The 72,089-nt window shown below is 38.2% G+C and overlaps 2 protein-coding genes across 3 annotated transcripts; one reads left to right on the top strand and one right to left on the bottom strand.

The window, feature by feature from the left end:
- Positions 1–23,697: 23,697 nt before the first annotated feature.
- On the top strand, positions 23,698–56,308 carry LOC124076874 (A-kinase anchor protein 17B-like). The gene is made up of 5 exons (XM_046420949.2): positions 23,698–23,925; positions 43,927–44,695; positions 46,211–46,341; positions 47,895–48,129; positions 51,478–56,308. Exons 2-5 carry the CDS (start codon positions 43,943–43,945, stop codon positions 53,095–53,097), a joined length of 2,739 nt encoding a protein of 912 aa, XP_046276905.1. The 5' UTR covers positions 23,698–23,925; positions 43,927–43,942; the 3' UTR covers positions 53,098–56,308.
- Positions 56,309–58,217: 1,909 nt separating this feature from the next.
- Positions 58,218–66,350, bottom strand: Pgrmc1 (progesterone receptor membrane component 1). 2 transcript variants are annotated; one of them, XM_046420940.2, is made up of 3 exons: positions 65,915–66,350; positions 62,164–62,319; positions 58,218–59,513 (listed from the first exon to the last, which is right to left on the bottom strand). In XM_046420940.2, the coding sequence occupies exons 1-3, from the start codon at positions 66,240–66,242 to the stop codon at positions 59,410–59,412; spliced, it is 588 nt and encodes a 195-aa protein (XP_046276896.1). In that variant the 5' UTR covers positions 66,243–66,350; the 3' UTR covers positions 58,218–59,409. The 2 variants fall into 2 exon arrangements, with proteins under 2 accessions (XP_046276896.1, XP_058427656.1); XM_058571673.1 differs by having other exon boundaries at positions 62,235–62,319.
- Between the last annotated feature and the right edge of the window lie 5,739 nt (positions 66,351–72,089).

Genomic DNA, 72,089 nt, shown 5'->3' with positions numbered 1-72,089 from the left:
GATAGATGATAGAAACCTGAAGACATGCAAATGTGGTCATGAACGTCAAAAAAGAAATGAGTGGAAGTTTAAAATGGATAGACTGGAAAACTTGATGTTGACTACAGGAGATAATCCAAAATAGATTATTTTAAAAGGATGATATAAATTCAGTTGACCCAGTATGATTTCACTGGGAACAAAACTTATCCAAATAGTTTCATTATCTTTTATAGTTTTATTAGAATGATAGGTTAGGGTGCCTCAGTAGGTAGACAGCAAGTAAAATTTATCAAAGCACTACCTGAGGACTTTCATGATATTATTAATGCAAAGCAATACCATGGGTATTGACTGTGAGGATAATTAGGAGATTAGTAATTGGATAATCAAGTCTGCCCGAAGGCACTGATTAATGATTTAATTGTTCCAAAAGGATAATCTCCAGGCCTATTACACATTTTTGTCCTTGGCATGGTATTTTTTAGTAATGTTATCAAAGGCTTAGGTCAATGGTTCTCAAATGTTAAGGTACATGAGAATATCTCAGAGGGACAGGGGCATGATGCTAAAATGTAGGTTCCACTTCTCTAGTCTTGGGCTCTGATTCAGAAGAACTGGACACGACAACAATCTGTATTTTTATTTTTGTTTTGCAGTGTTGAGGGTCAAACCTAGGACTTCATGCATGCTGGTCAATCCTAGTTCTGCAATTGAGCTACATCCCCAGCCCCAAATAATCTGCATTTTTAATAAGCATTTTAAGTTATTTTGAGGAAGGTGATCTGTGGGGCTCAATTTAAAAAATACCCTGAAGAATAGAAATGAATACAAGCAGTTACAAACGTTTTTTTAAAAGTATGTATTTAGAGTTTCTTGACAGATAAGATAAATATTTTCTTACAGAGAGCCTTATGCCTTAAGGCTGCCCATTTTCTTGATTGTGAATGAGATTAAGAATTGGAAAATATTTTTTACTTTTGGTCTATATCTTAGTCCATTTTCTGGTGCTGTAACAGAATACCTGAAATTGAGTAATTTATAAATAATAGAAGTTTATTCTGAAGTCAGCTGGAGGCATTATACACATTCTGATTTCAAAACATACAGAAAACTGTGGTAAACAGAATATCAAAAACTGGCATAAAAACAGACACATAGACCAATGGAACAGACTAGAGAGTCTACAAAGAAATCCACACATTTACAATCAATTGATTTTTCAACAAGTTTGCCAAGAAGATACAATAGGAAAATATCGGTCTGTTCACTAAAAGGTATTGGTAAAACTGTATTTCCATATGCAGAAGAAACTAGATCCTTACCTTATAACATATACAAAAATCAACTCAAAATGGATCAAATACTTAAGTGTAAGACCTGAAACTATAGCACAAGAAGAAAACAAAAGGAAAAATCTCCATGACATTGGTCTGGACAAGGATTTTTTGAGTATGATCCCCAAAGCACAGGCAACAAAAGTACAACTAGGCAAATGGAATAACATCAAACTAAAAAGCTTCTGCATAGCAAAGTAAACAATTAACAAAGTAAAAAGTCAACCCACAGAATGGGAGAAAATATTTGCAAAGCATATATCTGATAAGGGTTGTCATGCAAAATACATAAAGAACTGAAATAACCAATAACAAGAAAGCAATAACTTGATTCAAAAATGGACAAAGGACTTTGATAGACTTTTCTCAAAAGAAAGTATGCAAATTACCAACATCAATATCACTAATCAGAGAAATGCAAATCAAAACCACAATGAGTAAATCTCACCCTAGTAAAAATGGCTATGTTCAAAAGACTAAAGATAACAAGTGTTGGAGAAAGGGACCCTTTTATACTGTTGATGGCAATGTAGTTTAGTACAGCTACCATGGAAAAAAGTCTGGAGGTTCCCACTAGTGTGTATATCCAAAGGAAATTAGATCAGCATGTTGAAAATATATCTGCATTCCCATGTCCATTGAAGCATTATTCACAGTGGCCAATATGTGAAATTAACCTATATTTCAGTGGATGAATGGACAAAGAAAAGGTGGCATATATACAACATAGAATACTATTCAGGCTTTAAAATAAAGGGAATTCTGTCATTAGTGACAACATGGATGAACCTGGAGAACATTATGTTAAGTGAAATACACAGAAAGGCAAATGCAGCCTGATCTCACTCATATGTAGAATCTAAGAAAGTTGGTCTCATAAAAGTTGACAGTAGAATGGTGGTTTAAAGAGGTTGAGTTGATATGGGGGGAGAATGTTGGTTGAAGGACACAAATTTTCAGTTAGAAATAGCAGGAACAAGTTCAAGAGATCTGTTGGACAGCTTGGTGATTATAATTAATAGCATGTATTGTATTCTTGAAAATCACCAGAGAGTAGATTTCAAGTGTTCTCACAACAAATTTTGAACTATGTGAAGGAATGCATGTTAATAGCTTGGTTGAGCGATTCCACAATGTACACATATTTGAAACCATCACATTGTACATGATAAATGTATACAATTTTATTTGTCAATTATTTTTAAGAAATAAGAGACATGGCCAATATATACACTGTCTACAAGAAACCCATCTAAAATACAATAAGTCAAGTTGAAAATATAAGAATTGAGGAAGATATGTCATGCAAACATTAAAGAAAAAGCAGGAATTGCTATATTATTTAGATTAAGTAGACTTCAGTGGAAAGAAAATTATCAGTGACAGACACGTACATTATCTAATGATCAAAGAGTCAATCTACAAAAAATACACAGCAATCCTAATATGTATACACCAAATGACACAGTTGCAAAGTATGCAAAGCAAGAAGTGATAAAATGGGAAGGAAAAATAAATAAATTCACAATTACAGTGGAAAACTCCAACAACCCTTTCTTAATAATTAATAGAACAATTAGACAAAAATTAAGTAAGTATATAGGAGAAACTAGCAACATCAACTAAAAAATCTAATAGAAGGCTGGGGATATAGCTCAGTTTGTAGAGTGCTTGCCTTGCAAGCATAAGGCCCTGAGTTCAATCCCCAGCACTACACACACAAAAAAATTTAATAGATATTTCTAGGACACTCCATCCAGCAACAGTAGAACACACATTCTTTTCAAGTGCCCACAGAACATACAACAAGATGGGTCAGATCTTGAACCATAAAACAAATGTAAGCAAATTGAAAAGAATTGTGTTTGATCAGCTGGGTGTGGTAGTGTACACCCATAATCTCAGCAACTCAGGAGGCTGAGGCAGGAGGATCACAAGTTCAAAGGCAGCCTCAGCAAGTTGACGAGGCCCTAAGCACCTTAGACCCTGTTTCAAAATAAAAAATAAAAAGGGTTGGGGATATGCCTCAGTGGTTAAGCACCCCCTGGGTTCAATCCCCAGTACACCCCCCAAAAAAGAAGAAGAAAACAAAAGGAAAATATAAGTGTCTCACAATAAGATATGAAGGGGAAATAGTCCCTTCTCAGGCTGAGGCAGGAGGAGGATCCTAAGTTCAAAGCTAGCCTCAGCAACTTGGTGAGGCTCTAAATAACTTAGTGAGACCCTATCTCAACATTAAAAAAATAATAATAATAAAAAGAGCTGGGGATGTTGCTCAGTGGTTAAGCACCCCTGAGTTCAATCCCCAGTATGAAAAAAAAAAAAAAGAATTGTGTTTGACCCACAATGAAATCAAAGTAAAAATCAATAGCAGAGTTATAACAGGAAAATCTTCAAACACTTGGAAACTAAACATTACACTTCTAAATAATCCGTGGGTCAAAGCAAAAGTCTCAAGATAAATAATAAACGATATTGAACTGAATGAAAGTGAAAATGCACCATGTTGGAATTTGTGGAAAAAATCCAGGCCAGTGTCAAGAGGGAAATTTATAATACTAAATGCATATATTAGAAAAGAAGAAAAGTCTCAAATCAATAAACTCCCAGTTCAAGAACCTAAGGAAAAAAAGTGCAAAAGAACCTGAAAGCAATCAGAAGGAAGAAAACAACCTTGGTAAGAACAGAAATCAATGAAGTCAGCGACAGAAAGGCCATAGATAAAAGCGATGAAATGAAGAACTGATTCTTTGAAAGGATCAATAACATAACAAACCTCTAGTAAGATTAACAAAAAAGAAAGATTGAAGGCACAAATTGCTGATAGCCAGAATGAAACATGGGATAACACTACAGACCCTGAAGACATCAAAAGAATAATAAAAAGCTGGTGTGGCAGTGTGCACATGTAACCCCAGCACTTGGGATGTTAAGGTTGGAGGATCACTTGAACCTAGGAGTTTGAGACTAGCTTGCAACAAAACTGAAACAAAATAAAGACCCCTTCAAAAAGAAAATGATAATACAGGCAGATGATGATAAATTCCAAATATATAAATTTTAATACTTAGGTAGAATGGAATGGACCAATTTCTTAAAAAAATTAAACTACCAAAACTCAGCCAGTATGAAACAGATTTTTTTAAAGAAATATTATTTTTTGTTGTTGATGGACGTTTATTTTATTTATCTATATGTGGTGCTGAGAATCAAACCTAGTGCCTCACACATGCTAGGCAAGCGCTCTACCATTGAGCCACAACCTCAGCCCTGAAACAGATTATTTGAATAGCCCTCTAACTATTAAGAAAATAAAAATCATAATGTCATACTTATTTTTTTTTTGCAGGGTTGAGGATCAAACCCAGGACCTCACACATGCTGGGCAAGCACTTTATCACTGAGCTACATCTCCGGCCCTGAATTCATAATTTCACAACTTCTCCAGGCTCAGATGGCTTCACTGGAGAATTATAACAAACTTGTAAAGAAGAATCTATACCAATTCTATCTATCTCTTCCAGAAGTATAGAAGAGAAGTGGACACTTCCCAATTCATCTTATGAAGGTAGTATTAACCTGATACCAAAACCAATAAGATATGACACAGTAAAGAAAGCTGTACAGCAATGGCCTACCTGTAAAAAATCTTAACAAGATATTAGCGAATAGAATGCAGAATCTATAAAAATAATTTTGTACCACAAACAAGTGGGGCTTATTTCAGGGGTACATATCTAGTTCAATATTTTTAAAAAATCAAACAGTGTAATCTGTTGTACTGATGGACTACAGAAGAAAACTTACAGGATCTTATCAATTGATGCAGAAACAGGATTTGACAAAACACAGCACTTGTTCAGAATAAGAAACTATAGATTGACTAGGAAGAGAGGCAACTTATTCAACTCAACAAAAACTCATAACTAATGTTGTAATTAATGGTGAGAAACTAGATGCTTTCCCACTAAGATTGGGAATAAGGTAAAAATCCTGGCTCCTACTAGTCTTATTTAACATAGTGCAGGAAGATCTAGTCAGTGTGCTAAGACAAGAAAAGAAAACAAAGGGCATTCAAACTGGAAAGGAATAAATAAAACTGCCTCTACTTGCAAGTGACATAATTGCTTACACAGAAAATCCCAGAAATCTTTTAAAAACCTAGAACTAATAAGTGTGCTCAGCAAGGTTGCAAGATACAGATCAACATACAAAAATCAATCATATTTTTATGTATAAGCAATGAATGTGTGAACACAAATTAAAAATTGAATATATTTATAATCTCTCAAAAATGTAATATTTAGCTGTAAATCTAACAGAACATGTACAGCACTGATACGCTGAAAAATATAAAACTCTGATGAAATAGAGAAGATCTATATTAATGGAGAGACACAACATGAATGAGAGACTGAAAATAGTAAACATATCAATTCTCCCCAAGGTGATATATAGGTTTAATGCAATTCGTATCAAAATCACAGCAAGAATTTTTGTGGACAAAGACAAGTCTATTTTTTATACCTTTATTTTATTTATTTTTATGTGGTGCTGAGGATTGAACCCAGTGCCTCACATGTGCTAGGCAAGTGCTGTGCCACTGAGCGACAACCCCAGCCCAGACATGTGTATTCTTAAACTTATATGTAAACCAACACAACCTAGAATATCTAAAATCAAGGGAAATAGGATTAAAGTGTGTAGAATTGCATTACCTGATGTGAAGGATTACTGTGAAGCTACAGTAATCAACATGGTGTGGTGCTTATGGAGGGATAAGACACAGATCAGTGGGAAAGAATACAGAAACCAGAAATAGAGCTACACAAATATTCCAAAATGATTTTGACAAAAGTACAAAGAAATTGACAGAAGAGGGAATATAGCTTTTTCAACAAATGGTACTGGAATAATCGATTAGACATCTATAAGCTAAATAAATAAATAAACGAACCTCAACCTATGTATTATTTATCACATGTTATACAAAAATTAAGTCAAAATGGATCATGAAGTTAAGTGTAAAACATAAAACTAAAGTTTTAAGGAAAAAGCACAGGATTTTCAGCTTCAGGATGTAGGGCCAGGAAAAGAATTGTTAGACTTGATACCAAATGCATGATCCAAATGCAGTGAATCATGCATTGGTAAAGTGGACTACAAAAATGCAAAGCTTTTGCTCTGTGAAAGACACTATTAAGAGCAGGAAAGACAAGCTACAGACTGGGAGAAAATATTTGCAAATCATTAATTAAATTTATTTCAACTAATACATACAAACAAAGATTATATATATATTAATGGGGTAATATGATATTTCAGTACATGTATACATTGTGTAAGGGTGAAATCATGTTAACTATATGTCCTCAAACATTTATTATTTCTAGCAAAAACATTCAAAATCAATGTGCACGTGTGTGTGTGTGTGTGTGTGTGTGTGTGTGTGTGTGTGGTGTGTTATGGAGGTCTGAACCCAGGGCCTTACACATGCTAGCAGGTACTCTACCACCTCTCTCTCTCTCTATCTATCTATCTCTCTCTCTCTCTCTCTCTCTCTCATACTAGGATTACAGGGTCTCCCTCAGTTGCTGAGGCTCGCCTCAAACTTGCAATCCTCTTACCTCAACCACTTGAGCAGCTGGGAATATAGACATGTGCCATATCAACCAGCTTCAAAATCCTTTCTTTTAGATTCTTTGAAATATACAGTACATTATTGTTAAACATGGGGGTTTCTTTTTCAAAAAAATCTAAACATACAACTACCTTATGACCCAGCAATTTCACAGAGTAGTCACTCTTCCCAGAACTGCTTTACAAAGCATAAGTAACTAAAATATATTGCCCATAAAATTTTAAGGCACATGAGTGGCCTTCACATTGGAGGTTGAGAATTACCAGGTGACATGAGTATGGGCTCCCCATCCCCTTGCCAAACATCATGGACAAGCACTATTTCTCTCCTTGGCCAGCCTTTAAAATGGAGGAGGTGACACTTTCTCTGCTCTCATCTGTCTAGTTTGCCCAGCACTGTGCTGAAGAAATTGACTTTGGTTCCCTCCAAATTCCAAGTGGGCAATGTAGCTTTCTCCTTGCCCAGGTGTAGCCAGTTAATATAATACAGGAGCCAACCAAACCTGGAGGCAGGTAGGAAACATTCTCTTTCCATTGCTGCCAGTCATGCTGCCTGGGATAGGAGTAGGGGTTGGGGGACTGGGGATGTAGCTCAGTTGGTAGAGGGCTTGCCTCTCATGCACAAGGCCCTGGGTTCTAATCCCCAGCACCACCAAAAAAAAAAAAAAAAGGAGTAGGGGGCAGGATGCTGGGTGGGGCCTTCAGCTTAGATCCAGCCTACTCTACTTCCACAGGCCACATAGTAATTTGTGTGGGATTCTGGGCTTACTTTCAAGGTAGGTCTCCACCAATTTTTCCAAGGGAAGGAGAGAGCATTTCCTTTCCCCAGCAGTTGTTCTTTTTCCTCTTTCTCACTCAGATTGTCACTTTTACAATTTCTCTGGGAGCCTCCTTTCCCTAACCTGTGACATATTTTATGATTCTTGTCCTTATATTTTCATCGTTGATGCTTGTGTCATGTGTGGGAATCTTCTAGAAACTCTAAAACATTGTGCATTTGCAAAGCATCATTTCTGCTTGCCTGTCAGGTGGGCATGATCTTGTGCTTTGTGCAACTCAACCTACCCACAATTAGCATATATTCTGTATTGTTCTTATGGCTCTTAGCATGTGTTTCTCTGTATTAGCCATGAATTCAGATCCATTTCACTACCATCTGCTAGGAATCAACAGGTGAGACAGGAGCCAAGGGCTTAGACAGAGAGCCTTTTTCAACCTAGTTCTTGAAGTTGCCATGATGTATTAATTTCCTATTGCTGTTCTAATAAATTACCTCAAATGTAGTGTCTTAAATCAACACAGATCCATTATTTACAGTTCTAGAAGTCAAAAGTCCTACCGTGAAGGCATTAGCAATACTTTGTTCCTTCTGGAGCATCTGTTTTCTTGGCTTTTCCAGCTTCCAGAAGTCACCTTGTTTGGGACCGTTTCCTGCATCATCAGAGAATATTGTAGCAATTGTTCCTTAACATAACATCTTCCCTGAATCTGATCCTCTTCCCTTCCTTTTAAGGGGTCCCCTGTGATTATGCAGGGCCCACCTGGATAACCCAGGATAATCTTCCCATCTCAGGACCCCCAATCGCATCTGCAAAGTGCATTTTGCCATGTAAAGTAATATACTCACAGGTGCTGGGAGATTAAGATGTAGACATCTTGGAGGATCCATTATTCTGCCCACCACAATTTTCCATCTCTCCACCCTGGAGAAACCTTTTTACTCAATCATCTACAAACTCCCTTAGCTGTGGCATCTCCCATGATGCATTGCTCTTGGCTTTCAGTTTATATTTGCTGTACAGGTGTGTAAGAAACTTGACCTTTCAATTTATTGCTTTTCTGTTTTCCTTTAGTCAAAGACCTCTACAGATGAAATGAACTGTCTCAGTGTTCAGTGGTACTTTTCTATCTCTGAATATAACCTAGCAGAGCCTGGATGGGGGGACTCCTTTTGATTTTGAGATATCTGGGTCTAATTCACAGTAGAATTTCAGGAATGAGTCTAGCTAAATGGGTTATCTCAGGGATGTCTGCTCTGAAAGACAGACTCCAACAGAATCAATGCTTTAATCAATTTTCTCAAAGGTCAGTTATTTGCAAACTGTCTAAAAGTTGTGTTATATGCCTTCTATCTCTTCAGCAATTTAGATAATAATTTTCTTTTAATTCATTTACATTTTAAATTTAGACTGTGTCTGAGGAACCATAGGTTAGGTGTACCAGCTACTTGTTTTATCTAATAGATTTTTTTTTTGTGTGTGTGTGTATGTGGTAATGGGGATTGAATCCAGTGGTGCTTTATCATTGATCTATATCCCCAACCCTGTTTATTTTTTATTTTGAGACAGCACCTCAGTAAGTTGCTCAGGCTGGCCTCAAACTTGCAATCCTCTTGCCTCAGATTCTAGAGTAGCTGGGATTATAGGTGTGTACCACTGTGCCTGGCTAATATCTAATAGATTTTAAAATAAGCACAAAAATACTAAAATCTCTTCTCAAGTGTTGTTATTTATTCCATTGTAAGAACATTCTCTTGATACCTTATTTCCCCCTTAACTAATGCACTTATTTCTTTTCTTTTTTTAAAAGAGAGAGAGAGAGAGAGAGAGAGAGAGGATTTTTTAATATTTATTTTTAAATTTTCGGTGGACACAACATCTTTATTTTTTATTTTTATGTGATGCTGAGGATTGAACCCAGTGCCCCACGCATGCCAGGCGAGCGCGCTACCGCTTGAGCCACATCCCCAGCCCCTAATGCACTTATTTCTTGACTTCTCTCTATAGTCAAGTTCCAACATCTCTCTCCCTCCTCTTTCTTCCTTAAAAACATCATGGTTAGGCTATCACTCCAACCACTCTGCCCGAACAGCTTTTTTCAGGGCTACCTTCAAATTATTAAATTCCCTAGATAATCCTAAGTGATCTGCTATAGTTTGGATGTGAGGTGTCCCCCAGAACTCATGTGTGAGACAATGCAAGAAGGTTCAGAGGAGAAATGATTGGGTTATGAGTGCCTTAACCCAGTCAGTGTGTTAATCTCCTGATAGGGATTAACTGAGTAGTAATTGAAATGATAGGGTATGGCTGGAGGAGGTGGGAATTGGGGAGTGGCTTTGGGTATATATTTGTATCTGGCAAGTGGAGTCTCTCTCTCTGCTTCTGATCACCATGTGAGTTGCTTCCTTCTGCCACACTCTTCTGCCATAATGTTCTGCCTCACCTTAGCCCTGAGGAATGGAGCCGGCTGTCTATGGACTAAGACTTCAGAATCTGTGAGCTCCCAAATAAACTTTCCCTCTCCTACAGTTGTTCTGGTCCAGTCTTTTAGTCACAGTGGTGAAAAAGCTGACTGAAACATCATCCTCTTACATGACCTGGCAGAAGCCTTTGAGATAGTTGGTCATTCCCTCATCTTTGAAGCACAGTTTTCACTTGACTTTGACAACACCAAAGCCTTTCAGTTGCCTCCTACTTCACTGGCTCCCCATTCACAGTCTCTGTTACTTATTTATACTTCATTTCTCCAACCTCTGAACATTAGTGTTCTACAGGACTAAGGCCTCTTTTGTTTTAAATATTTTTTAGATGTTGATGGACTTTGATTTTATTCATTTATTTATATGCAGTGCTTAGAATTGAACCCAGTGTCTCACACATGTGAGGCAAGCACTTTACCACTGAACCACAACCCCAGCCCCCTAAGGCCTCTTTTCTATCACTATTACTCCTTTGGAGGTCCCATCCAATCCCATAGCTTCAAATAACATCTGTATGTTGACGATCCCATAATGTACATCTCCAATTCAGATCTCTGCCCTGAACTCCAGATTCATATATCCAACTACTTGATTGACATCTACTGTTAGATATTGTGGTACACAGAATTCTAACATGTACCCCGTGATTCCTGCCTGTTGGTATGCATGCTGTGTATACTCCTCTTCCCCTGAATGAGGATGTGACCTCTGAATATTTTGCCTCTCTGATGATTAGGTTGTCATATAGCAAAGGTGAAGAAATCTTTGCAGATGTAATTAAGGTCCCTAACTTAAAGTTAATTTTGAATTAATGGAATGGGAAATTATCCAGAGTGAGCCTGACCTAATCAAGTGAGCTAATCAGACCCCCTTTAAATTGGGGTCTAGGTGTGGTAGCACTCCCCTGTAGTCCCAGCTATTCAGGAAGCTGAAGAACCCAGAAGTTTGAGACAATCCTAGGTAACATAGTGAGACACTGCCTCAAAAAAGTGGGGACCCTAGAGTAGATACTTGGCCTATTCTTGGCCTTAAAGAAGACAGATGCCATGCATTCTATAGCTGCAGGTAAATTAATTCAGTTAACAACCATGTAATTTTGAAAGCATTATTCACTACCTCACATATTATATGTATATCTAATTTGTTTATTGTCTGTTTCACCCCCAGTGTGAATCTCCAAGGGCAGAGTTTTTTGTCTGTTTTATTTTATTTATTTTTTGTGATGGTGAGATAGAATCTGAGCCCCACATGTGCCAGGCAAGTGCTCTACCACTGAGCTACAACCCCAATTCCTGTCTGTTTTATTAACTGACAAATCCCTAGGCCTTTAAACAGTGACTATCACATAGCAAATGCTAATAAATATTTGTCAAATGAATGAATCAATAAATTTGATTAAATAAATGAATTCAATAAATGAATAAATAAACTCAATAAATGAATCAATTATTTATTGAATTTTACATTTCTCCCTAAATCATTCCCTGTGCTAACTATTCTCTCACCCAATTCCATCCCAAATTCCTACCCCTTTCACGGAGACATGAGTTTACTCTGTACTATCAAAAAATGATATCCCAGGACTAGAGATGTAGTTCAGTGGCAGAGGGCTTACCTAACATGTGTGAGGCCCTGGGTTCCATCCCCAGCACCACACACAAAAAATGATATCCCACAAGATTAACACCCCCCCGCCACACACACACACACACACACACACACACGCACTGAAGGAATTTTGGATACTTTACCAAAAAGTTATCATTCTTGGCAGATGTGTTGGTTTGGGATCCAGATGGACCTGGATGGGAATGCCAGCTCTGCAACTTGGTAACTGTGTGTAAGAATTAAAGTCTTTACTTCTTTTTTTAATATTTATATTTTAGTTGTACACAATACCCTTATTTTGTTTATTTACTTTTATGTGGTGCTGAGGATCGAACCCAGGGCCTCACATGTGCTAGGCAGATGCTTTACCGCTGAGCCACAAACCCAGCCCCAATCCTTCAAATTCTTTAGGACACATTCCCAAAGTGAAGTTGCTGATACCAATAGTGTGTGTTTAAAAAGTTAAAATAGTGTCAGATTATTTTCCAAAAAGTTGTAACAATTCATATCTATATTAGCTATGTATGAGAATGCCTGTTTCCCTCATGCTGTTCAGTAGTAGTGGATAGTATTAATTTTTTTCATTTTTGCATTTGATGGAGGAAAATTGTATCCCATTGTATTGATTTCTATTTCCTTTATCACTTGTAAAGTTGAACATCTTTTCATATGTATATTCACTTTCATGTCTCCCTCTGTGAATTGCTTTTTTTTTTTTTAGGTACTAGGAATTGAACCCAGGGATACTTAACACTGAGCCACATTTATAGCCCTCTTTATTTTTTATTTAGAGACAGGGTCTTTCTGAGTTGCATACAGATTCACTAAGTTGCTGAGGCTGGTTTTGAACTCATAATCTTCCTGCCTCAGCCTCTGGAGCCACTGGGATTACAGGTGTGTGCCACCATACATATGTGTGAATTGCTTTCCTTTTGTCCATCTTCTTTTGGGTCATTTATAATTTTCATATCAATTTATAATATGGGAGAGTGAGGAGTGACTACTAATAGGTACAAGTTCTCGTTTTGTATGATATAAACATTCTAAAAGTAGATTATGTTGTGCTATGGTTTGGATATGGTTTGAGTGTGTCCCCCAAGAGTTCATATGTTGGAGGCTTGATCCTCAATGCTGCGATGGGAGAGGTGGTGGGACCTTTAAGAAGTGAGGCCTAGTGGAAGGTCCTTGGATCATTGGTGACTCTGCCCTTAGAATGTATTAAGGTAGTTCTTGAGAGAGCCTGAGGGTTGTGATAAAAACAGTAAACTTGGCCCCACTCAGATCTTTGGCTTCCTATTTCAAGATGTGATCTCTTCTCCAGCAAAAACCACTCCCACCTTTGTGATACCATCTTCTGTTAGGCTCTCAACAGAGACCAAACCAATGGGGGCTGTTCAATCTTGGACTTTCCGTCTCCAAAACTGGGATATAAATAAACCATTTCTTCAAAAGTAGCCTATCTCAGGCATATCTCATGCAAAACAGACTAACAATTGTGATAGTTCCACAACTCTGCAAATATACTAAAAACATTTGAATTTTACACTTTAAATGAAAGCTTATGACATATAAACTTTATGGGATATAGTTATATCTCACAAAACAAATTTAAGAAATACTTGAGAAGTGATTTTTAATGACTGCATAAAATTACCTTTTATGGAATTATCATATTTTATTCAATCATTCCAATTGCTTTCATTATTTCTAAAATTTTACACTTATAAAAATTGTGATGAATATCTTTATTTATAAATCTCTCTCTTTTGATGGATACATACTTGAAATGCAAATTGCTGGAGGAAAAGATGATTTTTTAAAAGAAAGAAGTATATTCCTAATAAAAATATGTAAATAGTTGACAGGGATTCCATGTCAATCTGAACATTTGGCATTTTCACATTAAGTTCAGAATCCTATGTTTAGCACCTCAAAACCGTTGTTGGCCTGCTTCTTCCTCCTGGGGTGATACCAGGTGCCACTATAGTTGAAGGCAGAGAACATTTTCAGTTCTCATCACACAAATATGTAAAGTGTACTTCTCTCTTTATCACCAGTTGTTTAATTGGTACAGACTGATTGCTGGAAAAACAAGACGAGAAGCTAAATTGCTTTCCGTGGTTCAAATCTATGGGGATTAGCGGCTAATTTTAGCACAATTTTTGTCAAAAGCTGGAAGCGGTGCTTATGTGGTCTCGTCTGCTACAGTTTCCTACTGCCTTCACATCTTGCTAACATATGCTGGAAAAAATACAATAATAGGGGTGATAATCATGATAGATATTATTGACTGGTAGCCATAAAGTTCTTCTTTGCACAGAAAAGTACCTATCTTCTTGGTTAATTGTGCTAAATACTAAAAAAAAAAAAATTCTCCCAGAAGGAACATGAAGGAAAAGACCTTGTATTTCCTCATTATTCTTTTGACCCATCTTCTAACCAAGCCCTTCCTCTGTCAGTAAATCTTCAGATTCAGTTGGGCAAATTGATTGATGATCATTTATTCACTGATTTCCAGGACATTAGTACTGCTTGAGAAGAAGATCTATGCTATCATGGGTAGTTGATTAGGCTTTGAACAATAATCCTGGGTTTTAGTTCTGACTCTGCTGTTAACTTGTTATATGGCTGGGCAGATCATGTGTCCTATCTGGATTTCAGTTTCCCACCTCTAGATGATTTCTCAGGGTTCTTTCAAGATCATCCTATGGTTCTAAAGAAACAATAGAATTAGAAATCTTCCATTAAGGAGTAGGGCAGGGAACAGTTTGGGGAGTTGAGGTTAGAGGAGAGAAACTGAGTTATATGAGAAATGCAATATGATCTGGGATATTTTAAGTTAGATTCTTAGGATCATCATTAATAAACATACATTTAAGATTGCAAAACTCTTTAAATTTACTAAAAATCATAGAATCCTAGATATACAATAATAGATTTGGGGTACATAAATGATACCCTGAAAGAGCCATTAATATATATGTTCATTCTGTCATTTTGCTTCCAAATAATCACAGGTGGAATGCATGAAATCATTGAACTGTGAATCTGCTACTTTATACACATGCATGAAAATGAGTGAGAGCAAAGAGACATGTTAATAATCTTGGGAGTTTTGTTGGCTTAGAGAAGCTGCTGGGCTCTGGGGAGATTGATGGAGTTAAAATGTCATTGTCGCAAGGGAGACAACTATTGATTTCACTGACAAACCCTGTAATTATGGAACACAATGCCTAGTTACATTAATTAGAAGGGAGTGAGAGAGTGGAGCTGAAGGCTCTGCTGGCAGGGAGAGAGGGAAAGTGGAGATCAATTTTCTCAGGTGTGGCTGGAGCACACAGGGAGTGGGGAAAGGGGAAGCTGAAAAGTAGGTTGGAGGTTGGAACCAATTTGAAGGTCTCTAAGATAAAGCACAATATTTAGTACTTTGTGTTTCATGTATATCAAATAAAATCACATATGCACAATTATTTAAAAGTTGTGAAGTACTACAGAACTAAAACTATTTTAAGACAATATCAGCATATCGTAAAGTCTCAAGTGGTATAAACGAATAGGCAATGGAAAGTAAGTCTCCTCCCCACCTGTCACACATTGCCCTTCCCACCAGTTCAATGTTTTATATATCCTTCCAGAGATCTTGTAATGTATTATTTTATGCATATACAAGTACCTGTGCAACTATATATATATAAGGTATATGCATATACATGTATCTATGCAATTATATATATATATATATATATATATATACATATATGCATATATATTTTACAAATGATTGGATATGGTTCACACACACACACACACACACACATATATATATATATATATATATATATATATATATATATATACACACACACACATACATACACACACACACACACACACACACATATTCCCCCCCTTAACAGTGCAGCTTGGAAGCACTTCTTATCAGCATATACTGATCCACCTCATTCTTTTTTAAACATATATAGTATTTCCTTGTACTGCAGCTTAAACCAGTCCTCTTTGAAGCACATTTCATTTGTTTTAGTGGCATCCAATTTACTATCTTAAGTTAAACTTCACCGCTGAACAAGAAAATAATCTCTCAACATAGCATTAGAGAGGAAGGTTTTGGATTTTTCTTTTGCTTAGTATACTAATTTATTTTCATTTTCATTTTTTTCAGCAAGTGTAATCATCTTAATATCCTCAAGACACTTTAAAAAACATTTCAATGATGCAATAAAGAGCTACAGAATAATTCAAGTATAAATCACTTCTAGAGAACTGATTTAGCCTAGCCAAATATAGTCTGCTAGGCAGGCTGGGCAGAGGTTTCTACATACTCAGGCTCCAACATAGAAGGGGTGCTTAAGCCTTTAAGAGCCCTGCCTGGAAAGAGAAGAACTCAGAGATGTAGTAGAGTACAAAGATTTCAGAGTCTGGAGTTAGAAGATTTGAGTTCTATCCTTAGTTTTACCACTAACTTACCTTGGATAAGTCTCACCCTTAGAGGTTCAGTTTTCCCTCTAGTATTAAATAGGGGTAGAAATATAAAACTCATAATGCTGTTATGAGGATTGGGTGAATTAAGAGTCTCATAAAGTGCTTGATAAATGTTAATAATAAGGGTCAGAGACATAAATCCAGAAGAGCTAGAGCTTGAGGTAGAGAAAATACACACAAGCACAGATAGCAACCTGAAAGCTAAAAAGATGGACTGAGAAAGAAATGGCCCCTTCTTGGTAAGATATTAATTAATTCAGAACTTAACAAGGGCAAAGTATCCCTTTTTGAAAAAGTTCTTGTAGGTCTCCAGTTAAACGGTACATCTTTGGATCTGGAGACTATCATTCTAAGTGAAACAGGCCAGTTCCAAAAAAACAAAGTTTGAATGTTTTTGCTGATATGTGGAAACTAACCCACAGTGGGATGTGGAGAATAGAAGTTCAGTGGATTACACAAAAGGGAATGAAGGGAAGGAGGGAGGACAGAAAAAAGAAAGACAGTAGAATGAATCTGACATAATTTTCCTATGTGCATATATGAATATACTACAGTGAATCCCACTATCATGTACATCCATAAGAATAGGGTCCTAACTAGAATATGATAAAGTCTATGCTTGTATTATTATGTTAAAATGGATTCTACTGTCATGTGTAACCAAAAAGAACCAATAAAAAACTGAACACCCTTGTCACAAACTGTTGGAACCACTACTCTTTGTACATAGCAGTTTTTCCCTCTTTATAGTTCTCTATATCAAAATTTACTGATCAAGGATAATAGTTAATAGCCTTCAGCAAGAGTGAATGAGAAGATTTGCATTCTCAGGAGAAACACTCCCTATTTAGATATGCCAGTACAGAGAAGATTTTTTTTTTTTTTAAATCAGAGCATTTGATATTTCTTTGGGAGGAGACCTAGAAACAGTACTAGAAAGTAAAAACTAACCAGCACCTCGAGAAACAAGAAAAGGATGAGAGGGGCTTCTAGTATTTGTTAACTGATATAAGGTATTTGGAGGACAATTAAAATTTATATATTTGAATATATAATATGTAAAATTACACACATATGATATGAATAGATATAAATATGTATTTGTATATAAATATGGTGAATATATATAAATATGTATATATGTGTTTTAATATATTTTGAATATATAAAAATATATAAACCTATATTTTGAATACATATAAATATATAAACATATTTGAATACATATAACTATATATAAATATGTAAAATATAACTATATTACAAACATACAAATACTCATTAAGTATATATTTATTTGTTTTCAAGACAGGGTCTTGCTTTGTTGCCCAAGCTGCCCCCAAATTGCTGGGTTCCTGCCTCAGCCTCTGGAGTAGCTGGAACTACAGGTGCATGCTACTGTGCTTGGCTTAAATATTTTTTAAGAAAGCTAAACTGAAGGGGAAGCTCTGCCAGCTGGAGACCAGTCATTTAACTATTTGGTATATATTCATCCAGTCTTTAACATATGCACTACTGTTTTTTAAGCCTAGTTGAAACTATATTGTGCATACAACTTGTTTTGTTTTGTTTTTCTTGCTCTCCATAAAAACGCCAATTTCTTTTCAAACACCTCTTTTCAAGTCTTATAAATAGTCATAGTATTTCTAGAGCTGGTGATAAGGGTCCCTGGTTCATTTCAGAGAAGAGGCCAAGTAATGAAATCCTTGAAAAGAAAATCCTGAAAAAAATGGGAAGAGGAATGTAAGGGGATGCAGTTACTAAGAAATGACTTGTATTTACTTGCTCATGAATGTGGAAGTCTAGATTCCATCTTTTCTTTTTTCTGCATCTTTATTACATTGTGCTCAATTCCTATTTGGATAGGTTTTTTTTTTTTTTTTTTTTTTTTTTTTTTTTTTTTTTTTTGGATCAATATGCTTAAGTGACTATCTGGGAACAGCAGAGCATTCTGAAAATTTTTGTAGGAATCCAGTTGTAGGAAAACCAAAAGTAGATTATTACAGTTTTAAGCTACTAAAATATATATACTGATGTCCTAGTATATGAGTGTCCTAGAGTATTAGAATGTTATATGCAAAATATACAGATTACTGAGCCTTTTTATCTGTCATTTTATAGGTGGACAAGCTGAGCCCAGAGAAATGAAATGAATCACACAGCTTTGCTCACACAGCTACTGAAGGCAGAGCTTGGACTAAAATTTAGGTCTCCTAATTCCTAGGTCTCTGTTTTAGAAACTCCTGAAACCCTTTAAAATTAATTAATTAATTCTGGTAAGAACACAGCAAAGTAGGTTAGGGTTATTTATTCTGTCTTTAGAGCCATTTACTGAAAAAGTGATTAAATGTGTATAATATGAGCCAATTCTACTAAAATTAAATATGTTTTTAATTGCTCTAAAAACAACAGACTATTAAGTAGGCTTATCGTACTAGGAATTAGCTTTCAGTTTCTTGTGCAACCAGTTTGAAGATCACCACTTCTCACCTGGCATCTTAAATTACTTTTATATTAGGCATAAAGCCTTATTTTCTTATAAGATTAAGCAAATACATAGTCATTAGATTAGCTGCATCTCAGTGTTCTTCCAGTCCTCTCAGCAAAATCAAGGAATGGGGGAGGGGAAGCATCTCACCTTTGGATTTGTATAAATTATTAGAATGCATCCATTGGCCTGTTGGTGTTCCTTCCAAATGACATCCTCAGGCTTTAATTTCCGATCTTCCCTCTTTGCTATATGGAATAAGCAGGGGATGCACAATGGATTTCTTTATATCATTTTATGCCAAAATTATTCTCTGAATGTGATCAAATAGTTTGCCAAAACAGACTTTAATCAAGGTGTGCAGAGAAGACTCTTTAATCATTAAAGCAAATGAGTTGGAATTTTTAGTTCAAAATTTAAATTGAAGTGGTTGTATTATGGACCCAGGGAGTAGGTGAGTTTGGAGTCCAGATCTTTTCTAGGATCCTCATATTTTCTTCCTTATAGTATTCACTGCTCTCATGTTGTCTGCTTTGGCATTCCACCAGAGCTTATCCTTTCCAAAATGTATCTCAAGTGCCAAAATGATTTTTTGTAACTATTAAAATGCTAAACAACACCCCCCACCTTCCAGTACCCTGATCGCAGAAAGCAGGAATGAGGGGATAACAGACAAAGCTGCAAGGACACTTGCAAATCATCTCATCTGATTTTATTGATAGGGAAACTGGGTCATAGAGTGGCATAGTCACTTGCCCAGTGTTAATGGCAGAACTAAAATTCAAATACCCTGCTGGATGATTTAGCCTAGATGCATTTTAACCTCCTCTCCTGTAAAATGGAAATAAAGATATTTATTCAGGTTACTATGAGGATCAATCACTTTGAAAATTGCAATTTGGTACATGTGTCTTTAATTTTTTCCCATTAGGCCATGCCTCTTTCCATATGCTAGGTGTTAATAACTAGTAAATGTTAACATGTGATTCTTCCAAGTGGGTCTTGCATTTGGAAAGAAGAGGTCCTGAGGACACATCAAACCCTGGAGGGGAAAAATAGATAATAGAGAAACATCCCAAGTGTCCCTCAAATTATTGCAGATGCGGCAAACTCGGACTTGTAGAGCCATGGTTGGGTTTTTTTTTTTTGTTTTTTTTTTTTGCTTTGGGTTTTGGATTTTTGCTACCAGGGATTAAACCCGGAGGCACTTAACCACTGAGCCACATCCTCAGACCTTTTAAAATATTTTATTTAGACACAGAGTCTCCCTAATTTGCTTAGGACCTTGCTAAATTGCTGAGACTGGCTTTGAATTTATAATCCTCCTGCCTCAACCTCCCAAGCCGTTGGGATTATAGGCGTGTCCCATGGGCCTAGCTAAGCCATATGGTTTAATAGTAACAACAACAAAAATAACTTATTTTCAGATTCTAAGGAACTAATAACTTTGTAAAGAACCCCCCAAACTGCCCACATAGTAGTTTAGGCATCTAGGGTGGGGTTTCATTAAATTAACTTAAAAGTCCATGTTAATACCAAAGTTTTGCCAGATGAGGTGGCACATACCTGTAGTCCCAGCAACTTGGGAAGCTGAAGCAGAGGGATCACAAATTCAAGGTCAGCTTCAGCAACTTGGTGAGGCCCTAAGCAACTTAGTGATGTTGTCTCAAAAGAAAGAAAGATTGGGGCTAGGATTGTGGCTCAGCGGTAGAGCACTCCCCTAGCAAGAGCGGGGCCCGGGTTCGATCCTCAGCACCACATTGAAAAATATATATTGTGTTGTGTCCATCTACACCTAAAAAATAAATATTAAAAAGAAAGAAAGATAGGCAGGCTAGGGATACAGTTCAGAGGTGAAGCACACCTGGGTTCAATCCCCAATACCAAAACACAAACAAAACCCCAAAGTCCTGTAATTGTGTGATTAAAACCGGTTCATTTGTTCAACATACAATCCTGTTCATGTGTTTTCTCTTCAGATCCAGAAACGCTATGTTACAAATTGATTATCTGAACGTAAAAGGAAAAAGAACTCAACACATCTACCCATAAGCACACGCAAAACACTTTAACAAATTGGATACCAGGGATTGAACCCACAGGTGCTTAACCACTGAGCCACATCTCTAGCCTTTTAAAATATTTTATTTAGAGATAGGGTCTTGCTAAGTTGCGTAGGGCCTCCCTAAATTGCTGAGGCTGGCTTTGAACTCAGGACCGTCCTGTCTCAGCCTCCTGAGCCAGGGATGTGACACCACACCTGACTATAAGTTGGGTTTTTAAAAGTTAAACTGTTCAGTGGTGAAGCACACCTGGGTTCAATCCCCAATACCAAAACAAACAAACAAAACCCCCAAAGTCCTGTAATTGTGTGATTAAAACATGAAAGAGTCATGACCTCTGGCCTTCAAATTGCCAACCTTGCTGGGCATGGTGGCACATGCTTATAATCCAGCGACTTGACTTGGGAGGCTGAGGCAGGAGGATCACAATGTTAAAGTCAGTCTCAGCAACTTAGTTAGACCCTAAGAAACTTAATGAGACCCTGTATCAAAATAAAAACAAAAAAGTATGGGAATAGAGCTCAGTGATAAAACACCTCTGGGTTAGATTCCCAGTACCAAACAAAAAACAAAAACCACACAAACAAAATTGACAGCCTTAATGGAATGAGTTTAACTATTATTTAGTGATATTAAGCAAGAGAGAAAAATCTCAGTTTCAGTTTCCCTAACCCTTCATTTATTTGGATGAGTCTGAAGTCCAAAGTAACCATTCCAATTAGCTTCCTTGGGTTGGGGATGTAGCTTAGTGGTAGAGTGTGTGCCTGCATGTTCAAGGCCCTAGGTTCCATCAGCATCCCCCTCACTTGCAAGGGAACCAATTAGCTGCCTTGATGTCTGTGTGGCAATGTGAATGGAAGCAGAATCATTACATCCTATTGAGGAGCACCTGATGGAAGGACCCAATCTTACACACTTTCATTTATTTATTTTTTTACAGGAAAAATAACTCAAAAAATTTATTACATGCCTAAGGCATGGGAGTATTAGACTCTAAATCTTACATATTTTTATACCCCCAACACTTGGCACATAATAGATGTGCATGATGTACTTGTTCAATGAATGAATAAGACACATCAGTATGTTTTAGGTCACATACAGTAGGGTAGGGAGAAGGTTATTTTGGACTTTGTATAAAAAAAAATCAAAGTGTTTGAGACCATGGCTCTTCTGAGTAAGAGGAAGTTCAGTTTACCTTAAGTATAGACTGCTCTGTGATTGGAGGTGGAATAGCTAGAAATGAGGCTGGGCAGCTGAGGTCAGGTCACCAAAGGTTTTCCATGCTGTGCCATAGATTTTAGATCTTATCCTGAAAGGAATGGGGGTAAGGGGAGAGAACAAAAATGACTGGAAGCTGGGACGAGCTTTTAAGCTGGGAGGTGGTATCATGATTGCATTTGTGTTTTAGATCTGACTCTGGCTTCCCATGTGAAAAGGATGAGGAGAGGAGTGTTGGGAAGCCAGCCAGGAGGATGGAAGTCTAGAGGCAAGGTGAGGGGTTGAGAAGCTCTTTGGCAGTTGTGGTGCAAAACAGGGTAGGTGCCTGAACAAAGGCAGTGTGGTAGGGAGCAGAGATGAAGGTGTATTTAGGACAGAATGAACAGCAAAGATGTCTTGACAGAAGAGGGTGAAATCAACACCCCCCATCTCAGGTAATCAAGGAGAAAACAGAGCCCTGTGATAGCAGCCACTGTGAGAAATACCCCAGGGGTGTGTTGAGAGTAAATCTAATAAGAGTCAGCTTTGTAATATGGCAGTCAAGAAAGCAAATGCCACTTTAGGGAGCTCAAGCTGAAAAGTCCTCTAGATAGGAGATGTGACCACCCTGGGTCTACTCCTGCAGATGGGACTGTACCCTGGGGTGGGGATAGGGAGAAGGAAGACTCAGTTCCTGCCTCGTACTTTTAAAAGGTATAAAGGAATTGGCCTAAATTCAGAGAAGAGACTTGAACTCAGTCTTTGGAGCAGCGGGGCCTGGAGGGGAAGTGAGCCAGAATTGACTTCAAATTGTGGGATCACGGTGGAGGAAGAAGGGGCAAGGCTGCCTTTGCTTGGCCTCAAAAGGACAGAAGTTACCAGGGAGTCAGAGCCCTATGCTTGCAGTCCGCAGTGAATCCCAACTGGAGGTTGTCCAGTTTACAAGGGCAGGACTTCTCTACATGGGACAAACAACAAAAATCAAAAACAGTGCAGGGATAGTCAGTTGATGATCTTTGAGGTTCTTGCTCACCTTGCGATGTGTAAGGCATGGCCGATTGGGTGGCAGTTTCTCAGCAGTCCCTCCTCACAGGTGAGGTGGGCAACAGCCGCTCTCTCATTAGCCTTTTTATACTATTTTCCTCGAAGGCATTAGTGTGTGCGTGGGTCGGTAGACCAGGTAAGTTGCAGTCTTTAACAACATTGTAACCTTATGAGGCCGGGAGGGTGGGAAGCCTGGGTGAAGCTAGCGAATCTCAGGAGCCCCTGCGTACTGGGGTAAACTTTGGCTCCAGCTTTGCCGCACTAGAGGGGCGGGGTTATTTGAATGGTTCCTCCTGAGAAGGCGATTGGCCCTGGGGGAATCGAAGGGGCGGGACTAGTCCATCTTTGCCATTGGTCCTGTGGGCAAGCTGAGGGATGGAAGCGAGGGGGTGGAGCCTCAGAGGGGAGTCAATTGGTTTGGCGAGAGCCCACCAAACAGAGCAAGCGGGCAGGCAGGCGAACCCGCAGCCCGCAGCCCGCAGCCCGCAGCCCCGAGCCGGGAGGCAGTCGCTGTGAGCTCGCCAGGGCCGCAGCGGGGCGAGGGGTGCACGGGGCGTTGGCACCCGGCTGCGCGCCTGCGTCGCGGACTTGGATGCAGCGAGGACTCTTATGCTCCTGGTGCGCTCGACGCGAGCCATTCAACAGCTGGCCTCACGGACAACAGTCGCAGGGAGCGACTGGGAGCGTAGGCAGTGGCTACTGCTGCAGCTGGAAAGGGGCGGCGGCGGCGGTAGTGGCGGTGGTGGTGGCAGACCCGCTATCCCAGAGGAGCCCAGAGTGGAGACGCAACGGCTCCTGAGTCTCCCGGTAAATGCCCTACGCTCTGCTCGCAGAGAAGGCAGCCACGTCCCACTGCGTCTGTGTCGGCTGTCCGCCCTGGCCTACCGGAGCTGTGGGTGCAACGCAGACAGGGCCTTGCCAGACCCTGGATGGGGATTGGGGACGGGCTATGCAGGGGACCCGGGTTACCCTTCCAGCCCCAGCAGAGTCAGGTTTTCCAGAGATGCGTCTAGTCTCTTCCCCTGGTCCTTTCCCTTCACCCTGCTGCGCTTCCTCTGGCCCTGGCACCGCAGTAGGGGGCGCTCTGGCACCCACTCATTCCAGCCGCTGCTACAGCCGAGGTCACGCGAGGCATTCCCTTAGAGTGCGTTGGCATTGTCATCCCGCTAATGAGAACTGAAGGTGCCCTCTCCTGCTACATCATCATGCCAAGGGCTTGGGCTCTCAACTTTCTCCCTGCTGCCACTGCACCCATCCAATTAATCTTTAGCAGGGTTCTGTTGTCCCTACCTGTCCCCTTGATGACTCGGTACTTGGTTTCAGGGACTTCTCAAGACACTGTCTCCACTGGACTTTTCCAGTGCAGGTGGAATAAGACTTGTTTCCAATTTGACCAAGAGAGCAGGGTCACCCACAAGGCATTTGGAATGCTGAGTGCTGAGCTTCGATTGGTGGGCAGAGGGTTGAGGGGAAAAAGCAAGCTAGGAAGACCCGTGCTGCTGGGAAAACTGCCATCCCTGCACGCAAGAGAATCATAATCTTGGTCCTTGGAATCCTCACCTTCTTTACATTCTATTGCCTGCTTTTTGTAACCTTCTTTAAAGCTGATCATTACCAGAAAACTTTTGAATGCTGCTAACTCCAAGGGGCAATACTGGAATTGGAATTGGAATACTGGTTGGCAATTGGAATACTGGTTCCAACTGGCCTTTTCATTTTCCTTATGATATCAAATGTCAAAGATCATGTCCAATTTGTCCATTTCTGCCTGCTTCTAATCTAACTTTGAAACCTCATGCTGTTCAAAGTGTAAACTCATGTAGCACAGTTGGTAAGGTTCAGTTTTCATGCTTGGAAAACCATTCTTGGGATAAAGTAGTTGGGAATTCTTAGATTCTGGGTTTGTTTTGTTATGTTTGCTTTTTAAAAGGTATGACATTTCAGTGGTCACATTTTTCTGTGCTGTGTTTTTTTGGGGGTTGGGGGTCCCCTGAAAACATGGAGTCACCTGAAGCATGGAGTAACTTTCATTAAATTCTTTTTCTTTTAATCCTTGTAAAAACAGAGAAAAGTAAGATGTGGAATAAGACGGTGGGCACTGGTGCCCAGGGGATCCCACCTACTGCACACCTCACAGGATGGATGAGGCTGGACTTGTTATTCCAGTGGAGGTAGAGAGGGGGACAGGGCCTGCAGAGGCCATCTTGGCTTCTGTAGTAGTAGATCACAGGCTTTCCATTTAGACAGGCAGTGTAGCCTGTTTGTTCAGGTTCCCCCATCATATAGTCATATAAAGAGAGTGGCCTTTAACTAGTTCTGTGTGTTATCTCTAGCATCAGAAGGAAGGAGAGGGTTGAAGGTTAGGGAAGGCGGAGTGAGGACCATATTGGATAAAACAAGATGGTGTGGGGGGGCGGGGAGATGGGAGGATTATCTAAACATGGAAGCAGTCTCCACCTCTGAGATTAGATACACATTGCTCTTCCCAGCATCCACTCTTGCCTTTGCTGGAGATAGGGACTTTGGCTGACTTGTTTCAGAGGTAGTGTTTGTTGTGCAACTCTGATTCAGTATTCACTTGGGTCTATGGATTCTATGTTGTATCCTACATACTCCTAGTACTTTAAAAAGCTTTAAAGCTAAATTTCAGGTGAGGCAGGTCAATACCTGGGTCACAGTCGAGTAAAAATGGACTGCATAGAATCTAGTGGGGCTGTGCTCAGAAGAGGCAGCAGAAGGGATGAAGCACTTACAGAAGGAGAGGAAGGTCAGTGAAAATTGAGTAGGTATATTAACAATAAGAGTTCACATTAATTAATCACTTGCTGGGGAGCAAGTGCTTTATTTGCATTATTTTATGTAATCCTTAAAAAATCCTGTAGGGAAGAGAGAGGGAGAGAGGGAGAGGGAGAGAGAGAGAGAGAGAGAGAGAGAGAGAGAGAGAGAGAGAGAGAGAGAAAATCCCGTAAGGTAGGTACTATTAGGGGCTGGCTATCGCTAATCCAAACATCTGAAATCCCCAATATTCCAAAATTCAAAACTTTTCCTATCTTGAAAACCTTGCCAAGTTGACATGATACCACAAGTGGAAAATTCCACATCTATCCTCATGTGACAGGCTGCAGTCAAAACACAGTCACTAAAAATATTGTATAAAATGACTTTCAGATTATGTGTTTGACATGTATATAACATATGAATGAATTTTATGTTTAGACTTTAATCCCATCCCCAGTGAGATCATTATTGGTTATGCACATATTCCCAAATCCAGAATCTGAAACACTTGGAGTCTTAAACATTTCAGATGAGGGATATTCAATATGCATCATCTTCTGAAGCCCAAAGCATTTAGGTAACAAACCCAAGGATATCTCCCAGCTTATCAATGGTGGAAGTGAGATTTGAACCTAGGTCTTCTTGACACCATACCTTTTTGCTTTTTACTGTCACGGGGAAGGTTTAATAAAAGGAGTGAAGTGTGAGCAAAGTTTGGAATGGTGGATAGGATTTCAATAAGGACAGGAGATATTGGGCTGAACAGATCATCATCTTAGAAGGAATTCAAGGAAGACTGGCTCAAATAGAATGGGGGATGAATACAGGGACATGATAAAATATAGGGCTGGCAAGGCAGGGGAATCATGTTTTGGAGAGCCTTAGAAGTAACTTGTGCAGTAAGAAATAGGGGAGGTGCCAGGTGTGGTACTGTATGCCTGTGATCCCAGCAGCTTGGGAAACTGAGGCAGGAGGATCCTGAGTTCAAAGCCAGCCTCAGCAAAAGTGAGGTGCTAAGCAACTCAGTAAGACCCTGTCTCTAAATAAAATACAAAATAGGGCTGGAATGTGGCTCAGTGACTGAGTGCCTCTGAGTTTAATCCCCGGTACCAAAAAAAGAAATAAAGAAATAGGGGAGGGAATTAAGAATTTTTAAGCAAGGAAGAACATAACAAAAGTGGTACCAATCATCTGGTATGACCTACCTGGGTCCCTGGGTCTGTGCATCTCTCCTCCTATCTTGAAAACCTTACCAAGTTGTCAGTACACTTAACTATTTTTTTTTTAATTTACTGACTCAGTGGGGAATACTCAATGCATGCAACTGAAAAGATTCCTGGGTTGAGTGTGCAGAAAGAGCAAACTAGGGGCCCTGGGTCAAATTCAGGCCTAGATGATGTGCTTCAGCCTTCACACTATTTGAAAAAGCAATTGAAATAGGGGTCAACATTGAAAAAGCTAAAGATCTCAATCAAAACTGGAATCTATAGCTTATCTTGAGATGTTAGAAGGCCTGAGCTATGTTTCACCTCCAGAAAGCAGAGCTGGGCAGAACTGACCCCTTTAGCTAGGGGTAAGTGTTCTGCTTTCCCTGCTCAGTCACCAACCCCCATTCTGGGGGCTACCTGGCTCTGTAGACTCTGAGCTACTGCTCAAGAGAAAGGAGCCCCCACCAGGGAAGATTCTAATTCAAAATTAGCTTCTTACTTTACATTGTAATTACAGAATTATCAGAGGTACAGTAGAACTGTCTTTGTGAAATGAGAATAATCATAACACACAGGGATGCTGATCATCATTAGGGAAGGGCTAACTGCTAGGGACTGAGTATTATCCATGGGTGGTAACTTTCCTCTGTTGTGGGGCTGAAAATCTATGACCCTACAGAGATATTCTGGTGGGTCTTGCTATTCTCCTTCATCCTTTACTTGGACTCAAGTTTTCTTTCTGCTGAACACTTGATGAGTATAGGATCTGGTTCAAAGACCCAGCTATTCCACTCCTCGGTTTATACTCACAGGACTAAAATCAGCATACTACAGTAATGCCGCCACATCAATGTTTATAGGAGCTCAATTTACAATAGCTAAACTACGGAAATAACTTAGGTGCCCTTCAATAGATAAATGGATAAAGAAAATGTGACATATATGATGGAATATTACTCAACTTTAAACAAGAATTAAATTATGGCATTTGCTGGTAAATGATGAAGTTAAAGAATATCATGCTAAGCGAATTAAGCCAATCCCCCCCCCCAAAAAAAAACCAACAACAAAGGCTGGATGTTTTCTCTGATATGTGGATGCTAATTCACAATAAAGGTTGGGGTTGCTAGGGAAGAATAGAGTTACTTTAGATTAGATAGAGAGGAGTGAAGGGAGGGGGAGGGGATATGGGGATAGAAAGGATAGTAGAATGAAACAAACATTATTACCTTATGTACATATATGGCTGCATGATGGATGTGATCCTACAACATGTACAATCAGAAAAATGAGAAATTATACCCCATCTATGTATGATACATCAAAGTGCATAAATGCATTCTACTGTCAAGTAAAACCGATTAAAAAATTAATTTTTTTTAAAAAAATTATATATACACACACACAGAGTTCAGAGGAAAAACAACCCAGAAGTGACTACCTGGGAAAGCAACATGTTAGAAATATGAATCTGGAATTCCCTGAATACATTCCATATATTCTAGATGAGTTTTTTCTGTGTTGTCATGGGAAGATCTTTATTGTGCAAGTCTGTCCAGGAACTGCAGGGCATTAAGCAATTGCTGGCCCCCTGCTTAGCAAATGGCAGAGAAGCTTATTCCTTTGCCAGTTATTGTGACAAGTACAATTGTTTCTACATACGTCCCATTAAACACACAAAGTACATTCCCAGGAATTCTAACACTCATTTTGTGTGAAAGAGTGTTAAGACCTTTATTGTTTATCTGTGGCCCAAAGTACTCTACACCTCTCATGGCGTTCACCATTTTATTCCTCATATTCCAGTTACAAGTTATAAGTTCTTTCTCTTTGCAGACTTAGTCCTTTGAGGGTGACTTATGGTAGCCCTCAAAATGTCTAACTGGGTAGGTGTTTAGTAGGTATACCTGAATTTATCTCAATGTTCATTAATGTTAATAGCTCTAGGAATCCAAAAGAACATGCACATCTGCATTATCATTTTACTATTTGTCTTTGAGTGCTAATATTAGTATTTTAAATATTAACATCATACTTTCAAATGCAGCTTTTGAACAGAATCTCTGTTTTAGGTAGGATTTAGCCTTATGAGTTCATATATATATATATATATATATATATATATATATATATATATAGTTGCAGTTGGACACAATACCTTTAATTCATTTATTTATTTTTATGTAGTGCTGAGGATTGAACCCGCTTCTCACAGGCTGGGTGAGTGCTCTACCACTGAGCCACATCCCCAGCCTCCTTATTATTTCTTTATATGAGCCAGGTACTATCTTAGGCTTTGAAGATATACTAGTGAACCAGGCAGATGCAACCCTGCCCTCATGGAACTTACAGATTGGGAAGGGAAGGGACAGACAGGCAAAAGTAGGTTAACAAATATACAACATAAATGGATAGCTTCAATTTTTAAAATATTTACTTTAGCTTTTACTCCTTTGTGGTAGGACTATGAACCCCCTTCATTTACTATTATCCTTTTTAAATTTTTTTTTGTAATTGTAAATGAACAGAATGCCTTTATTTTGTTTACTTTCATGTGGTGCTGAGGATCGAATCCAGTGCCTCACACATGCTAGTCAAGCACTCTGCCACTGAGCCCTAGCCCCAGCCCCTATTATTATTCTTGATTTAAGTCTCATCAGTAGAAGGGAATATTATTTAAAGATTTTATAACTAGAAATGTGTACATCTAGAAGCCCAATTCATTTTTGGTAAAAATTTATGATGGCTGTATCTTCCATTTTACAGCAGAATCTTAATTGGAGACTAAATAAAAGTGAAACAAAATAATAAATCATTTTGGATACAGTGATAGGCATGTGAATGAACTCATAAATTGATTAATTCAAAATTATAAGTTAAACTCACAGGAAAGATTGTTTTCTAATCTAAAGAAATAAAATTATGAACTAATCTCAGTTTTTGAAATTATAGACATCCAAATAATTATAATGCAGCACTGAAAGTGATAAGTGTGTTAAGAAAGGTATAGATATATTTCTAAGCAAGCACATTAGTGAGATAAATTATTGGGGAAAGCGGAGAAGTGAGGAAGAAGCTGGATCTAAGATTGAATTGAAAGATGAGTGAAAGCTTGATATGAGACACTGGAGAGAGAAAATGACTCAAGGAGCAAAGCTATGGAGACTTGGAAGCGAAGCGGAGTGGATTAATTTTGCTGTGGAGTAGGGTGACTGAAGGGTGGTGGGGGATATACAACCTGGGAAGGGAATGAAATTCGCGGAGTGTTTTTGATAACTGGATCAGAAACTCAGACTTCATTTAATAGGAAGTGAAGGTGTACTCTCTCATGCTTGATCCCCTATACATTGGGGTCACCCTTTTTGAAATAGGTATGTTTCCATGAATATTACAAGATATGACTTTTGCAACTTTATACTAGAAAGTGTTGGGGAACCTCAGAATGTCAGAGAATAAAGAACTGAGAATACTTAAAATATCCTGCTAGACTAAAGCACCAGTGACATATCTGACCCCAGGCTTTGGCCACTATTTTCCTTTTTAACCTGGAGTCTAGTGACTTGCATGCTACTCTTTTTATTTATTTATTTTTTTTAAGAGAGAGAGAGAGAGAATTTTTTTAATATTTATTTTTTAGTTTTCGGCGGACACAACGTCTTTGTTTGTATGTGGTGCTGAGGATCGAACCCGGGCCAGGCAAGTGCGCTACCACTTGAGCCACATCCCCAGCCCCTGCATGCTACTCTTACCACTTGCATGTTTTCTCTCTTTCTTTTTTAAAATCACAATTCAGCAATTTATTTAAATGCTTAAAGTAAATACAAAGGGAAATAAAGATCATAAAATTGTATGTACTACAACTGGTTGTCATATATTAGATGGCATAAATGAATACATGGGGTGGTGCTTAAAGATAAAACTAAATATTCCAAATGCAGCACTCATGAATTTGCTGCTTCAACACAACACACTTTTATACAGATCTACAAGGTGTCAAAATTAATAGCTAGCTTCAATGTTATGGTAAAAATAAAATGGAGTGATATGCTACTGTTGATAGGGGTGGGGCCAGTTCTATTTCAGATTGTTTAGGGAAAGATGCTCTGAGATGACATTCAAGTCAAATCTGAAAAAAATGAAAAAGAATCAACCTTAAAGAAATCTTCAGTGAGAGCCCTTCAGATAGGGGGAACTCCATGTTCACCCTGTGGAGTGAAACTGCTACATTTGTGGGGCAGTAAAAAGACCAGTGGGGCTGGGATGGACAGAACAAAGGAAGGAGGGGAGGAGGGGTGAAATGAGTTGAAAGAGGTGGGCAGGGGCCATGTTTTGAGGATAAGCCGTTTGCATTTCCTTCACAATGTCATGGGAAACCACTGGAGGGTTTTGGATTTGTTTGTTTGTTTATTGGTACCAGGGATTGAACCCAGGAACCACATCCCCAGCCCCCCCTTTTTTTTTTGTATTTTATTAGAGGCAGGGTCTTGCTAAGTTGCTTAGGGCCTTGCTGTTGCTGAGGCTGGCTTTGAACTCATGAACCTCCTGCCTCAGCCTCCTAAATTGCTGGGATTACAGGCATGCATCACTGTGCCCGGTTCACTGGAGGGTTTTGAACAGGGGAGAGACCTGATCCTTGCTAGGCAAGAGCTTTACCACTGAACTACACCTCCAGCCCTTAAAGTTTTTTTTTTTGTTTGTTTTTTTTTTTTTTTTTATCACTTTGGCTAGTGTATAGAGTAGACTCTGTTGGGACAAGGATGGAAGAGGAGGCTGTTGCAATGATTCAGGTGACAGATGGTGGTAGCTTGGACCTGCGATGTAGCAATGAAGTTGGAAATGGGTTTGGAATGTGTGGTAAAGGTGGAGTTCAAAGGACTTGCAAAAGGAACGAATCAGAGAAGAAGGGAAGAATAAGTCCTAAGTTTTCAGCCTGAGCACTTGGGTGGAGGGTGACTCTATTTGGGGAGGTGGTAATCACTAGGTGGGAAGAAACAAGTTTGAGATTGAGGACAGATTTGGGGGATGGAAATTAAGAGCTCTGGTGCACTTGTTCATCTGAGATGCCAATGAAATATTCAACTGGAGATATTGAACAGGAAGTGGAATATGGATACAAGGTTGGCTGGAGCTTCAGTCTACATGAAATTAAATGCAAATGAGAGCTACTTGGAGTTTCTGTTATATACTAATAAAGGCAGCAAACATAAACATCATAATGATCCAATGTGTATAGGGCTGCAAGGGGGTCAGGCATATTTGCTCACTGATGGCCTGATTAATTGACTTAATGTTTCAGGAGACCAATTTGACAATAGTTAATGAGCCATATGAATGAATTCCTGCCCTTTGACAAAATATATTTGAAAATACATTTTGAGGAAATCATTTTTGTAAAGATCTATACAAATAATTTCATGGTAGTTGTTTTTTCTTATGGCAGTAGTCCTTTGGAAAAGGTAATGGTCTTTCAGGAAAAAAGAATATTAGAAAACACAAATCTCCATGGAGGGGGAATATCTCTAAATAAATCTGTAGTAAGTCCCTATAGAATTTCTACAAAATTTCTCTATCAAATTTCTACAGAAACATTCTGCAGGCATAAAAAGTGAGAAATGTGTTAACAATATCAATATCTGGAATTGTTAATAAAAACAAGTACAAAACCAGATTATGATGGTATATAAGTACGACTATGTTACTATCAGACTCTTCGTGCTTAAGGTTGTAAAGATACAGTTGTTTTACTTATTTTTGTACTATTTCATCCACTTTTGACTATACCTGTTTCTGACAGAGTGTTGCCTGGTTAGGATGCCATAGGTTACTATGAAGAGTTCACATGAATTGTGGCCTCCCCAGTTTTTCCTCCCTCGATCACATTTTCCACATAAGATATCGGGTAATATGTGGTTCTGTGGGACTTGTATTCAAATAAGATCACCTTAGGGTTTTGAAAAGCTGGGGAAATACTGCTGCACTCAGAAACTTAGTAGGACAAAGCCAGGTCCCATGTGAAGGTTGCTTTTCTCCTGTAGGTGGCGACTGTGGACAGGAATTCTGCTGGTAATTTTCAGACTCAAGACAGAACCTGGAAGCAAAACACTGGTAATTTCCTAAGATGCATTTCCCACAAACAATTCTAATATTACTCAGTGAGTGAGGAAAAAGTATGGGAGATACTTAGCCACATTCCTTTACATCCATGATGGCCTTTTCTTTCTTTTTTGAGGTCATGTGGAGAAGAGAAAGTAGAAAGAGTCAACTTTAGTAGCATTATGGTAAATTAATCCAAGGTATAAAGCATCATTCTTGGCTGGAGGTGTCTGCAAAAAAAGGTGCTTTTCAACAATGTGCTGAAGAAGAGGCAAAAGACTAAAAGACTTGTTGGACAGGTCTGCCCACTGCTTTGTATATACAGTTTTTTAAAAATAGCTCCCTCCCTTGCTGTCATGGGAGGATGACTGTGCTCACCCCAGCATACAGAGTTATATAAATGCATTTGCATGGAAAGGCTGAATACAAACTTTTTAAAAGTTTATTCATTTTCTGTTAGCCTCAGAAGCACTCAAAGCACTTTGCTTTCACAAATATCACATAAAGGAAACCTTAGAACAATCTTTTGACACAGGGAGAAGAAAACAGAAAATTAAGTTGCCCTGAGAGATGAATTAACACAAATCTATTTTTCTTTATTTCAAGATCAAAATTCCTCATACTAAGCTGGGTGTGGTGGCACATGTCTGTAATTCCAGTGACTGGGGAGGGTGAAACAGGAGGATGGCAAGTAGGAGGCCAACCTCAGCAATTTAGGGAAACCCTCAGCAAATTAATGAGACCCTGTCTCAAAATAACAAAATAAAAAGAACTGGGGGGCTGGAGCTGGGGCTCAGCGGTAGAGTGCTTGCCTCACACATACAAGGCACCGGGTTCAATCCTCAGCACCACATAAAAATAAATGAACATATAAAAAAAGGACTGGGGATGTATCTCAGTGGTAAAGCATCCCTAGGTTAAATCCCTAACACCAAAAAAAAAAAAAAAAAAAAAATCCCCACACTAAACTCTACCTTAGAGGTAAGTTTCTTTGAGTGATGATAGCAGAGATTGTCTTTGTAGAACTCTAATATTTCACTGTTGCAAAGTTATCATTACTGAATGGCTGTGGATCTTCACAAGTCACTTCTTTCCAGAAATCTTCATTGCCCACCCCCCATAATCTCTTTCATACCATCTTAATCTGGGAATTTGGTTGTTTACAGGGTTATCTACTGGCTATATTCCTACTATTGCAAAATTGAGTACAGTTTATTTTAATGATGTGATTTTGAAATTATTCCAAAGATCAGAGCATATGGTTAAGGCTTCGTTTTAAAATGCTGTTTGGGTTAATGATGTGTCAGAATGCTTGAACATTTATCTGTGGCATCTTGACTAAAGAGCCAGAAAATATTTCTATTTGGTCAAAACTTACTGGAATTCTTTTTATTGAGGAGAGGTTAATAGGGATTTAACACAGGGCAATTTAACGCTGAGCCATATACCTAACACTTTTTATGTTTTATTTTGAGACAGGGTCTTGATAAGTTGCTTAGGGCCTTGCTGAGTTGCTGGGGCTGGCTTTGAACTTGTAATTCTCTTGCCTTAGCCTTCTGGGCTGCTCGTATTACTGGCATGTACCACTGCACCCTGTTTACTGGGATTCTATATGACCAGAAGGTTGCAAATTTCCTAGGTTGATCTGACCCTAACAAATACTGGCTGCCCTGCTATCTTACATAAATATGTTGATATAATTTTATACATCTAAAATGCTTTCAAAATGACAAACTTGGAGGTTCAAAAGCCTGGAGAAAAAAGAAAGGCAGCAAGACCTACTTCAAAAGAGGATATTGCGTTATGCAGATTGTCCTAGTATTTTCTACTGTTGTTTTTTTTAAATGTGACTTATTCAGATCACCTTGCTAAACACTCTGACAGCAAATATTTGAGTGAGAAAGAATAAGAGAGAACAAATGGGTGGATACTTATGACTCAAGTACTTTCAATGTTTCAAAGTTAATTTGATTTTAAAAACCCAAGAGGTATAAGATGAGGCTCTCTAATATGTTCTGAAATGAGAAAAGGTTTTGGAATGATTTTGGATGCAGACTGTGCAGAATTTATTGAGTTTTCACTGCAGTTTAAAACAACTATTTTAGGCTTGGGAGAACATTTCCAGTGTGATACCTTTCCCCTAATCTCTTATTCTACTCCTATTTGGCCAGCTTTGCTACTAGGTACAGTGGTAAGGAAGATGAAGTTCCAGGTGATAAGAGAAAGCAGCATGTTCTCTGAGACTCTTCTAGAAATGTTCTGGCATTGGGAGCATGTTGAGTGAAATATTTCTGTAAAGCTACGTACACAAGCCATTGCTAGAATGCATATTGTGTAAGCATTATTAAGTAACTGTAATTTTTTAAGGTTAAAGGACCTCCTATTGGCCTCTATAAAGGTATTAAGGAATAAATCATTTCAGTAGTATGGCTTTTAATCACAAAGCTAGCAGCAAAATGTGTGCATGAGGTTGGAGAAGGTGTAAAGGTGAAATATAAGAGAACAGGGAAATAGGTAAAAATATTCATTAAAATTTGACCTTTTGAAGGAAGGGGAAAATTCCAATAAAGCAGGAGACAGATCAGTGGAGTAGAGAAAGGAGACTGAGGGGGAGAGAGGAAAATCAGGATAAGGGAAGAACAGTGGAATGAATCTGACCTAACTTCCCTATGTTTGTATATGAATATACAACAGTGAATCTCACCATCATATATATCCAAGACACTAATTAAAAAACTATATAAGTAAATAGCAGAAAGACCAGTACAGTGGAGGGAAGGGAACAGGTGGAGGGAGAAGAAGAGGGGAAAGGAAAGCCCTGGAGATTGAATTAGAGCAAATTATATTCCATGCTTTAATAATTATGTCAAAATAACCCTAATGTTAAGTATTACTAAAATTAAACAATTTTTTTAAAAAATTGACCTTTTGATTAATTTATGAAGGTCATAATTATGGCATTCTTTTTCATCAGGGCTTGGTTTATACTAGACTCTGAAAACCTTGTTGAATAAATCAATCTGTGGATATTACAATGGTGAAAATAATGAGAATGTTAATGAATTCTACCATTATTGTCAGTTGAAGCACAGGAATATTAAAAAGAAATTTAAAGGGTAAGTTAGATTGTTCTACATAATCAATTTTGAGTAATAGCCTAATAAATTGGTCTCAGTGATTCTACCTGTTTTTAGCAGATATATTTTAATTAATATATACTCTAATGTGTAATATATAATTTAAAATAGATAATATTCTAGAATATGTTTATTTGGTTTAAACAGGGTTACAAACAGGGATCATATAGGGGGAAACAAATCTTTTTAGACCTATTTTCAAGAGCAAAACAAGACTCCATACAGCTTTAACTAGATAAAGATTGGTACATTAAGCTTGAAATTGAGAAATCATTTTGATTTACAGGAAAATACCTGTTGAAATTTAGCATTGTATGAGTATTTTCCAGAAAAAATGTCTATTTTTATTACGTTACCCAATAAGTCAGATAGGACTTAAGCATTTGGCATTCAGATCAGTGGTTGCTGAAGGCTGAAAAGGGTTTACAAAAGAGCACAAGAAATTTTGGGTGGGTGATGAGTGTTTTCACTGTCGTGATCAGAGTTTTATGGGCATGTGTACATATGTTAAAACTTACTAAAATGTACAATTTTGATACATGCACAGTTTATGTTATGGAATGTGTTTTATTGTACGTCAGTTATGTCTCAATAAGGCAGTTTCATAAATGATTTCTGCAGCTTGTGATGCAGCTACTATTGCAGTTGCCAAGTTATCCTTCATTATTCAAAAAGTCCTATCCTAATCTCCCAGCTTCAGTCGTGATTCACACAAACTTTGATTTATAGGTTCAGGTTCCTAGGAGCATTTACATTGATGGCGGATAGAGGGGTGTCTTTGGTCAGGGAAGGGGTTGCTACTATATTAATCTGTTTTGAACCTTTTATACACAAGTTTATATCAGCAGTTATACTTTATTTCCTTCTAATAGCTTGTTATTATATGTTTCTGCTTTTAATTAAAAACTTTTAAAGCAAATGTAACAATGCTTATCATAATTCAAAAAACAAAGCAAGAAGAAATATACAAAGTTAAAAGAGAAGGCTTTTTATTACCACTTCAATCTCATTGCTTGTTATTGGTCTGTTTAGGTTTCCTATGTCCTCTTGGTTCAATTTGGGTAGGACTTATGCATTCATATCTGTCCATTTCTTCTATATTTTTCAATTTGTGGAGTGTAAATTTTCAAAATAGCCCTTAGTGGTCCTCTGGATTTTTTTGTGATATCTGTGGCACAGCTCATTTCTTTTTTACCTCTGATTTTATTTGTTTGGGTCTTCTCTCTCTCTCTTTTTGTTAGGTTGGCTAAGGGTTTATTAATATTGTTCATCTTTTCAAAGAACCAACCCTTCTTTTTAAAGAGAGAGAGAGAGAGAGAGAGAGAGAGAGAGAGAGAGAGAGAGAATTTTAATATACTTTTTTTAAATTTTCGGCGGACACAACATCTTTGTTTGTATTTGGTGCTGAGGATTGAACCCAGGGCGCATGCATGTCAGGCAAGCGCGCTACCGCTTGAGCCACATCCCCAGCCCAAGAACCAACTCTTTGTTACATTGATCCTTTCTAAATTCTCTAATTAATTTTGGTTCTGATCTTAATAATTTCCTTCCTTATATTGGTTTTGGAATTGATCTGTTCTTCTTTTTCTAGGACTTTGAGATGCATCATTAAGTTGTTTATTTAGGATCTGTCTGATTTTTTTACATAGGTATTTGGTGCTACAGACTTTCCTCTTAGAACTGCCTTCCTAGGCCAGGTGTCATGGTACATACCTGTAATCCCAGCAGCTGAGGAGGCTGAAGCAGGAGGATTTCAGGTTCAAAGCCAGCCTCAGCAAAAGTGAGGTGCTAAGAAACTCAGTGAGACCCTGTCTCTAAATAAAAATATAAAATAGGCAAAATAAGGCTGGGGATGTGGTTCAGTGCTTAAGTACCTCTGAGTTCAATCCCTGATATAAACAAACAAACAAACAAACAAACCCTGCTTTATTAGTGTCTCAGAGATTCTGGTATGTTGTATCTCTATTCTCAGTTGATTCTAAGAATTTTTAAGTTTCTCCTCTGATGTCTTCTATGACCTATTCATCATTCAGAAGCACTTTGTTCAATCTCAGTGTGTTTCAGTGATTTCTATAATTTTTCTTACTGTTAATTTCTAATTTCATTCCATTATGATCTGATGATATGCAAATAATTATATTGACTTTTTTTTTCATTTGCTAAGACTTGCTTCGTGACCTAAAATAAGGTCTATTTTGAAGAAATTCCATGAGCAGCTAAGAAGAAAGTATATCCAACTGTTGTTAGATAAAATATTCTGTAGATATCTTTTAGGTCCATTGGATTTATAGTATTTTTAGGTCTCAAATATTTTTGCTGATTTTACATCTGAATGACCTATCTATTGGTGAGAGCCTTTTTTAAACAAATGGTTCTGGGAAAACTGTTTATTAATATGTAGCAGAATGAAACTTGTTACCTATCATGCACCCTGCATGAACATCAAGTCAAAGTAGACAAAAAACCTAGGAATTAGACCAGAAAATTTGCAAGGGCTAGAAGAAAACATAGGGGCAATATATATAGGCACAGCCAATGACTTCCTTTAATAGGACTCCTAAGACTCAAGAAATAATACCAAGAGTTAATAAATGGGATAGCATCAAACTAAAAAGCTTCTGCATAGCAAAAGAAAAGCATGAAGAGAGAACCTATAAAATGGGAAAAAAATCTTTGTCAGCTACTCTTCTGACAGAGGATTAGTGTCCAAAATATATAAAGAACTCAAAAAACTTAATATTAAAAAAGCCAAAACCCCAACCAATAAATGAGCAAATGAACTAAATAGACATTTCTCAAAAGAAGAAATTCAGATGACCAACAAATATATAAAAAATTTTCACATCTTTAGCAATCAGTGAAATATGAGTCAAAACTACACTAATGTTTCAGCTCCAGTTAGAATGGTAATTATCAAGAGTACAAAGAATAATTAATGTTAGCAAGGATGTAGGGGAAAAGGAGCACTTTTCAACTGTTAGTAGGATTGTAAATCAGTACAACCACTATGGAAATCAATATGGAGTTTTCTCAAAAGACTAGGAATGGAACTGCCATATGACCCTGCTATGCCACTCCTCAGTATTTATCCAAAATAATTAAAGTAAGCATACTTTAGAGATGAGCATACCCATGTTGATAGCAGTGCAATTCACAATAGCCAAATTATGGGACTAGCCTAGATGTCTGTTAACAGATGAATGGATAAAGAATATGTATGTTATATATACACAGTGGAGATTTATTTAGCCACAAAGGAGAATGAACTTATGTCATTTGCAGGAGAATGGATGGAACTGGAGAGTATCATATTAAGCGAAGTGAGCCAGAATCTGAAAGTCAAAGGTCATATGTTTCTTCTCATATGTGGAAGCTAGAGAGGAAAAGTTAAAAAAAAGGAATCTCATGAAAATAGAAGGGAGACCAGTAGAGTAGAGGAATGGGGTCATGAGGATGGAAAGAAGAGTTATTGGGAAATGAAATTGATCAAATTATGTTATGTGACAAATATGTCACAATGAATCCCACTATTATTTGTAATTATAATGTACCAATAAAAAATTTCAAAAAGACTTGGAAACCAACCTGGACAGAAGATGCTAAACCAAGTGTATGGGTTAGAATTATCAACTGGGTATGCATTCAATGTGCTACATGTATTTTACCCTTGCCCTGTTTATATATAACCCCCAGTAGGTTTTTTCTTTTTCTTTTCTTTTTTTTTGTGGTGCCAGGGATCAAACTCAGGGCCTTGTGCATGCAAGGCAAGCATTCTACCAACTGAACTGTATCCCTAGACCCCCAGAAGGTTTTTATGAAAGTTTACATTTGAGATAAATTGTTTAATAGATTGAAGATTTGGAATTTTGGAGTTTTAATATATCAGCAAGCCATTTAATTTCCTTTACTCTATTGGAATCTCCCTATCTGTAAAACAGGCATGAAATTATCTTATCACAGGCTGCTTCATAAATAAAATGAGATAAATAACCACTAATAAATAACCGTTATAGCTTATGTTTATTGAAAACTTTCTGTGTGCCAGGTACTGTTATAAGGATGTCACCTATACTTGTTCACTTAATCCTCAGAGGTTCTGTTTTCTCTATTTTATGGTTAAGAAACTGAGATCGAAGATATGGAAACTCTTTGAAAATTCTAAAATATATTAAATATTATTAAATAAAAATCAGATATTATTATTGTTATTATTATTATTATTAGGCTTTATGTTTTAGAGATGTTTTAGGTTCATAGAGCGGGAGGTACAGAGTTGCCATATATTCCCTGCCCCACCACTCACATAGCCTCCACCATTGTCAACATCCCCCCAGCAGAATGGTACATGTTACAGTTGACTAACACATTGACACATCATTGTCACCCCAAATTCATAGTTTACATTAGGATTCACTCTTGGCCTTATACATTCTATGAGTTTGGACACATGTATAACAGTATGTTTTTACCATTATGGTATCATTTATAGTGTTATCGTCAGGGTGTCCAGTTAGGGTCCCGGTCCTTGGTGTCCTGAACAAAGACTTGAGCAAGACACACACACAAGTAACAGGCAAAATACAGATTTATTGAAGGTGAAAATAAGAGTAGTACTCCATTAGGTAGAGCAGAGTGAGCCAAGCAAGGGAGAAGAGCTCAAGGCCCAAATCTCTGGAAATTAGTGTCTTATATGCTGAGCTGTGAGGTGTTCTCTCCCCTATACAGACCTGGTGGAAGACCTTACCCCACTTGCTCCCATTAGTTATCTTATGATACCTGATTAGAATATTGTCCAATTTCCCCTCATTGGTTACTTCAGAAAACTGAATTAGAATACTTCCCACTTTACTCCCATTGGTCATTTTAAAATACTGAATATATGGTAGGAGTTGTCATGATAATGGGATTTATTGTAAACAGAGACAGGACTTGGCTCCTTGTTCTCTAGTGGCTTTTCTAATACTGTGTCTGCCATCTTGGTGTCCCTGAACTCTTTTTTTTAAAAAATATTTTTTAGTTGTAGATGAACACAATACCTTTATTTTATTCATTTATTTATATGTGGTTCTGGGGATTGAACCCAGTGCCTCACACATGCTAGGCAAGTGCTCTACCAATGAGCACAACCCCAGCCCCCTGAACTATAAATAAAACTGCCTGTTTTAGTCAGAATTTTTGTTACCATGACCAAAAGACCTACAAGAACACTTTTAAGGAGGGAAAGTCTATCTGGGGGTTCACAGTTTCAGAGGTCTCACTCCATAGATAGTTGGCTCCATTCCCTGGGGCTCCAGGTGAGGCAAAACATCATGTGGAAGAAAATGGCAGAGGGAAGCATCTCACATGATGATCAGGAAGCAGAGAGAGAGCTCTACTCAACAAAGATGCCCCCAATGCTCACCTCCTCCAGCTGCATCCTACCATCCTTCATTTACCACTCAGTTAATCCTTGTCAGGGAATTAATTCACTGATTGGGTTAAGTCTCTGTAACCCAATCATTTCACCTTGAAACTTTCTTGCATTTTCTCACACATGAGCTTTTGGGGACACCTAATAACTAAACCATAACACACCCTAAAAATCCGCCATGCTGAGCGTGATCATACCTTCCTCCCCTTTACCCCTGGTGACCACTAATATTTTTACTGTCTCCCTAGTTATCTTTTCTAGAATGTTATATAGTTGAAATTATACAGTATATGGCTTCTTTCTCTTTATTATATGCACTTAAGTTTCCTCCTTGTCTTTTCAGTAGCTTTGTGGCTCATTTCTTTTTAGAGCTGTGTGATATTCCATATTCCATTGTTTAGATGTAACAAAGTTGTTTTTTTTTTTTTTTTTAGGAGCTGAGGTTGTGGCTCAGTGGCAGAGTGTTTGCCTAGCATGTGTGAGGCACTGAGTTTGATTCTCAGCACCACATATAAATAAATGAATAAAATAAAGGTCCATCAACAACTAAAAATATATATTTTAAAAAAGTGTTTTTTTTTAAATCCACTTAACCTACCAAAGAACATCTTGGTTGCTCCCAGGTTTGCACAATTATGAATAAAGCTCCCATAACTATTGAGTACAGATTTTGTGTGGACATATGTTTTTACCTTCTTTGGGTAAATAAAGGAATATTGCTAGATTGCATGGCAACAGTATGTTTGGTTTTGTAAAAGATAGCAAATTGTCTTCAAAATTGTCTATACCATTTTCCATTCCCACCATCAATAAGTGATTTTCTGTTGCTCTACATCTTTTTAAATATGTATATTAAATATAAATATTAAAATTAGTTGTAGATGGACATATTATCTTTATTTTTTATTTATTTTTATGTGGTGCTGAGGATTGAACCCAGTGCCTCACATGTGCGAAGAATATGCTCTGCCACTGAGCCACAACCCTAGCCCCTGCTCTTCACCAGCATTTGGTGTGATCAATGTTTTAGCAATTTAATAGGTGTTAATGGCATCTCATTGTTGTTTTAATTTACATTTCCTGGATGATTTATGATGTATGTGGAGTATCTTTTTATGTGTGTTTTTCCATTTGTATATTTTCTTTGAGGAAATGTCTATTAAGACCTTTGGTCCATTCTATAATCAGATTATTCTCTTATTGTTGAGTTTTAAGTGTTCTTCATATATTTTGGATAACAATTCTTTATCTTTTGCAAATATTTTCTCCCAATCTGTGACTTGTCTTTTATATTCTCTTGATAGTATTTTTTTACAGAGCAGAAGTTTTAAGTTTTAATGAAGTCCAGCTTATCAGTTATTGCTCTAATGGATCATGCCTGCATTGCATTCAAAAGTCATCGTCATATTCAAGGTCACATGGATGTACAATTGTTCCAGCAAAAATTTGCTGAAAAGACTACCTTTGCTCCATTGTATTGTCTTTGCTCCTTTTCCAAAAATCAGTTGAATATGTTTATGTGGGTCTATTTCTGGAGTCTCTGTTTTGTTCCATCGATCTATTTGTCTGTTCTTTTGCCAGTGCCATATCTTGATTACTGTAGCCTTACCAAAGTCTTGAAGTCAGATAGTGTCAGTTCTTCAACTTTGTTCCTCTCCATTAATATTGAATTGACTAATCTGGGTCTTTTGCCTCTCTGTGTAAACTTTACAATCAGTTATTATCCATAAAATAACTTTCTGGGATTTTGATTGGAATTGCACTGAATTTATAGATCAAGTTGGAAAGAACTGATATCTTGAGTTTTCCTTTCCATGGACCACGTATTTAGTTTTTTGATATCTTTCATCAGAGTTTTGCAGTTTTCCTCATATAGATCTTGTACACATTTGATAGATCTCTACTTAAATCTTTCATTATTTTGGATGCTAATATATATGGTATCGTGTTTTAAATACCAAGTTCTGCTTGTTCATTGGTGGCATGTAAGAAAACTATTGACTTTTTTGTATTAACCTTGTATCCTGCATCCCTTCTGGGATTGCTTCTTAGTTCCATGAGTTGTAAGATATTATTTTAATTCTACCCATAGTATAGACCTAAGTCCAGCAAAGCACCATTTTGTAATACAAATCTGTGTTTTGCTCCATTTGTATCAAAATTTTCTCTTTTGCCCTTTAAGGTGAACTGAGGATACCATGACAGTCACAGTGGTATATGATAACTCTGAGGCAACAGAGCTCTGTGCGGCTCAGCACCTCTACCTCAAGCCCATAGCAAAATTGATGATCAGTGTATTGCTCCCAGAAAGTATGGATCCTGTGAGGCCCTTCTCTAACTGGGAAGTTCTTGACCAGCTAAAGAGCCTCATTTGCCCTGACCAGTTCACCACAGTTCGGCTCTCCAAGAGTACAAAAGACTTTATCCGATTTGAGGGTGAGGCTGAAACCAGAAGTTTGGTTCAAATCTTAAAGGCAAAGTTACATGGAAAGATCATCAAGCTAAATGGTTTGAAAACAGACTTAAAAGTAGTGGCTACAGATGCCTTGGGAGAGTGGGAACACTTCCCCAGGGAAAAAGAAGCTTCACTGAGTGATGGGGCTGAAGAGCAGGACCACGATAAGAGCCCAGATTCCATATATTTTGAAGGCTTGCCCTGTAAATGGTTTGCACCAAAAGGTTCCAGTGGGGAGAAGCCATGTGAAGAGATTGTTCGGGTAGTCTTTGAAAGTTTCGGGAAGATCAAGAATGTGGATATCCCTATGCTTGACCCCTACAGAGAAGTGATGACTGGTGGGAGCTTTGGGGGGTTTAGCTTTGGCTTGCAGACATTTGAGGCCTTTATACAGTACCAGGAGTCAACGGACTTTATTAAAGCCATGGAGTCCCTTCGAGGGATGAAGCTGATGCTTAAAGGCGATGATGGGAAAGCTCTGGCATGTAACATTAAGGTAAGAAGTAGCCAGATTTTCTTTTATTTCCCACTTTTCAGGTGATCCTGAGTCAAAGCTGGAAGGAAGCATCTAGAATAAATTTCCTTAGATTCCACCAGGCTCTGATTAATAACTCAGGTAAAGACTTATGTTGTCATTAAGCAATGGATGTCTAGGGAGAAAAATAATCTTGATTTGAACACTCCTTCTACTCTCAGGCATGATGGTTGTTATAATCTGGGGTTCTGCTGCAGCTTCTTGAGGGCATTAAAAGATTATTTGTGGCTCCTATGAACTATCTCATATTCTGTTGTGTTAGGTTGCTGAGAGAGAGGGACACATGCAGTTTAAAACCATAAGGAGAACAGTTTATTCCCTTATTATTCTGGGAGTCACAGCGTATATTTTCAGCATGTCTGTCAGGTAAACTGATAAAACATAATCCTACCAGATTTGGATCTTTTACTTTCAAAATCAGCTGTCTATCCAGTCATGTCATCTCATTGATGTCTGTATGCTTTGGTCATCTACTTTTGGAAATCTTAACCCAGCAGTGGAAAAGAGATAACCATACGCTCCTTTTTCTCTAAATCAGTCATTAGCGTTAGCATGAATTTGCACTTTTAGCTTTGTGTGTGTGAGGGGGTGTGTGTGTGTGATCATGTGTGAGCACTTTTGTTAAAATGCATATTTTAAAATTATGAGCTATTCAGTAAGATAAAAGACATACCAAAAATTATAATGACTACTCATATACTATTGCTCAGCTTATAAAATAAACCATTACTAGTATGATGAAAGAGCACTTCCCTTCTATGTACCCACCCTCAATCATATTCTCCTTTCTCCCCTCAAAGGTAACCATGGTCTTGAATTTGTTGTTTTTCATTATCATATAGATTTAAATAGCTCTCTCTAGCTGCTTTTACATTTTTAAGCAAATCTGTTTATCTCAGTCTGACTTTCACTTTATTTATGATTTGAAAAGTAGTTTAATAATCATGGTAGTCATATTTCACATCACATTGTTCAGTTTTCTTGTAGTTTTTCTCTGTCCCCACCCCCATTTCCCATTAAGCTAACTGACTATTTTTTTATTCCTGATCATTTACATAAATACAGTAATTCAGTTGATTTTTAAAACAAACCAGAGGTAATATACTCACATTTCTAGAGTGTGCTGATGTTGGTGCTGTGATGCTGCCCATGACCATGTCAGCCAAACTCTTCAAGGGTTTTTTTTACATCTTTATTGAAATATATTTGACATATTAAATTGTAAAAGGTCAAGTAATGTTTGATATAATTATGCAAGGGTTCTACTAAAGAAAATCTGAGTGTTCACAAGTACTTTTCAGCTGGTAACTGAGAAGCAGTGGAACAATATGGGCACTGGGATGCAGAGAGGATATTTTGAATTCATTTGGTTTCAAATTGCCATGTACCATCTTTTTTTTTTAATCTCTCTGGCCTGGGTCACATCCAGTCAACTGACAAATCTTTCTAATAAAACTTTAAACTGTTTGGAGGCAGGTTATGTTTGATACAACCAAACACTTCAGTGAAGGAGCTGTAAAGAGGAGAAATCAGGAAAGGCTAAAATTACAAGAACTGGAGGAAGAAAGGAAAAAAGAAAAGAGAAGAGAAGAGGAGGTGGCTGAAAGGTGAGTAGACTGATTTTAGGTAAGGAGGGTTTTTCTATTGATTTGTAGATTGATTCCTTTGGGTGAATAGCTAAACATGATAGATAACATTGAGGTGGGGGACAGATATTGGTATAGACTGCAAAACTCTACTGAAGGTTAAAGTCTTTAAATTGTGCTGTAATGAAACCAAAATGATGAAACAGTTGAAAACAAGAGACTGGAAAAATATGTCTATAAATGAGAATAAGCAATAAGGAATTATGGGACTAGCCAGATTAAGATGCCTGGAAAGAAATTATTTTTAAAAGAAGGCTCAGGGAGTCTTATAGTAAAAATTCTAACCTAGCAAATTAGAAATTTGAGTAATTTACCTATTATCTACCAATATTACTTACCAATTTAAAATGATGAATAGGTTTATAAAAGATTTTATTCTGCAAACTGGTCAACAAACCATAGGTACTGTACTCACATTTATCAGAGTAACCCATAGGCAAGAAAGTCACAGATTTGTTGGGGCCGTTTTTCTTGTTGGCTTAAATTCTTTCTGTGAATTTATGGAGCTTCCACATTTATTTCTTTGAGCTTATCGTTTTCCAATTTAGAGGCTTAAACCTAGAATGGGGTACTGGATTTCCAAAGGTTTGTCAAGGAGGTGCAGATGGGCTAGAAATATAGGGCTCTGAAAACCAGTTTTACCTCCTGGCCCCTCCTCTTGAATGTAAATTATAACATTCATAAAAGGAGCTAACAGTACCCTTCCATGTGCCCCTCACTTTTTGTCTTGTGGGGTGATAGGAGTTACTTGAGATCACAGCTAGGGAACTAGAACCCAGTCAAGATATGGTTCTCCTCCAAATTCCAGGTTGAATATCCCATTTAGACAGTCCTTTGTCACTTGGCTAAGTCCTGACTTCAGGTAGTTGCTCTTTCTTTCTCCTTCCCACATTCTCATAGGGACCTAACTGAATTAATTTTAATTTTCTGAAAAAGGCATTAAAAACCATATTCTCCCAAGCCAGTGTGTTTTTACAATAGTGTTTATGCTAAGTAATAGGGGCCAGGAATCAGTTTTCATCTTGAAGATTTTCTTAGTGCCTTGTCTTATCTTTAACTGCCTATGTGAAACCAACCCACAGAATATTTTAATCTCAAGAAAAATGAAATCACTTTGAAAGCTGGGTCCTGTTGTCATTGCTTATGGTTTGACAGTGTGGAGGATGGAGCCCCTCTTTTGAAATCTGCAGCTTTCTTCTTCCTCTTTCTCTTCTTCCTCCTCTTCTTTTGATAGTCTATCTTTGCATAAGATTTCCTTTACATGCTTGTATCTGACCAACTAAATCATGTATCTTTCTCCCTTGACCGATGCTTAACAGTAATTTTATTTGTGTGTGTGTGTGTGTGTGTGTATGTGTGTTTGTCATGAGTTGTCTGTGCTAGGTTTTGGGTTAACAGTGGGATATTCCTGGAAACCTAAATGATCTGTCCTCCCCTGACAGGGGAAGGAGGAAAGAGGAGGCCAAATGTCTAATAAATACCTTTTGAATGGTTTGATGTTAATCTTTGTCCAGAAAAAGAAAAGATGAGGAGAGGAGAGCCCACGAAAAGAGGAAGAAGGCCAGGACCAGGAGGCGAGCCCTGAAGGAGAGGGACAGCCACAGGTCAAGGAAGCAGAAGGTGAAGGCCAAAGCTGAGGCACCTGAGGAGCCAGACTCTCCAGAAGAATGGCAGGAGAGGAAGCACCTGCTGGCTCAGAGGAGAGTTGAGGCCCTTCGATTGCTACGGGTACTCCTGAGGAAAATCTCGGTAGGGCTATTTCCAAATTGTTATTCAGTTTGGGTAGGTATTAACCTTTCTGAGCTCCAGCCTTTTCATTTAAGCACTGGCTTATTGAAAATCAACTCATGGAAGACTCATAGCATTCACTGGGGTTGCTTGGAAATCAACTGATCTCTAATAACCCTAACTGGGAATTTCCAAAAGGGATATCTACATTCTCTAAATGAGTGGTCTCAACTCTGCCATCCTATACATATACTTTATATTTCTAAACTTCAGGACTGTATTACCCAGAGCATTTAGCTAGTTTATTGATTTTTTTCTGAAACAGAAAAATGCAAGGGGAAGCAATGGGTAGGTGTGGGTGTTAGGTTGCTGTCTTCTATTAACTTTACTTGTCAATTCATCTGTGACATGTTTGGATGTGAAGGGAGAGCCTGTAGCAAGCTTATGTTAGTCCAGTCTTGAACTGTTTGCTGAAGAATTTCTTATCTCACAGAGCATTTGTTTTGTTTGGAGAGTTTCATTTTTGGAAGGTGTTTCTTTCCCTTTCTGGGTTCCTTTTTTATTATTTTATTGTTTATTAACATTTTTTATTTTGCAAATAATATATATATATATATATATATATATATATATATATATATAAATGTTATACATTTATATAAAATATATATACCTAACAATCTCTCAGGTATCCCATTATGGTTTTAATGTGATATTTCTTTTTTATAAATATTTTTGTAGTTGTAGATGGACACAATACCTTTATTATTTATTTATTTATTTTTATGTGGTGCTCAGGATTGAACTCAGTGCCTCACACATTCGAGGCAAGCGTTCTGCCACTGAGCCACAATCCCAACCCCTTAATGTGAAAGTTCTAACAACAAATAATACTGGGTATTTTTTCATATGCTTATTTTCCATTTGATTATCCTTTTTAATGAAATACCTGTTTATTTTTTATTGATCTTTTTAAAAATAAATAATACTGAAATGTATTACAATTCTTATTACACATATACAGCACAATTTTTCATATCTCTGGTTGTATATAAAGTATGTTCACACCAATTTGTGTCTTCATACATGTACTTTGGATAATGATGTCCATCATATTCCACCATCCTTGCTAATCCCCTGTCCCCTCCCTTTCTCTCCTACCCCTCTTCCCTATCTAGAATTCATCTATTCCTCCCATGCTCTCCCTCTCTACCCCGCTATGACTCAGCCTCCTTATATCAGAGAAAACATTCAGCATTTGTTTTTTGGGGATTGGCTAACTTCACTTAGCATTATCTTCTCCAGTGTCATCATTTACCTGCAAATGCCATGATTTTATTCTCTTTTATTGCTGAGTAAAATTCCATTGTGTATATATGCCACATTTTTTATCCATTCATCTACTGAATGGCATCTAGGTTGTTTCCCCAGTTTAGCTATTGTGAATTGTGCTGCTATAAACATTGATGTGTCTGTGTCCCTGTAGGATGCTGTTTTTAAGTCTTTTGGGTATAGACTGAGTAGAGGGATAGCTGGGTCAAATGGTGGTTCCATTCCCAGATTTCCAAGGAATCTCCATACTGCTTTCCATATTGGCTGCACCAATTTGCAGTCCCACCAGCAATGTATGAGAGTCCTTTCTGGGTTCCTAAAGACAGTCAGACTCAGCACAAGCCCTGGATTCAAACCCAGAAATACTTCCAAAGTATTAACTTAAAAATCCACATTTATGGGCTGGGTTTGTGGCTCAGAGGTAGACCACTTGCCTAGCATGCGTGAGGCACTGGGTTTGATTCTCAGCACCACAAAATAAATAAAGTATTGTGCCCATCTACAACTAAAATTATATTTTTTAAAAAATCCATATTTAGGTGAGCATGGTGGCACATGCCTGTAATCTTAGAAAATCAGGATTTTGAGGCAAGAGGATTTCAAGTGAGAGGCCAGCCTGAGCAACTTAGCAAGATCCTGTTTCAAAATAAAAAAGGGCCAGGTGTGGTGGTGCATGCCTATAATCCCAGTGACTTGGGAGGCTGAGGCAGGAGGATCACCAAGTTCAAAGCCATCCTCAGCAGCTTAATGAGGCCTTGAGCAACTCAGCCAGACCCTGTCTCTAAATAAAATATAAAAAAGGGGTTGGGGATGTGGCTCACTGGTTAAGCGCCCCTGGGTTCTATCCTCATGACCAAAAAAATAAATTAAAAAAAAATAAAAAAGGATTTGAGATGTAAAGAGCTCCTGGGCAGTACCAAAATTTTTTTTAAAAAAATCCATATTTAGCATTTGTAAATATGAAGAGAGAATGTCATTACATAGAATTAATTTTATGTCTATTTGCCATCTTGGCCTTTCTCATTAGTATGGACAGCCAAACTTAGTGAAATCAGGACCAGAAAAATCTCACATTTACATGTATAACAAGGTTTGCTGCATTTTTTGTTTAACTTAATAATTGAGGGTTACTCCTTTTTTTAAAAAAATGTGTCTTTTTAAGTGGGTATAGTGTCTAATTCTGAGTCCCATTACTATTTGTACCAATTATGTGGCCCTCTGGTTTTAATCCCAGATAATGGGCAGGTACTGTACCCTGATGTATGATAGGTGAGTGGGAGCACAGTACAAACCCTTGTTGGATGGCAGTGTGGGCAGCACCTTTCACCTGCTTTGTAGTTATATAGAACAGATAGCATTAAGATACAATAGTAGGTAGACCCATGGTCATAACCATGTTTGCTACTTAAAGCTTTTTATTTATTTTTTATTGTTTTTTTTTTTTCGTGATGCCAATGATAGAACCTAGGGCCTCACACATACTAGGCAATTGCATCACCACTTTCCTAGCCCTCATGGGCTTGCTTTTTAATGAAGCAAGTGAGGTAGGGCAACTCAGAGATACCCTCCATAGTAAGAGGCTGGGATATAAAACAGAGATTGTTTATCTTTGAAGCCAGTTGATTCTTGGACACATATTTCACCCATCAGTCATTTCTTATGCTAGGACATTTCTGGGAAGGCTATAAAATGTTTCTTATTTCTCTTTGTCTCTCCAGCTCCTATTATGATACCTAGAATAGTAGGTTCATCGATTTTTGAACAAGTGGAAAAAAGGGTTATGTGCTTTGAAAGCGATGTAAAGTGTGGTACCTTGTGATAAAAGGAAGGGCACATACCTAATTAAAGTAGCTCATATTAGATAAAGATATTTATTTTACTACTTCCCATTTCTTCAGTGCAATATTGTTCCTAATTTGGATCTATCCCAGGTATTAGAAATATCTTTGGAATAATGTTAAAAGAGCCCAGTTTTCTTTGGAATTTTTTCCATCTATTTAGTTTCTCATATGAGATTTTTAATCTTTTCCTTTGAAGGGATCTACACAATTTAACCCACAGGAGGTTGACATTACAGGACCCGAAGCTATTTATACTCCAGGGAACACATTGGAAATTCTGGAGGAAGAAGAATTCAACACTCAGCATCTTCCAAATCAAGAAGAAATGCCAAAATATCAGGTTGCCAAGTCAGATAATAAACAAACACAAAAAATAAAGAAACGAAATAGGGCTCGCTTACGTCAATTTTCTCACTGCCTTCGGGGAAAAAAGTTAAGATACTCAACTAGAAGAGAGAGGACTGCAAAATTATTAACTGATGGATACAGATTGGTCTCTGGCCAGAATTCCTTGAAAACTACAATGATCCAAGGTCAGTCTCTTGAAAAAGAAGACCACCACAGTTCTAATAAATCCTATTCTTCAAGATTCTCTGAGAGAGACCATGGCAGGAAAGAGAAGATCTATGAAACAGATGAATTTATTAACTATATATTAAACTATTATCAGACTCCAAAATATGCCCGGATCTGTCTACAACCAAGTCACACAACAAGCACATATCAGTGGCACAGGGACGTTCATGCTAAGGGAAATGGATTTGAGATCAATTTGAGAAAACGCATGCCTGACTCAATCATTTGGAGTCAAATCGAAAACATTGAAAGGAGAGAACAGGTTCAGGAAGATGATTACTGCTCAAAGGTATGTACTCAGGATCCTCAGGATAAACCACAAAACAGGGGGAAAGTGGATTATACCAAAGAGTGCTCTAAGAGATTTAAAAATGATTGCAAGGATACAGCCAGTGAGACTGGTGATCAGCTGTCCCCAACTGATGGTAAAAGCCATCTCTTAGATGACCAGGTCCAAGATTCCAAATCCCAAAGGAAAAGTCAAGATTCTTCCCCCTCCAGCTCAGTAGGCTTAGATGTGCATTTGACAGATTTCTTAGAGGAAATTAGTAGTGATTCTGAATGCTTCAGTGAAACTCTTAGCATAAACGAACAGGAGAAACAGAAATCTGTGACCACATATCATGGTTCTCCTGAAAAAGGAAATCTTGATGCAGATGAAATCATTACCTGTGAAAGAAAAACTAGGTCAAGTCAGCAGACTTCATATTCAGAGTGGAAACGTGATGGTGAGGAAAAATACTCCAAATACAAGCTTAAGACACCAGGCAAGAGGTCTAGGAATGAACCGAGATGTTCATGGCTTGAGGATGAAAGCAATTCCATTAATGATGAGAAGAACAGCAGCAAAAAGAGGAGAAAAATGGCCGCCAACTACTTGTTTGATGAAGGCTACTACCATGAGTCCAGTTCCAGTGATCAATTAGAGGACAACACAAAGAAGAGGAGGGTTAGTAGGAGTGCACTGGACCAGAATTTGAACTATAGAACCTCACATGTGCCAATAACATCAAAAAGTGCTAATGCTTTCTATTTGGGATATTTTCCCAAAAGAAGAATGAGTCCTTGGAAGGCAGACTATAACCAGGATGCAAGAAGGCTTAAAAGACATGAGAATTCTAAAGATCTCATATTCAGTTCTGATAATCATCATGTTAGACATAATAGTCAGGAGCACATTGACTATGGAAGCTATTTAGCAAACAACTACACTAGTTCTTTATATTTTCAAATGTTCTGATGGCTACTTTGATCAGGAACACTCTTATTTATAATAAATGATTTGGAAATAAGAAAATTTAAAACCAAATATAACTATGTAGTTAGTAACTACACAGCAAGAGCTTGAGCAGGGTCAAATGCAAAACCTTGTTTCTCTTTCCAAAGTGTAAAACATAGATCAAAATGACCGCAGGTGTGTTGGCAAGCTTTGGAAATATAAAACCTCTGGATCATGAAGCTTGATAAAGCAATGTGCTTGCAAAGCTTCATGATTTAAATATTTCTTTCTTTCTTTTTCTTTCTTTCTTTTTTTTTTTTTTTTTTTTTTTTTGGTACTGGGGATTGAATCCAGGGGTTCTCTACCACTGAGCTATATCCCCAGATCCTTTTATTTTTGACTTTGAGACAGGGTATCAGTAAGTTGCTGAGGCTGGCCTCGAACTTGAGATCCTCCTGTCTCAGCCTCCTGAGTTGCTGGGATTATAGGTGTGTATAACTGCACCTGGCCAGGACAGACTTTTTTTTAATACCTTTAATTTGGTGCCAGTGAAGGAGCAGATTAACATTGAGAAGGGTTGAGAGATAGCCCTGTATGGCTCTTTTGCTGACACAACATCATCATTTAGTATCATTCATCTTCAAAGAGGACAACGGTGAACAAATAAGGAACCTTTTACATGTTTTTTTATTTGGTCAGAAACACCAAGTGCAATAACAATCCTTTCTCACTTTTATTTATTAATAATTATAGATAAAAGAGAGAGACCACAGCTAGAGCATAGACTTCTTCATGACATTAGAGAGTTTTTTCAGTATCCACAGGAAGGTAATTCATCATATTAATATATGTCAAAAAAACCCAAAGAGTTGTCCTTTTAGAGACGAAGTTTGGAATAAGAATTTAAAGAGGGCTCAGATTGTCCTTTGTGGTTTAAATGGTCAGGGAACAATTAATAGTTTTTGTTGTTGTTGTTGTGTTATGAACCCCATATCTTTCCATCATGGAAAAGCAACAGGATTGAAGTGATATAACTAGAGGGCTTTGCAAAATGAAATATTCAATATCCTGGAGCACCAATAATGGCACTTGGGAAGAGAAGATATGACAGTTCCATTTCAGGATATGTAATTCTTTCACTCAGGGTTGGGTGACATCGGTTTGTAAAAAGTCACTGAATATCCCCAAACTGACTTTTATAAGACAGTAACAAGTGCCTCCTCAATCCTCAATTATGCCATGGAGTTAGGAAGAGTTAAGGGAAAAAAACATAGTTTTCTGGTTGTGGAAAAGTTGTATGTGTTCAGGATTTATAAACTCTATTTAACATAAAGAATTTATCTTTTTACCTACTCATTTTGGACTTCTTAAATATGTTTTAAAATTGAGACATTTTATAGATTATCTTAAAGACTTAAATCTTAGTGCAGCATATGTTCTATAGAAAGCTTGGCCAATGAATTCTGCCTTATGTTGGATTTAGGACCTCAGGGGCAGTAGATATCCTTTATTTTCCCAACAAAGCTATACCTGACCTGGCAATAGAAGATATCAGTTAGATTAGATACTGCCTGCACAGGAATAAAATGATTTTAATCCACAAAATCAGTGAAAGGCAACATTTTCATATTACAATTCATTTCAAACTATCTTAATTTGATATTCTGTAGAAAAGCACCAGCTAGTAGAAACAGGTAGGATGCCAGTCAGTGTGGTTGCAAAGAATGATGTCGCACAATGTGTGCCCATAACCAGCCTCTTGAGCAACCTGGTATCTGAAGTAGCTACAAAGTCTCATTTATCTAAAGAGCCACAAGTTTCATGGATCAATTTGTATTTTAATAATGATATGTTAGAACATGCAAAATTCAGAAGTGAACACACCATAGCAGATCATGTCTATTACTAACAATAACTAATGAGTAATTTGTTGGCTCTCGTGCTCAATCCCACTTTTAAGCCAGTGACTCCACTATTAAAACTAGGTTTGGCTAATCAAATTTGAAAAAGTGCTCATGGGGCAAGTGCCTTTTCTCCTCTGAGGACTAGCAATGACTATTCATGTTCAAAGTGCTGTTGTCCAGAGTAGCCTTTTAAACATACTAACAGCTCATATTTTGTCAGACAACTTTGTTAACTAGGTTATTATCCACCTCCAATAAAAACCTGTCTCTTTATTTTTTCATACTTTATGTCATTGAAACAAAGAACTTTCTGGGTTTGTAATGGAAAATAGCTATGTTTGTTTTGGGGGAAAAATCTCAAATTTTTCCATCATTTGATAATTTTTGTCTTTGCCCAGTTTTTAAGACATGGAAACAATTTACTGCTCAGCAAACAGACATAAAAAATAAATTGCTGAATATAGCATGTGCAATTTTTCTTTGTATAATAGAACTGGTGCTAATTCATTTTTACATGGTATTTTTGTCTGGTTTGTTTGCTATATACCATCCTGGGACCTAGAAGAAAGTAAGAATACAGGTTTTATGTTGACTTTCTGAACAACCTGTATTTTTTATAGCTTGTGGTAATGCATTCTAGATTTGAGTCAATCTTTTTGTGTAGGCCTTAAATGAGAAAGACAACTTATCCTGTACTTTTCAATCAAGTGGCTTAGTAGAGTGAAATAGAACTGAAATTATTATAACCATATTCTCTTAATTGATGTTATTCTTTGTTGTGCTGTTATTTAAGTGGTGCAAAGTATTTTCTCATATCCTTTTTCTATGTTGTATTAAATAAGGGCCTGAACTTTAAACTTTGTCTTTTTAAATAGGTATTTTCATGTTTTTCCTTGTATGTGCTGCTCATACTGCTGTAAGAAAGCTAAAAAATCTGTCATGTTTTTTTGTTCAGTTTGAATTTCTCAGGTAGAAAGCCATGTAACTTGGTAATTTTGAAAATAGAACCAAATAAATGTATTTTTTATTTGTTGCAAACTGTTTAAAATGTTAATTTTTAAATAAATGTTGATAATTCCACTTTTGGGGGAAGTTTCTACCTGTAGAATACAGCATTGCACTAATGTTGCTCTTTTTCCTCATTTGCATTGTTAGAGAAATAGTGACACATTTAATTTTCATATATATTAAAAATAAAATTGTCATAGTGACTGTTGAGTCTTTGTTCATTTGCCACATGTATTGGCTAGAATATTGAACACTCATAATTAACAGTTTGTCTGAAAACATAGTGACCAATTTTAATATTGTTTTTATGCCAGTTTTCCCTTTATGATGAGTTCATGGGAACTGTGTAGGGCTCATGGTACCAACAACCAGTATTGTTTTCATTTTGGATAAATCAAAATCATGTTTGATTTGTAATTATCCCTCCTTCAGTACACTTTTTATCAGTCCTATTAAGAGGTAGCAGAATTGAGTATGAAATTTCATCTTATCCCCTCAGCACTGGGTGGAAGTGTCAAAGTTTATCAATACAAAAAAATAACTGGGTATGGGATGGGGATTCTAGTAGAGAAGCTAGATTCCTGATAATCAGTCTTTGATCATTTAAGAGTTAACTATATTTGTACTTGAAATACACAACAAACTGCCTTGAGGTATTACGTAATTAAGACAGACTGTACCTTCAAATCTGGGCACTTGTGTGGTTAAAAGAACTCTTCCTGAAACAGCAAGGAATAGTGGATGCTTGTTCTGGATAGCAAATTTGCATAAATTTGGCCCTCAGAGGTAAAGAGAATGTTACATTCTACAGAGAAGCCAGATAGGGAGATACAGAAAACTTAGCCAATGCTTGCTTTGAAACACAGATACAGAAAACATGTAACCTATGCTGCTTGTAAACCACAGATATAGAAAATATGTAACCAATGCTGCTTGAGATCCAATTCTGCACTGAGAACAAAGTGTCTCTGCAGCAGGTAGGGAGCAAACAGAGGTTACCCAGATACCTGCCCTGCTGGATGTATGGAAGTGGTAACAATCACTGCTATCTTTTCTAGAATTACACATTTTCTATACTATGGCATATATAGTATGGACTTGATAAAGGTTTTGACTCAAAATCCTGCCTTATGGTAATATCTCTTGACATGTAATCAACACAATGTTGATTCAGCTCTGAATGAAGGGGAATCAGGGTATTGGGATTGAAGTTTTAATGACATTCTAGATGTTTTCCTCTTGGCATCAGAAAAACCTGCTAAACTGTGTAAACAGAGTAGCCTAATCTACATGTTTAAATGAGATTTAAGGGCTGTGGTTGTGGCTCAGTGGTAGAGTGCTCGCCTAGTACGTGCGAGGCCTTGGGTTCGATCCTCAGCACCACATAAAATAAATAAAAGTTGTGTCCAACTACACTAAAAAAATAAATATTTGTTTTTTTAAAATGAGACTTAAGGCTACAAAGGTGGCCTAACTTCTCTCCCTCCACAGTTTCTCCAAAGCCGAAGATGCAGTAAGGCACCTGACATAAAATAAGCATTTGAATATTTCTTGGATAAAATAGTGTGGGGGAAAAAGCACATTTTAAAAATATTCATGCACTGTTACAGTTAATAATATTACTCCTAATAAACCTGCTACAGACTTCAGTTAAGAAAGTTCGGACTCAAAAACAATTCAATATTTCTTTTTCTTTGGTACCTGAGATTGAATCCAGGGGTATTTAACCACTGAACAACATCCCCAGCTCCCCTCTTTTTAAATTTTGAAACAGTTTCACTAAATTACTGAGGGTGGCCTGGGACTTGTGATTCTCCTGCCTTAGCCTTCTGAGTCACTAGAATTACAGGTGTGTGCCACTATCTCTGGCTCAATTCACAATTTCTTAAGACAAGGTGATATTTGTAGTGGAAGGATTATACAAATAAAAAAATCTGCACTCAAAAGTGAAACTGAATTTTAAACTAAAGTAAAATGACTAAATCTAGTTTCTTTCTTTTTTGGTGCTTAACCACTGAGCCACATCCCCAGTCCATTTTTGTTTCATTTGAGAGTCTTGCTGAGTTGCTTAGGGCCTTGCTAAATTGCTAAAGCTGGTTTTGAACTTGCAATCCTCCTGCCTCAGCCTCCCAAACTGCTGGGAGTATAGGCATGGGCCACCACACCCAGCTCTCAATCTAGTTTCTTAGAATAAGTTTTTAAAAAGTTAAAATGAGCCATCACACTATACAGGGTAAAACCATTTTATTAGCTGACCAAAGCACTTCATTTTGTTTTCTGATTTGAGGTAAAACCATTAAACACAGCTCACAAGAAAATACAATGACTATTTAACTACAATTACAAGAGTTTGAATCCTTACTAGTTGTTCATATAATACTTTTACAAATTCTTACAACTGTAGAGTCTACTTAAGCTAGGTTTAGTGTTAACCAAAAGAGTACTATCTGAGACCTAGATACTTGACTACTACTTTTGCAGTGGCTAGATTTGTAACAACCGAAGGATAACTGTTATTATCTCATGAATACATTTTACTTTAAAAACCACATGGCTAGTGACATGTACTGCTTCTTCATTCTTCAGGACTATGATGAAGACTCTAAGGAGAGCACCCACCTGCTCCTGGTCCGTATGCCTCTCTCACATTGAACATTTTATCAAATAAACAAATAACCATTGCCATGTCATGAACATGGGGACCGGGAGGCCAGCTTTACAATCTTCTTCATGCATTTAGATTTTTGCCCCCTAAAGCTATCTTTTGAATGTTCAGATCCTGTTTTAATCCTAACTGTAGGTTACTGTGTTTGTGAAGGTGTCTGTGTGTCCTGCGAGGGCAAGGACAACAAAGCAGTCCAGAAACACGGTGAATCTTCCTGAATGAGCCCTGTGAGGGAGGTGTTGAGATATCACTTTGTTACTGGATGGCTCTCTTTAATCAATACCCAAACCTTTGGAACACTGCAGATTTGCTTTAGAGGTAGATAAAACAGAAATCATGCAGTTAAGTCAATTGAGTAAAAGGGATTTGTTGTCTTTAGAGAACATGATAAATGTTAATCCTTTGTTCTTGGTGCACATTTAACATTTTTACCTGTTTGGGGAGATACCCACGTCTTACCTGACTCTCAGGAAAACCAAATCTAAATTCAGCTTGTGCTAACTACAGATAGAAGAAAAACTATTAACATTTGTATTATACCACTGTGGTTCACTTTCTGGATTTGTGACACATAAACACATCATGCATTCAAAGACAGAAATTAGTTTTATCAGTGTCACTAGTGATGTTAATTTAAAAATTTACAGCAAGTTCAAAACTTTTCTAAATTTTGAAATCACCATGTTTTAAAGACAGAATGGAATATTACAAATGATTCTGCAAAATACAAAAATAGATATGCTTCCACTGAATGCTTTAATCATTTTTGCGAGCATTCTCATCTTTTGGTTCTTCATCATCTGAGTACACAGTGGGTTCCTCCCCCTCCTTCAGCAGTTTCCCCACGTGATGATACTTGACTGGTGGTAGAGAAGAAAATGCAGATGGTCATTTACATGCTTCATAAAAAAAATTACTACATTTCCTTTTAAAATATTAAGGGCCTATAACATACTCAGCAACATATTAGCGTCCGTGAAGGATACAAAAGTAATTTATACCCCAGTCCTTGCCAACAGGGAATTAGAGTTTTGTTTAAAAGACAGAAGTATGAAACAGGTAGCTATGTCTGACAATGAACGTGCAAAGTAATATCAAAATTAATTGTGTGTGTAGGGAGTGTTTAGAAGAATGAGATCTCATCCATGAGTCAGTCAGAAGGGTTGCAGAGCACTTTCATGCTTTGGAGAATGTGGAGAAGGATTTGGTGAGAGAGTTCCAGAAAATGAAAACATTATGTTCAAAGGCATACAGGTAAGCCTGGACATATCTGGAAAGCAATAAGGAAACCAATTTGCCAGGAGAAGAATTGACATTTGGAAGTAGTAGGAGATAAGTTTGGCCAAACAGTGTGGGGAAATATTATGAAATCCCTTAAGAAGCCAGCCCAAGGAATGTGAACTTAACCTATATGTGGCAAAGGGCATTGAAAGTTCATGAGTAAAGGAATGACACGGCAAAATAACATTTGGCAACAACATCACTGATACAGAGCAGATTTCAATAAGGGGATCCAAGGAGCATGGAGACCAGCATGTGAAGGGACCAGAGCCAGGAATAGGGTGGTATCCATAGGAATGGAAAGGAGAGGATATGAGATACTTTCAAAGAAAACAGGAAACATGAGTTAATGGAGTGAAAACTAAATAGCCCATGGACCAAAATGGGGACTCTGTAGAGGGAGCCACTCTGGTGGAGCACAAAACAGGATATTGTGGGGCGCTGCAGTACAGGCAGGAAGCAGGTCCCTGAAAATCTTTGCAGTGTATAGGGATGACAACATATCAGAAGTTTATTGGACAGTTAAAGGAAAGAATAATGGTTTAGTAGATATACAGGATAGCAAGAGAGAATTTTTTTTCTCCAGCATGAAGAAAAACCTATGAGTAGATAAACGAAGTGGTAAAGGAGCCAGGAGAGGACTGGAGATGTTGGAGACAAAAGATTTTTGAGGGCAAACTAGAGTCAACAAACTACAACATTATTGCAGCCAAATAAATATAGGGTTAATTTCCTCAATGTCAGAAGCCAAAAGGCCCAAATCTCTTTTGGGATATGGGTAGGAATGAGAGGAGAAACCAACCTGTCTAACCAGGTAACTAGAGCTGTTTTTGTGTGAAATAATCATTGGGAACAATTAGAACTTCCCTATTTGAACATAGCATAAAGGTCCCTGGGGTGTTTGGGACTGTGCAAGACAAATAAAAGGCAGGTGGCACCTGGGAAACCTGCCTTAAGGGGGAAATCTACACTAGCTTTGAGTGTAGCTGAGATGTTACAACAGTATTTGAGGTTCATCTCAGTTTAAGGGTAAAAAATCATTTATCTCCAATTGATAAAGGTAAGCCCTAGAAAACAGAACATTAGTTGTTCATATACATACTTTTATAAATTCTTACAACTGTAGAGTCTACTTAAGGTAGGTTTAGTGGTAACCAAAAGTTACAAATTATTCCTTATTATTTTCATATAGAAGACTTTTATCATTATGAAGGCATCCTTGGGATGCAATTTGTGACTATGTTAGGTAGCTGGATTATGTTTTCAAAGTAAATATATTTGCCTCTAGATTTGAAAGCTATATGTGGTCTGCTTGAGATCCAAACTCAATGGTAGAGCTACATCTGGCTAATTATTAATCTAGAACTCTCTGTGAGGTCAGCATTATTTTCAAAGAAAATGGTTGGATATAGCCAAAAGAGCATGTAATATTTAACTGATTATAGAGAACAGCAAATAGAAAGCTACATTTTAAATGAAAAATCTTTTCTCAAAGAAACAGTCATGGTCTTCACATACTTTTCATAAAATTTGGGAAACTTTATAATCAATTTATGTCAGTAAAATATTGCTGTAGTGATAATTAAACTCTTAGGATTTAGGTCTGACAGAAGCCAATTCCTGAATTTTCAAAATCTGAATTTAACCCCTTCCCAAGACCTCAGCCCATAGCACAAGCCAGAAACAAGTGTCTCCTTTTTTCTTTCATTCTTTCTAAAAATGCAGACACCATTGTTGCTGGGCAGATTATAAGCATCATTTGTAGATGAGGCCTATAGTTAGGCTCAATTAGATTCAAAGAGAAGCTGTTTTGCAGAATACAAGTCTCCCATTCTTCAACAGAGATGTGGGCTGCTTTTAAACAGCAAGCTCTACAAGAGAGGGCTTATAAAAACCTCTCTTTCTATAGCTACGAGGGCCACTGTCCTTTCCCCTACATACCCAAATCCTAGTGTAAAATCTATACAAACCTCTATGCAAAAATTTAAAAATAAAAAACCCAGAAACCCACCATGAGAAAAGCTAAAAATTGGTATGCAATCATTGCAGGTGACTCAGCACTGCTACAATTACTTCAAGCCATGAACTTGATCCCTCCAAGACTCAGGAGCCTATCAAAATGCACCCAAGCTTCAGGCTGCTTAGTAATAACTATTGTCCTGCCATGAATCCCCATTACTGGTAGAAATTTGATCCAGGCACAATTAAGGGGGGGGGGGAACTGCTTACAAGTGAACTGAGAGTCCCAGTCACTCAGGGTCTCCTGCTGAGCAGGAGTGAGGTCAGAAAGGTCATCATACTCATCCTTCAGTGCTTCCTTATCCAGGCAAAATGTGGCAAGGCCCCTGGATGCGTCTCTTCCGGCAAATACTCCATAGGGTCCCTCTTTAAAAACAAAATGACCAAAGACCAATTCTTTATTAGATAATAAGTTTCTCTGAAGTTTACAAACAAGAAAGTGGCTTCTTTACCCACCAACATAGAAAGCCCCCTTTTTGAATATCAAATTCCATTCAAAACATAAAGTGATATTGATATTTTGATAATTATGTAGGTAAAACTGAGACCTGTTGTCATGAAACTATTAAATAACTAAATCAAAACACTTTACACTTTCAATATCCTGTGATTTGCAAGTTGTTAATACAAAAGTCATTAAATGGTTACTTCAGGGGGTGGAGGTATTAGATAATGATCCAAGATAAGACAGTCCACAGGTTAGAATCCAATTCAGGGACTTTGAACACGGTATCTGTTCTACTCTAGGCTATTGGGTTATGCCAGTGAGTTATGGTTTCTTAAAGTGATAACTACTAATGTGTAAATGAAAACATTTTTTCAAAAATGTATCCAAAATATTTTAATAAGTCAAAATTATAGGTCTCTTTGGTTGTGAGACTCAATTAAATATTAACTGGTGTTATCTGTAGGAGATCATTTTGAGTATCAGTGGTTCAGATACTCATATCCACATGTTACGTAAGATTCACTGTCAATAAATAGATAACACAGAGATCAGCTTCATTATTCCATTTTTGGTGGACTTGAAGACTGTGAAAATACTAAAATTTTCATGGAAAAAAAGCAATCAATACCCCCAAAATAGTCCTGCAAAACTTAGAATGCCATTATTTATGATATTATACTGAACTTTTGTCCAAGAGCAGTGAATCATTCTGTAGGCATTTAAAGTGGATGTTTAAACTTAAATATTGCATAAATAAATGAAAAGGATCCAGTGTACTTTAAACAATGTCTTGTTTTCCCAAAAGTAGGCTAGATAGCAAATCTAAGGTTTAAAAGTTTGTAGGTAACCATTATGCCAAGTACTAGAATGAATCAAGTTTCGATATGGCCTGGTCATCTGAAATACAAATTAGATGAATTCTATGATCAACTTTTAAGTGCAATTAAAACTTCCCCAAAATGGGCTGGGGTTGTGGCTCAGTGGTAGAACACTTGCCTAGCACATGCAAGTCCCTGGGTTTGATCCTCAGCACCACATAAAAATAAATAAAAATAAAGGTATTGTGTCCAACTACAACTAAAAAATAAATATTAAAAAAACGATTTCCCCAAAATGATTATTAAAAACAGGCATCATTAAATGCTGCTATTTCCATGAAAGCAGGTAAAAAATATTCACATTTTTCACAAACTAGTTGCTACCATTTCCACCTCTAATGCTTGAAATAGGCAAATTATACTGGCTTGGACCTCACCAGTTGAGAAAGTATGTTCATTAGATTGGTAGAGGGAGTCTTCACCTAACAAATCCCTTTGAATAACTGAACAAGGTCTAGCAGGAACATTAAAGAGTCTTGGAGAATACATATTGTTCACTATAATGTATATTCACTAGAAGCTTTACAAACAGTTATTTGTCTGTTTTTGCTCACTGCTACATTCCCAGCACCTACAACAGTGCCTTGCAGAGAGTAATAGGATTTTGAATGAATAATTTTTAGGAATCCTTTGAAACATGAAGTATCATTTCCACCATGATGTTGTCATGTAGTCATGGGCCCACTCAATGATAGTAGAAGGTAGAGACTTAAAGATGTCACAATGGGCCTGGTAATTTTTGAGGGAAAATTCACACCAAGAGATGCTTTGTACCAGGTCGCACAGCTGTTCAGTGACCTAACCAGGACTAGAGTGCAGGTTGCCTGACTCCAGTTTTGTGTTCTGTGCACAGATCAACATTCTTCGGAATGACTTTGCAAACTACAACCATATGATGATTCTCCATATGCATGTTTTGACTACTTTATGGTTTGACTTAGTAATTACAGATATTAACATGAAGATGTTTATTGATAATGAACTACTATAATGACAATATAAGTGTGGTTTGCAAATTATTTTGCAGTTACATGTCTACAGAAAATAGATATTCTAAAATGTCTACGAAAAGAACTAAGTGGAACAGTTCCTTAAGAACCTTCACACATCTGATTCTGATTAGTTCAACTAGGCAATTAAAACAAAGGAATGGGTATAATGGGTTTAGTGTAGCCTACTGTTCCCCCTCTCAGACCAGTGTGGATGTGGACATACAGCCCCTCCCCAACCCAGTTCACTGTGTTTAGAGGAATCCGTATTGGAGGACCTAAATTTTCTTGTTTCTTCTCTCCAAGTATTCCATAGTCAGGAGTTGCAAATCTGGTGGCTTCTCAAATTTGCCTATGGGAGCTTGTTAAAATGCAGATTCCTGGGCCTCTCCCAGACTCTCATGTGTGCTTATGGCCAATTAGGCCAGGAACCTGCACTTTCCTTCAAGTGCATCAGGTGATTCTGATAGGCAACCAGGTTTGGAAAAACCTCATCTCTAAGGATTCTTTCTAGACTGCCCCTCCAGTAGCTCAGCAGTCATGCAGTCATCCACCCATCCATTCCTCCTTTTGCCTCTGGTTGTTTTTTTTCTGAAATACCCCCACCCAGCCACCTTCATAGCCCTACCCCTTTTGTTTCTCAGAATTCTCCCATTTCTCTCGGGGGGGGGGGGGGGGGGGGGGGGGTGGGGGGGGGTGGGGGGGTGGGGGGGGGGGGGTGGGTCCTAATTATTTCTCTCCTGCTACAGTCTAAATTCTGCATTACCTATCAGCTTACCAGGTTACCATCGTCCACCACATTCAGCCTCTATTCCTTCTTCAACCAGCTCCCTACCCTCTATGGGGCCTCCCTTGTTTGCCTTCCAGACTTTCCTGGTCAATCTATCACACACGGCACACGCGCACACACACACACATATCGAACACATGCCACGTTTCAAGCACACGCATGCACGTGCACACACACACCTGACAAACTACATACACTGAATACATACACACCGCAGAAGTGCGCGCGCCCGTGCGTGTGTGTGTGTGCGTGCGCGCGCGCGCGCACGCACGCACACACACACCAGTCTCCGCCAAGCACAATGCTTCTACCTGCTGCTAATCCTCATCTCGGCTTTCTTTCTCCCACACCCTTAACATTCCACCATGGCTACTCCTGGCGTCATTGGCCTTCACGTCTTTTCTAAATCTGGACTCCCTCCTCCTCGAGCACTCTCATTTCCTTTCTCAAACTGATACCAACCCCTCCTTCCAGGAACCTCCAAACCTGGTATCTTCGAAAACTCCCAACATCCTGCACTCTGGCATGTCCCCTTTGAGCCTTGTGGCCCCATTCCCCCTTCCCGGGCTTCAGAACCTCAGCCTTCTTCCTCCACCCCCATCCCAGCGCTGGCAGAGCAGGATGAGGATCTGCGTCCCCCACTGGCCCGCAGACCCTCTAGTGCGCCCCTCGTCCCCCGCCTGCCCAGGGAGCCGCCCTGCCACGACCGCCCGACTCTCCTCCAGCCCGCCCTCCCTGGCCCGTCGCCATTCCTCCCTCCCCTTAGGGGCACCCCGCTCCCCCCTCCCCTCCAGGGCCCGGCCCCTGCTGGGCCCCCCTTCTTTTGTCTCCGCGCCCCCATCACTGGCCGCCGTACCCGGCCCGTAGAACTTGCGGCCTTTGGTCACGTCGAACACCTTGCCATTGATGGCCATGAGTATGCGCGGGTCCTGGACGCCGTCGAAACGCCTCAGCTCGGCAGGAGTGAAGTCGCGCCGCTTGAGGCGGGGCAGCGGGGGAGGCTCATCGTCGTCGCTATCGCTGCTGGCCCCGGGCTGGTCCCCGCGCACAATCTTGTAGAGCAGGAAGATGCAGAGGCCAAGCAGCAGCAGGTTGAGTGGCGACGTGAAAATCTCATGTAGCAGCCCGCCACCCTCCAGCTCGCTCGGGTCGGCGCCAGTCGCCACCACATCCTCGGCAGCCATGATCTCTGGAGCAAAGGTTGGGCCGGGTTAGGCACAGCTCCGGAACTCAATGCTTTCTCCTCCCTCTCTGCGAGCTTGTGGCGCGCCGGGCTCAGCGACGGACGCTGACTATTCAGGGGAGGAGGTGGGGCCAGGCGGGGAGGAGCCTCCCAGCTCCGCCTACCCCGTGGCCACCTAAACGCCCCGCCCTTGCTCTGTCCGGCCTGGTCACTGCTCAGGCCCCCCACGTAGTCACCGGTTTTTGGCTTGGTTCCCCTAGCTGGCCCCTGCCTCCCCTGCTACTCAGCAGAACCTACCCCTCAGTTCTACCTGCGAGGCCCTTGTCCCAGCCTCACGCCACCCTCGCACCATCCTTTAGCTAACCGCCACAAGGCATGCAGCCCTCCTCCACACCCTTGGTTGCTACAAGCGGCGCTCCTTAGCACCACCGGTTGCTCCACGCAGACCAACCGTCTGGAAGAGCCCTGGCTTTGCGGGCCCCTGTTTGAGGCCCCCTCCGCCACCTGATGCGTGCCCAAACTGGATTCCATTTCTCTTCTTGCTTCTCTCCTGCCTCCCTTTCCTTACCCTCTCATTCCCCCATTCTCCCTGGCATCCCCCACGACCACAAAGCTGTCTTAGGAAACTCATTTCTTTAACTCCCTTTTCCTCCTTAGAGATCTAGACTACCCATTTTCACTTTGGGAACCCGCATTCACTCATTTTGACGGCTTTTGCCCAGTTCAATCCCAGATGCCGTAGAACAGACATCCATGGGATAGCTAAAGTCAGCGCACAGGCCTGTCAATTCTCTGAATATCTGAGTATCAGATCACACAATTTACTTTTGGGTTTGTTCTAAAAAAAAAAAAAATTAAGCCCTTTTACAATCACTGATTTGCTTAGTCACAGGCATTCGCAAGTAACGTTTTCTTGTTGAGTCCCCCCCCCCCTTCAGAATACTGTCCAAAGTTTCTTTGTTTGGCAGCATTCTTCTATTTGAAGTCTTTCGAGCAACCCTTGGCAATCACAATAACCCTGAACTGGAGCCCAGACAAAGGCTGGAGTTTGAAAGTATTCTAGGCTTGGTCCCTTCCTTTCCTAGGTATTTCATCCGGCCTTTGATGTGCTATCAGCCTGCACAGGAGCAGGTCCCGAAGGCGGAAGGGTAGTCTCTACCCTTCAGAGGCCTAATCTGGCAGCTCTTTTTATTGTGGCGGGGGAGGGGAGCGGAAGAAAGGATAGAGAGAAGGGAAAATAATTAAAACCAAGCCATGCACACATCTGCAGCACAGAGCAGTACTTTTCCATCAAGGGTTCCGTTCACTTGCACATAATTTGCCCCCTCTCCCAACACGCAAGAGACTTGAGGAAAGAATTGGCTTCCTATCTCAGAAGTCTAAACATTTTCTGACAAAAACTGCTTCCATTTCCGCCCCTCCCCCATCATCTTAAATCATCTTAAAGTGTAATGAGCAAACTTTACATCAGGCCCCACACATTTTGTTTTCAGAGCTAAATTTAGGATTAGCTAAAATGGCCCCTCCTCCAAAGCTTTTGTCAAACCTCTTCAATGTAATCATGGGGAAACTGAGGCCACTCATCTGTAGTTAGAATCTAATTATCCTTTGTTTTTTACGAAAAGAAAAACTATGTACAGCCAAGACATTTTTAAAAACCAACAAACGTGTGAAAAATATTTTCATTTGTAACTAAAATGACAAAAGATCAATGTCCTTTAAGAGCTCATTCTAATTGATAAGAAAACAATATTTAAGATCCTAGTCCAAATGCACAAAGCAGGAGCAGTTTCTTCACAAGAGGGCATACCAGTGATAAATAAGCATGTGAAAAATGTTCAGTTCTTGCTAGTAATAAAAACATGGAGATTCCACTATGACATACGACCTTCTTATAAGAAATATAAAAGGGATGATGATGGCCAGAGTGGCGAGACTCATGTACAAAGGTGGGAGTTGATATTGGCATAAACTTTTGCCATCCACAAAAATATTTTCTAGTCATTCATTCCACTTCTAGAAATCTGCTCTTTGACCCAGAAATTATACTTCTGGAATACATCCCAAGAAAACACTTAGAATGCAGACAAAGATTTCATTGCTAAGATGATCATCCCAGATTCATTTTAATATGTAAAATCAAAACAACCCAAATGTTCGACATATAAAATGGCTAATTAATCCACTTGAAATGTGATAAAACTATATACTGGCCATCCTAATATCATCATGACATGGGAAAATGCTTATATTTTAATATTGGGAGAGAAAAACAGGATATAAAACTATATACAGCATGACTTCAACTATGTCCAAAAATGCATTAAAGGAAGCCTGAAAGGAAATATTCTAAAATGTTAACTGTTGTGATTGTTAATTTCTTCTTTATACTTCTCTACATTTTCTATGGTGGGTACATGTCGCTTTAAGATTCAGGAGAAAATGATTTATTATTTCTTTTCTGAAAAAATGTAGAGTGATAATACATATTCACTATAATACAAACTTAAACAGTACCTTAGTGTATAAAGTAATATATATTTTGCTGTGAATTATGCTTTTAATTGTTTGCTGGTCAATCAACTATAAAATATTGCCATATACTTATTTTTAGTATTTATTGCTTTTTTAGTTATACATGACAACACAATACATTTTGATGTAGTTATACAAGCAAGGAATATATCATATTCTAGTTAGAATACTATTCTTATGATGTACATGGTGGTAGGATTCACCGTGTGGTTTTCATATACGTACATGAGAAAATATCAATATAAAATTTTAAAAAGTGCTGAGGATGTAGTTCAGTGGTAGATCACCCCTCAGTTCAACACCTAGTCCAGTTAAAAAAATTAAATTATGGCAGGATTCAGAAGGTAATTAAAGCCCCTATTCTCATTCTTGATTCTCTTTCCTCAAAGGTAACCACTATTAACAATAGGTAAGTTGTTTCTTTGGAGGACTAGAGGAACTTTGTCATTCTCATTTATCACAGTCTAGTGTTCTTTCTGCCACATCTCTGTGTCCCCTTAGTAGATTAATAGATTAAAGAAAGGTAGTCTTGCTTCACCTGGAGTTTAGAAAATTTGTGTAATTTAAAAACTCAAGAAGTGATACACTCTGAAAATATAAATGCTTTCAAACCAGATTTGATGTTAAAATAAAATGTGCTATTAGCAACACTGTGATGTAGAGATTGTTGAAAAATATCCCACGATTCGGGCTCATGTCAGAATCCATGCTGAGTGGACAGGTCTCATTCAGTGTGGCAGTTTTCAAGTTATCTGGAAATAACAAAGGATGCTCATGACTGAAAAAAACCCTTCTCATAAGAGTTGCATTATGTGTGCTCTTTGACTGCAAATCAATTCCTAAAGCCTATATACTTGACTGAAGAACTACTTATTTCCCAAGATAGATTTTAAGTTTTTCGATGCTTCTGAATTTCCTGTCTCCTTTATTTTCAAAGATTTTAAGGAGCTTCTAAAGAAAAATAAGACAATTAACTGATTAGCTAGAAAATATAGGGAAAAAAGTTCAACCTTACTAGTAATCAAATAAATCCAAAGAAGCATAATAGCAATGTGCCAGTTTTCATCTCTTGGATTGCTCAAACAGTCTTTTTTTTTTTCTTGGCAATTTTAAGAAAGGCAATACTTGAGTTGGCAATCACATAGCAAGACAAGCACTCTGATATATGCTGGCAAGAGTGAAATTGCTAGAATGCAAGATTCATTTTCTTCATCTCTAGACCATGTCTGTCATATAATAGCCACATAATATTTGTTAAACTAAATTATATAGTAAGTGGGTACAATATAATTGAGTGGGGACAATATAATCTTCTGATCCTAATTATTCCAAGATGGTTATTCATATTAGAGTAAAAACCAAAGGCCTTACAGTACCCTGTAAGATCTTACAGGATCTGCACTACTTCATCTACCCTTACCTTTTACTACTTTAGGACATCATCACTTCCTCCCTCATCACTGTGCTCCAGCTACAATGGTATCCTTGCTGTCCCTTGAATAACTAAGCATATTTCCAATTTGAGGGCTCTGTATTTGTGATTCCTTTCACCTGGAATACTCTTCCCCCAAATATCTTAATGGGTCATACCCTTACCCTTTCTAATCTCAAAACGCCCCCTTCCACTACTCATCTCCTTTCTTTTTTATTTTATTAGTTATTGATGGGCCTTTATTTATTTATTTATTTATATGTGGTGCTGAGAATTGAAACCAGTGCCTCACACATGCTGGGCAAGTGCTCTACCACTGAGCCACAATCCCAGCCCCTCCTCCCCTTTCTTGGCTTTATTTTTCCCTATCACATTGACTGATTCCAAATTTACAATATAATTTCTCCTTTTTGTTGTCTTCTCCAAATTAAATATAAGCTACAAAGAACAAGAGATGTCCTCCCTCACCTCAAGCCTTGTGGAATGGAGTCAGCTATCAATGGAGTGAGACTTCTGAAACTGTGAGCCCTCAAATAAACCTTTACTCCTCTAAAATTGTTTATGTCAGGTCTTTTGGTCACAGCAGTGAAAAAGATGACTAAAACACCATGGGAAAAAATGAGGGCTTAAATTAAGTTTGTAAATACTAAGGACATAATGCAGGGATTGTTAAGATTTATGTTGAGGAGTTGGATGTAGGGGGCTTAGGATTCCTTCTCTGCTTCTTCTATCCCTTCTACATGGAACTTATGCCCCAAACTTTTGTTTGCATGAGTGGGTGAATGACATATCATACACCAAGATGAAATATTACAGGAGAAAGAGAAAACCTGCAGAGAAGACCTTGTATTCAAATGGGGATTGTGTTTTATTTATTTTTTTAATATTTATTTTTTTAACTGTAGATGGACATAATGCCTTTATTTTATTTATTTTTTTATGTGGTGCTAAGGATCGAACCCAGTGCCTCACACGTGATAGACAAGTGCTCTACCACTGAGCTACAGCCCCAGCCCAGGATTGTGTTTTAAAGTGCAGTTCATGAGCTAGTAGTGGTGTTAACTTCAGCTGAGAGTTTGTTAGAAACACATGGTCTTGGGCAGTATATCCCAGACCTACTGAATCAGATCCCCATTTTAACTAGACCTTGAGACGATTCATGTGCACATTAATGTTTGAAAAGCACAGGTAGGGCTGGGATTGTGGCTCAGTGGTAGAGCTCTTGCCTTGTACATGTGAGGCACTAGGTTCGATCCTCAGCACCATATAAGAAATGAATAAATAAAATAAAGATATTGTGTCCATCTACAACTAAAAAAAATCTTAAAAAGAAAAGAAAGAAAAGCACAGGCAGAGGGAATTTCCTGGTGAAGATATCCAGTAATGTATCCAGTCAGATATTTGGGGTTGGGTCTCTTGAGAGAGGTCTGGACAGGAGAGGTAAAGATAGGAGGATCAACTTGAGGGCAGTAGTTGAAGTCACTGACGTTGAATGAGATTACTAAGGAGAACACAGGGCAGAGGTCTCTCCAAGGCTCATTGCACAGTGCACTAAGGCAAGGGTGAAATTTGTTGACCTTGTTGGCCAGAGCTGGCTTGAACACATGTTTATTTGACTCTCATTTTATTTTAGTTTTTCAAACATCAGATGTAAATGTAGATAACAGAGAGATCCTCTCTGCTTCCCCACTTAGTTCTTTTTTTTTTTTTTTGTACTGGGGATTGAACTCAGGGGCACTCAGCCAATGAGCCACATCCCCAGCCCTATTTTGTGTTTTATTAGAGATAGGGTCTCACTGAGTTGCTTAGGGCCTTGCTAATGCTGAGGCTGGCTTTGAACTCACAATCCTCCTGCCTCAGCCTTTCGAGCTGTTGGGATTA

The sequence above is a fragment of the Marmota monax genome, unplaced genomic scaffold, assembly GCF_021218885.2.
Source record: "Marmota monax isolate L192 unplaced genomic scaffold, Marmota_monax_Labrador192_F-V1.1 WCK01_AAM20220418_F8-fsc00155, whole genome shotgun sequence".
Classification (NCBI taxonomy): Eukaryota; Metazoa; Chordata; class Mammalia; order Rodentia; family Sciuridae; genus Marmota; species Marmota monax.
Note: the sequence above shows the minus strand (reverse complement) of the source record. Positions and strands in the feature narration are given on the sequence as shown.

Bases quoted from the DNA above. Each gene is read 5' to 3' on its own strand.
- LOC124076874 (XM_046420949.2), top strand. From the start codon at position 43,943: ATGACAGTCACAGTGGTATATGATAACTCTGAGGCAACAGAGCTCTGT. The intron at 44,696-46,210 runs GTAAGAAGTAGC...GTTTGGAGGCAG, and splicing joins CTCTGGCATGTAACATTAAG to GTTATGTTTGATACAACCAA. The intron at 48,130-51,477 runs GTAGGGCTATTT...TTTCCTTTGAAG, and splicing joins TACTCCTGAGGAAAATCTCG to GGATCTACACAATTTAACCC.
- Pgrmc1 (XM_046420940.2), bottom strand. From the start codon at position 66,242: ATGGCTGCCGAGGATGTGGTGGCGACTGGCGCCGACCCGAGCGAGCTG. The intron at 62,320-65,914 runs GTACGGCGGCCA...TTGTTTTTAAAG, and splicing joins CCGCAAGTTCTACGGGCCGG to AGGGACCCTATGGAGTATTT. The intron at 59,514-62,163 runs GTAAGCAGTTCC...CTCTACCACCAG, and splicing joins CTGGGACTCTCAGTTCACTT to TCAAGTATCATCACGTGGGG.